The sequence below is a fragment of the Dendropsophus ebraccatus genome, chromosome 3 (genome assembly GCF_027789765.1).
Source record: "Dendropsophus ebraccatus isolate aDenEbr1 chromosome 3, aDenEbr1.pat, whole genome shotgun sequence".
NCBI lineage: Eukaryota > Metazoa > Chordata > Amphibia > Anura > Hylidae > Dendropsophus > Dendropsophus ebraccatus.
The window spans coordinates 9,087,281-9,139,937 of record NC_091456.1 but is presented as its reverse complement, the minus strand read 5'-3'; the positions used below and the strand labels follow the sequence as shown (position 1 = coordinate 9,139,937).

General features: G+C 44.4%; 3 protein-coding genes across 7 annotated transcripts; 1 reads left to right on the top strand and 2 right to left on the bottom strand.

Annotated features, from left to right (window-relative positions):
• Window positions 1–5,365: 5,365 nt before the first annotated feature.
• On the bottom strand, window positions 5,366–11,040 carry LOC138785172 (uncharacterized). Of its 3 annotated transcripts, none has more exons than XM_069960794.1 (6): window positions 10,299–11,040; window positions 10,043–10,216; window positions 9,532–9,960; window positions 8,864–9,449; window positions 6,761–7,730; window positions 5,366–5,508 (listed from the first exon to the last, which is right to left on the bottom strand). In XM_069960794.1, exons 1-6 carry the CDS (start codon window positions 10,644–10,646, stop codon window positions 5,451–5,453), a joined length of 2,565 nt encoding a protein of 854 aa, XP_069816895.1. In that variant the 5' UTR covers window positions 10,647–11,040; the 3' UTR covers window positions 5,366–5,450. The 3 variants fall into 3 exon arrangements, with proteins under 3 accessions (XP_069816895.1, XP_069816896.1, XP_069816894.1); XM_069960795.1 differs by having other exon boundaries at window positions 5,366–5,496; XM_069960793.1 differs by lacking the exon at window positions 5,366–5,508 and having other exon boundaries at window positions 5,651–7,730; window positions 10,299–11,035.
• Window positions 11,041–12,918: 1,878 nt separating this feature from the next.
• VPS29 (VPS29 retromer complex component) lies at window positions 12,919–26,038 on the bottom strand. The gene is made up of 4 exons (XM_069960829.1): window positions 25,931–26,038; window positions 17,751–17,942; window positions 15,542–15,777; window positions 12,919–13,368 (listed from the first exon to the last, which is right to left on the bottom strand). The coding sequence occupies exons 1-4, from the start codon at window positions 25,931–25,933 to the stop codon at window positions 13,251–13,253; spliced, it is 549 nt and encodes a 182-aa protein (XP_069816930.1). The 5' UTR covers window positions 25,934–26,038; the 3' UTR covers window positions 12,919–13,250.
• A 93-nt stretch (window positions 26,039–26,131) lies between these two features.
• Window positions 26,132–48,435, top strand: RAD9B (RAD9 checkpoint clamp component B). Of its 3 annotated transcripts, none has more exons than XM_069960800.1 (12): window positions 26,132–26,249; window positions 30,439–30,509; window positions 31,822–31,971; window positions 33,575–33,689; window positions 34,694–34,793; window positions 36,585–36,691; window positions 40,046–40,155; window positions 41,103–41,167; window positions 41,960–42,067; window positions 43,312–43,492; window positions 45,228–45,358; window positions 48,228–48,435. In XM_069960800.1, exons 1-11 carry the CDS (start codon window positions 26,216–26,218, stop codon window positions 45,345–45,347), a joined length of 1,161 nt encoding a protein of 386 aa, XP_069816901.1. In that variant the 5' UTR covers window positions 26,132–26,215; the 3' UTR covers window positions 45,348–45,358; window positions 48,228–48,435. The 3 variants fall into 3 exon arrangements, with proteins under 3 accessions (XP_069816901.1, XP_069816899.1, XP_069816902.1); XM_069960798.1 differs by having other exon boundaries at window positions 48,156–48,435; XM_069960801.1 differs by lacking the exons at window positions 41,960–42,067; window positions 48,228–48,435 and having other exon boundaries at window positions 45,228–45,700.
• The last annotated feature ends 4,222 nt before the right edge of the window (window positions 48,436–52,657 follow it).

The following is a 52,657-nucleotide window of genomic DNA, read 5'->3' as shown; positions in this document are numbered from 1 at the left end:
AGTTTCTTGCGGCGCACTAGGGATCCCGGCCGGAGTGTATACTATGTGTATGTATATATGTACTATGTGTATACACTCCGTCCGGGATTCCATAGGCGGCAATGTTACATATATTTTCGTAATAAATCGTCGACAACGAAAATATACGTAGTGTGAACATATCCTTACAATGCAAATACAAAATATATGGGGGTCAGAATAGAGCGGAATTACCCCCTTAATAAATCTGGCCCATAATATTCATTCCAATGTCAGGTATAGGGATAAGCATCACGGAAAAGGGGTTTATAAGCATCCACCGACTTCAAGGTATCGGGTTTTTATACCATAACTGCGAAATACACCGCAACGTTTCGTCCCAGCAGGTCTTCGTCAAGCACGTAACGTGTCAGAAGTTATTTGAAGTTGAAGTCCAGGTGTTAAGACTTCCAACAATCATCAGATAGAGGCGGGAGAAGCATGTGGTTAGGGGCTTCACTTCCTACCTCTGGCACCATAGACTTATATTGGTGCTCACCCAGTGTAATTTGTCTCCTCACTCCTTGAATGAGATAGAGGTTCCCGAATGTGTTCTGAGAGCCCTCTGGTTACCAATACGGCCCTGTTCATTTCCTGGTTGTCAGGTTGGACACTTTGAGATTGTTGTAAAGCTGAGTGTCCTGAGACACCAGGTCATGTCTGAGGGATAGCCTCCAGTATATGCCCTGGCACATCAACATGAGTTACGCGAACCAGGACCTCTCTGGCCAGAACGGTGTGATGGCTATCACCATGGTCGTGCCTGATCCTCAACAATACCCTGGGTATCATGGAAGTCAGCAGAAACACATATGCCAGATTGAAAATTAAAGGGGAACTCCGGATAAGAAAAACTTGTTTTCTATTAAAAGTACATTAAAAGTTATATAGATGTGTCTATACAATGTATTACTGTATCTGTGCGGTTCTGCCACACTGGTAGCTGATAGAAATCCAGAAAGTAAAAAAAAAGGCCCCTGTGCCAATTCACATTGTCTCCTGCTCCTTCTGCTCTCCCCCCAGGAGACAAATCTTCCATGCCTCTGTCTCACATTGTGTGTGTTTGCTGATGATGCAGACAGGGGGCAGGGCGTGATGTCACAGGAGGCGGGGCTGGATAACCAAATCCCCTGAGTGATTCACCATCTCTGACTAAACAGAAGCAGGTGCTGCATTTTTTTAACCTCTACCTGGAGTTCCCCTTTAAAGGAACGGACATGGCATCTTGTACTGCCATGTTGTCTGAACACTGACAGTTTAGCATTGCTCCTTGTAGCCATCAGGTCTGTCTCTGATAGACCCCACTTGGTGGTTATCTGAATGAAGATGTCCCTGTTTAGGGTCCATTCCCCCCAAACTGTCAGACTCAGTTCACCTATCAGAATGTTCTGTGCCCCCCTGATATGGACTGCGGATAACCTGGTTATCCTTCCCAACCAAAGAATTCTTCCCACGTCTCTGAGAAGGGACAGAGATCTGGTGATGATGGCAGGAAGACACTGAGGGACACAGGAGGGACACTGAGCATCCCTCTGTCATCATCCTCTACAGCAGCCACAGCCCGCACAGCTCTGGGGGTCGGGTCGTGACATCACCATGTTATCCAGGAAGTGAAATCACCATATTATCCAGGAAGTGACATCCCCATGTTATCCAGGAAGTGACATCACCATGTTATCCAGGAAGTGACATCACCATTTTATCCAGGAAGTGACATCACCATGTTATCCAGGAAGTGACATCCCTATGTTATCCAGGAAGAGACATCCCCATGTTATCCAGGAAGTGACATCCCCATGTTATCCAGGAAGTGACATCACCATGTTATCCAGGAAGTGACATCACCATGTTATCCGGGAAGTGACATCACCACGTTATCCGGGAAGTGACATCACCATGTTATCCAGGAAGTGAAGCCTTGATGCAGTAGTAAGTGCAGGGAAAAAAGGACTTTATAAACATTTCCTGTAATAAGTGTATATTGGTGATTTGTATAACTTTTAGGGGGCAATACAATACTTTAAAGAGGATGTACCACCAGGTACATCCTCTTTAACCCATAGCTGCACCAGGACGGTACTGAACGTCCTGGTGCCGCTATGGGAGTTCAGTGGGGGGTCACGCGGGATCGCGGCTATTAGTACTTAGTAATTAAGTACTTAGAAGCAGCTGTCAAAGTTGACAGCTGCTTCTAAATACTTGCTCATCTCCATCCCTGGTGGTCTAGTGGGGGAATGCCCCCCCCCCGCGGCGCGATTGCGGGGGGGCGATCCCCGCATCCATCCCGGGCCGGGGTCTGCGTCGTAATGGCGCTGATCCCGACTCGGCATTCTATTGCTTTCGGCTGCAGCAGCCGAAAGCAATAGAACACTGATCTCATGGATTCATGCAGTATAACTATACTGCATGGATCTCTATGAGAGATCAGAGTGCATATACTAGAAGTCCCCCAGGGGGAATAACCCTAACCACAGGGGGAATAACCTTAACCCCAGGGGGGCTTCTAGTATATGTGTAAAGTAAAAGAAAAATGTATTTTTAATAACACAAAATCCCCTCCCCTAATAAAAGTGTGAATTACCCTCCTTTCCCTATTTTATAAATAAAAATAAATAAATAAACATGTTTGCTATCGCCGCATGCGTAATCGCCCGAACTATTAATTAATCACATTCCTCATCTCACACGGTAAACGGCGTCAGCGTAAAAATATCCCAAAGTGCAAAATTGCGCATTTTTGGTCGCATCAAATCCAGAATAATTGTAATAAAAAGCGAGATAAAGTCTTATATGTGCAATCAAGGTACCGATAGAAAGAACACATCATGGCGCAAAAAATGACACCTCACACAGCCCCATAGACCAAAGGATAAAAGCGCTGTAAGCCTGGGAATAGAGCGATTTTAAGGAACATATATTTTCTTTAAAAGGTTTTAATTTTTTACAAGCCATCAAATCAAATAAAAGTTATACATGTTACATATCATTGTAATCGTAACAACTTAAGGAGCATATATAACGAGTCAGTTTTACCCTAGGGCAAATGGAGTAAAAACAATTAGAATGAATGGAGCCGCGTCATAGAGGGGAGGGAATTCCTTCCCACTGGAGGCGGGCCAGCCCACCTCCAGTGCTTGAGCACCGGCCGGTTCTGGTGCATAGAACGGCGCCATGCACGGGAATCGGGCTTCGGTCCAGAAAACGGACCACGGCACCGGCTTCCCCGTGCCGGCGCTGTTCGATCTGTAGCTTCAGGTTAAAGAGGATGTACCTAGTGGTACATCCTGTTTAATGAAAAGTTTTGCCAGACTTCTCCTTTAAATGAAGAATCTCCTTTTCCAAGATCGGCTCTTTTGGGGGGGAGGGGAGTCTTGGACAGTGAGAAACTAAAAATATCTCTGGCAGGAGGGAACTTAAGTAAGGGCATGTCCATGATGGACAATTCCAATAACCCAGAGGTCTTGAACAGCAGACTCCCAGACTTTGCCGGAAAAAAAACCAAACCCTCAGATGACCCCCTACAGCATGGGGGTCTCCAGCTGTTGCAAAACCACAACTCCCATCATGCCTGAACAGCTAAAGCTTTGGATTTGGCTGTCCAGGCATGATGGGAAATGTAGTATTGCAACAGCTGGAGGGCCGCAGTTTGGAAACCCATGCCCTACAGGTTGCTCTCTCTGGCTTCAAAAGTCCTGTGTTCTTCTGGTGGAATACTTTCCTCTGCCTCTGGGTGGATAATGGGATTCTCACTGACGGACATAAATGACGGACACCCCTTAGGCAATAAAACATAACCTTTACAATATCGCTGAAAACTTGACCAACAACAACAAAATCATTGTGAACAAACGTGCTTCTTAAAGGGCAACTCCGGCGTTTTTTGTTTAGCTTATTTAACACACATTACAAAGTTATATAACGATCCCCCCCCTTTCCGACCGCCGACCCCCTGTCCTCTTCTCCTTGGCGCCATTTTGTGACAATGTCATCACAGCAGGGGGCGGGCCAGGTCTTCTTCCTCCTCAGAGTCTTCTGGTAAAGTGAATGGGACAATGGGGCATTTGCGCACCAGCAGCCTTTTCATTGGCTGGAGCGCATCACATGGCTTCCAGCTTGCTCAGCCCTGATTGGCTGAGCTTGCTGGAAGCCATGTGATGCGCTCCAGCCAATGAAAAGGCTGCCGGTGCACAAGCGTCACCGGAGGGATGGTGAGTATGAATTGTGTGTGTCTTTTTTTTTTTTTTTTTTTTTTTTTTTAGATCCCGCCAGAGTTGTCCTTTAACACCACACCACGGGACTCTGTAGATATGGGGGGACTCAAGATGTAAGGCCAAGGGAGGGATGTTCTCTCTCACAGCTAAACCACTCACCCTGCCTTTTGGGGTGCCCACGTAGTCTGCCCAAATCCTACCAGACATACACTATGTCACGCTGACATCTTTTGGAGCAGCTGGAATGTTAAGTTAGGGTCAATGGCAGATGCTGGGACCTACAAGAAGTGTATTGCACCTTTGATAGAAGAATGCATACTGCAGCAACGATCTTGGTTGCATGTTGTGATTGATCACAGTGTGCTTGTGATATTACAGTATGCTTTTAGGGGTTCTGTGATATTATCTGACCATCTGAACCTAATATACTTGATAAATTCAAGTGTAGTCTGTTTTATACTATATAACAAACAAATTATTGATTACAATTATCTGCTATTAGTAACACATGCAACTTAGCAATACACCTGTTTCCCTGATGAACCTGTGAAACTGGACAGGAGAAACGCGTCGGAACTGTATATTTATTATATATAGCTTGGTTTTAAATACGTGTTCTTTTTGTCACTTTTTTGTTATTTTGTCCCTGCACCTAGTGGTTAGGGAGGGACTGGCACTGTGGTTGGGGGCCACCCTATTAACAAGGTGGGCACCCCAAAAGGCAGGGTGAGTGGTTTACATCTGGTTTAGCTGTGAGAGAGCACATCCCTCCCCTTGGCCTTACATCTTAAGTCCCCCCATATATACAGCGTCCCTTGGTGTAGTGTTAAGAAACATGTTTGTTCACAATTAAATACACCACTGGGCACTATATAACATATAGCACACGTGTCAATCTCAGGCCCTCCAGCTGTTATAAAACTACAATTCCCATCATACTTGCTTTGGCTGTCCAGGCATGATGGGAATTGTAGTTTTGCAACAGCTGGAGGGCCTGAGTTTGACATCCCTGATATAGGCTTGCTGTGGCCTGGTTTATTGTGTTCCCGCAGTGGCAGTTGGATAATGGGATTGTTGGCCTCTGCAGTGGTGTCCCTCTACTGAATGGTCTACGGAAAACAAGAATTACTAACCGGTAATGTCTTTTCTTTGAGCCCATGACGGCACCCCTGGAGAGGACCACCTCCTATTCCCATTGGACAGGAAACAGAACACTGGACCTTAAAAGAATCGCCTCCTCTCACCACACCAGTTCTTTGCAAGGATCCTAGGAGCGAATCTTTTTAACAAACACAACATAGCATACTAACTGTGTTATATAATATCTGCATATATCCATATGTATATATCTACCTCTATATACATCTTTATATATCTATATATATATATATATATATACGCTTTTTTTTTTTTTTTTTTTTTTTTTTTTAAATAAAGTATATACATCTAAACATACATTAACTATGTCAAGGTATGTCATATCTCTTTCAAGGGCGGGTATTAGGCGGGGTGCCGTCATGGGCTCAAAGAAAAGACATTACCGGTTAGTAATTCTTGTTTTCTCTTCTCGCCCTATGACGGCACCCCTGGAGATTAGATTAGGAATTTCCCCCGCCTAGGGAGGGACCACTGCGTGCAGTACCCTTCTACCAAACGTCAAGTCCTCTGTTGACGATAGTTGTAATCTGTAATGTCTAAAGAAGGTGTGTGGAGTGCTCCAAGTAGCGGTCCTACAGATCTGCTCTAATGTGACTGATGCCCTCTCTGCCCAGGAAGTGGCTACTGCTCTGGTGGAGTGTGCCCCAAACCCTACGGGGATATCCTTTCCACTGGATCTATAGCATTCCCCTATGGCCTGTTTTACCCATCTAGCGATGGTTTGTGAGGTAGCTGCTTTACCCTTGTTCTTTCCCTGGAAGGATACTAAGAGATTATCAGTCTGTCTCCAATCCCTAGTGACCTCCAGATAGTGTAACAGAATACGCCTAACGTCCAATGTATGAAAGGCTGCCTCTCTATCGTTGGATGGATTAGTGCAAAATGAGGGAAGAACTACCTCCTGGGACCTGTGGAAATTGGATACCACCTTTGGGAGAAAGGCAGGGTCAGGAGATAAGATAATTCTATCATCCCTAATTGTCATGTATGGAGGGTTGATGGAGAAGGCTCTGATCTCGCTAACCCTTCGGGCTGATGTGATAGCGAGCAAGAAGGCAAGTTTCCAGGATAGCAGCCTGATAGGTAATTCTAACATTGGCTCGAATGGAGAAATGGTCAGTCCTGATAACACTATATTTAAGTCCCAAGGAGGGAGTCTTGATTTTATACTGGGAGCCAGTCTAGTTGCAGCCTTTGTGAACCTTTTTACCCATGGATGTTCAGCCAATCTGAAATCAAAAAGTGCACTAAGGGCTGAAATTTGAACTTTTATAGTGCTTGGTCTCAAGTTCTTGTTAAGACCCTCCTGCAGAAAGTCCAGAATTAGTGGAATATTAGGAGGAGCAATTACATTGATTGGCTGGTTCACGTACCTACAAAAGGCCTTCCAAGTTCTCAGGTAAATGGCTGATGTAACCCTCTTTCGGCTGGCTAAAAGTGTGGATATCACCTGAGGGGATAGTCCTCTGTCAATCAGAAGCTGCCTTTCACACGCCAGGCTGTTAAGTGAAGGTTCTGTGCTGTCGGGTGAAGTACTGGTCCCTGGTGTAGGAGATCCCGTCTCTCCGGAAGCACCCAGGGGTCTGCTATCGACAGTCTCCTCAACCAGGCGAACCACACCCTTCTGGGCCAGAAGGGAGCAACCAGAATGACGTCTGCTTTGTCCTGCCTGATCTTGCGTATCACCCGAGATAGAAGCCTGATCGGTGGGAAGGCGTAAAGGAGGCCGCTGTCCCAATTCTGTGCTAGTGCGTCTATGGCAGCGGGGTTGTCCTTCTGAGACAGGGAATAAAATTCTCTTACTTTTCTGTTCGTCCTGGTGGCGAACAGGTCTGCTTTCGGGGTCCCCCAGAGACTGCAGATTTGATGGAAAACCTCCTGGGATAGCTCCCATTCTCCTTGTTTTAGCTTGTTCCTGCTGAGGAAGTCCGCTATTGTATTGTCTGATCCTTTTAGGTGTAGTGCTGTCAGAGAAAGAAAATGAGGTTCTGCCAACCTGAAGATGTGGTGTGTGATCCTCATCAGGTCGGTTGATCTGGTTCCACCTTGGTGATTTAGGTAGGCTACTGCCGCCGCGTTGTCCGACAGTACCCTTACGTTTCTCCCCTGAAGCTCTGGTAGCGCCTGTATTAAAGAGAGAAAAACTGCCTTTAACTCCCGTACGTTTTGGGATTCTCTGGCTTCTTCCGGGCTCCATTTCCCTTGTAGAAGAAGAGGTCCCGTATGAGCCCCCCATCCAGAAGGACTGGCGTCTGTTGTAATGGTTTTTACTTCCGTGATGTTCCATGGAAGACCCTTGTCTAGATGTTCCCGTTGCTCCCACCAGGACAGGGATCTTAAAGTCTGTGGAGATAGAGAAAAAGGGGAATCTAGGGAATCAGTTACGCCATCCCATTCAGACAGAATTTGACACTGGAGCCTTCTGGTGTGATACTGTGCCCACGGTACTGCCTGGATACAAGAAGTCAAGAGTCCTAACAATGACATGGCTGACCTCATAGTAGTAAGGGGATCAGCCGAGAGCTGCCTGATTCTTGTCTGGACCTGTAAGATCTTATTCTCTGGGAGAAAGGATCTTTGAACCCTGGAGTCTAGGTAGATCCCCAGGAATTTACACCGCTGGCTAGGCGTTTTGTTGGATTTTTCCTCATTGACCTCCCATCCCAGAGAGAAAAACACTGACTCTATGAATCTAATATCTGTCTCTAGGGCCGTCTGTGAATTGTTAATAATCAGAAAGTCATCAAGGTAGGGGACAATGATGATATTCCTTTCTCTCACATGTGCCATGACTTCTGCCATTACCTTGGTGAATGCTCTGGGAGCTTGAGAGATACCAAATGGCATGGCTGTAAACTGGAAATGAGAAAACTCTGAGCCCATGTTCACCGCCACTCTCAGAAATCTGTAATGGTCAGGGTGCATAGGAATATGATAATAAGCATCCCTGAGATCGATGGTGGCCATAAAGCAGTTTTCCGAGAGATTCAGAATAGCAGAAGATATTGACTCCATTCTGAACCTCTCGTAAGTAAGGGCCCTGTTTAGTGGCCTGAGATTAATTATTGTTCTGTATGAACCATTGGGCTTTTTCACAAGGAACAAAGTGGAGTAGAATCCCACTCCCCTCTGTTCCCCGGGAACCGGGATAAGCACTTTTTTATTTAGAAGGGAATGGATCTCAGCTAGAAGAGCCATGTGTTTGTCAGGGTCTGATGACAGGTCAGTACATACAAATCTTTCCCCTGGGGAGGACGAAAAAGAAATTTTAAGGCCAAATTTTATTGTATCCAACACAAAAGTGCTACCAGAAATTGTACACCACTGTGAAAAATAACAAGCTAAACGCCCTCCCACAGGGACCTCATGTCATTGAGGGGCCTTTTTGTCAGAAGAAGGAAAGAGAAAACCCTTATTCTTCTTCTGAGGTCGCCAATCTTTCCTACTACTGACGTTTCCCCCCCTAGGTCTCCTACCTCTTCCCCTGAATGGTCTACTGGTCTGTTGGGGTATAAGGGGGAATCCCTTCTTTCTGTCAGAGGCCTTCTCTAGGATAGACTCCAGGGCAGACCCAAATAGAAGCTTCCCTTCACATGGGACTCCACATAGCTTGGCCTTTGATGTGGTATCACCTTTCCACTCCTTTACCCATATAGATCTTCGGGCTGAGTTTGAAAGGGCCGCTGATCGGGCTGACAGCTTTAGGGCATCTGCTGATGCTTCTGAAATAAATGACACAGCATTGTCAATCGTAGTAAATGCCTGATTAAAGTCCTGATTTGGATTACTCTCCTTGACCTTATCTTTAAGTTCAGTCATCCACATTTTTAGTGACCTAGCTACTGAAGTCGTCGCAATCAAAGGTTTGAATGCGGATGTGGATGCTTCCCAAGACTTCTTTAAATATATATCGGCTCTCTTATCTAGAGGGTCTTTAAGCACTGCTGTGTCCTCGAAGGGCAGTGCATTCTTTTTTGAGATCTTCGCCACTGGATGATCTATCTTAGGGGCCCCCTCCCAGGATTCACAGTCCTCCTGACCGAAGGGATATTTCCTTTTGTACTAAAAATAGGAAAAGGTTAGAATCAATATAAGTGTCATATTACATAGTTTTCTTCAAAGATAGATGTAATACCAGACTTACAGCCCGTGGGATAAAGAATTTCCGGTCTGGATTAGCCCACTCGTGACAGATAAGAGTCTTAATACTCTGGTGTACTGGAAACACCAGTCTCTTTTTTGGGGCTAACCCCTCAAACATAATGTCCTGTACGGATCTGGGTTGAGGGGTATCGTCAATCTCCATAGTTAGTCTGACATTTTTAATGAGAGCGTCTATGGATTCAATTGGTAACAGTGACCCTGCAGAGTCCTCCCCTGAGATCTCCTCTGGATCAGAGGCTAATTCACCCTGATCGTCCACCTCTAGTGATAGATCCTGATCTTCCTCATTTATAGGAGAGGGATCCATCTGCTGACTTGGTCCCGCAATGACCAGTGGCTGAGAGTCAGGAGGTGGGTTAATGCTGACTCCAGGCGTCTCAGAGGAAGTTGGGCGAGAGGGTAGGGAGGCCTGCAGAAATACAACAATAAGTACACTCGTAGAGGGGAGCTAAAGCGAAATTTAAATGATGAAACAAGATACTTCTACCTACCCTGATTTCTTGCCTAACCATGTCTCTCATGTTTCTAATGAAGGATGGTCCTTGATCTTCTAATACTCGGTTCATGCACCCCCCACACAAGGTCTTATTGTATGAACTACTAAGCCTCTTTCTGCAGACCGGACACTCCTTAATCTTAGTACGCTCCTTTTTAGAGGATCCCTCCTAAAATACAAACCATAACATCCTGATAAGATAGTGTGTTTAAAATACATATATGGGGAGAACCCCTCTTACCACACCATACCGCTGGATTATCTGTAGCAGAGGTCTGGGATTGTTCAGCGCCTTGGGACTCCATTTGACCCAGGATTGGTCTCAGGTCCCCACAGCTGGCACAGCAAAGTACAGCAAAGCACAGCACAGCACACAGTAACCGTCTTCCTAGCAGCAGGCTCTTTATGCAGGTGCAAGGCACTCTTGAGCTCTGCTGCTTTAAATATGGCGCCAATGCACCTAGGGCCGGCTGACCCCGCCCCCGCCGCGGCGCTGATGCGGCACACCCTCCCGCCGTCACCCCCGGCAAGCCGTGGCCTGGGCCTATAGAGCAAGGCCTATAGGGACATCCCCCCTCCGGAAGCCCGTCCCGCGTCATCACGGCTTCCGGGAGCGCGCCGCGACACGTGGGGACGCTGCGCCGACGTCATTACGTCATCGCGCCACTGCGTCATTGCGTTCTTGCGTCCCCCTGTTCGCGCATGCGCACCCCCGCCGTCTTACTCACCGGGACGGACGCCAGAGGGGCCGGGAGACGCGCGGGGCCCGATCATCTGGAGGTGTTGGACGGGCCTCAGTCTTCAGGTATAAATACCTCGGGAGCCGGTACCCATCTGCCGGTGATCCCTCAGCCCTATGAAGGTCCCTGGAGGAGACCCTCCATGTCCTGCTCCCATGGGACAGGAAACAGTAACTGGTGTGGTGAGAGGAGGCGATTCTTTTAAGGTCCAGTGTTCTGTTTCCTGTCCAATGGGAATAGGAGGTGGTCCTCTCCAGGGGTGCCGTCATAGGGCGAGAAGAGAAATTCCTTGTTTGGGGAAGTGGTTTCCCTTTCTTATCAGACAATTCCTGCATCAACTTATCTAATTCTGGTCCAAACAGCCAACCTGGATGGTATCCCACATTACACAGGTGATATTTTGATGGGTTAGCACTGGACCATGACCCCAAACAGAAGGCATTGACCCGCAGTGGCCAGATACATTGATCTAGAGGTCAGTCTCGTCTGCTGAGAGGCGGCATCGGAAAGGAAATCAATCCCTATATTAACCCGCTCAAAAGATGTTAATACATCATGTCTCTTGACGCCCAAATTTGACGTCTTCTTGGACCTTGCTACCTCAAAGGAGGAAATGACAACTGCTTTTTACGCAGAATCGTCAGAAGTCGTTCTCTTTAGAATGACTTCAATCTGCAGATCTATAGGATCTTTTAAACTAGGTCCATCCTCTGCTGGTACAAGAATACGCTTGGAGATTTTGGCTATTAAAACCTACAGTTAAAGAGGTTAGCAAACTCTACAAAAACATGGCCGCTTTCTTCCAGAGACAGCACCACTCTTGTCTTCAGTTCAGGCGCGGTTTGTAATTAAGCTCCATTCATTTTAATGGAAAGGAGTTCCAAAACCTGCACCCAAACTGGAGACAAGAGTCTCCTGTGTCTATCAAACCATGGATACGGCTCTGAGCTCAGAATGCTGTAAATATGTTTAAACAAGCTTTCCCCGAAAATAAGACAATGTCTCCTATTAATTTTTGCTTCCAAAGATGCACTAGGTCTTATTTTTCCATGAAAAAAAATTCACATCACATGAACAGCAGGGAAAGAGTGCATGGTATGGCGGCTTCCAGCCACTAGGGGGAGGTCACCACAGCACAATCGTACAGCACAGTAGGGACAGCGTATGGTATGGCGGCTTCCAGCCTCCAGGGGGAGCTCACCACAGCACACTTGTACAGCATAGCAGGGACAGCTTACAGTATGGTGGCTTCCGGTCACCATGGGGAGCTCACCACAGCACACTCATACAAAACAGCAGGGACAGTGTATGGTATGGTGGCAGGTGACAAGACAATGGCAGACTAGGTGCAGCTCTACATCTGGTGGTAGGGGGCAACGAGGAAGGCGACGGGACTCATGAGGTATTGCCTACACATTTACAAGTGACGGACACAGAAGGGAACATCACGGTAGGCGGCAGTCTTTATGTCCTGCACGCAGCTGCTCTGCAACGGAAGGTGAAAGTAGGGGACGGGAGGGATTGGCGCAAAGAAATCTCAGCTGCATGCACTGGTGTTCTGTTCGGCGGCCATGCTTCCTAACAAAAACATTGCTGGGTCTTATTTTCAGAGGAGGCCTTATATTAAGCAATTCAGCAGAACCTGTACTAGGTCTTATTTCCAGGGGATGTCTTATTTTCGGGTAAACAGGGTAGCTACACTGCCGGGCCTGCGGGGTTTATGTCAGTGATATATACTTACCAGTCCTGTTCCACCTCAGCTTCCAGGTCCCCGGCCACCTGCTCTCCATTATTTCAAAACATCCAGTGATGTGTTTCTCCCACTGGAAATAGAATCTCAGCATGGACTCTATACTGTCTATCCCTTGCTGTTACAAGACTACAATTCCAATCATGCCTGCACAACCAAAGCTTTAGCTTTGACTGTGCAGGCATGATGGGAACTGTAGTTTTCTAACAGCTGAAGGGCCTGAGTTTGACACCCAAGCCCTAGACATACAATGCATCTGTGACATGTCAACGGTTTTGTTAGATGACAGGGATAGTTCTGAATGTAAATCTAGCTTGGCAATACGCAGCACGGTCACATAGATAAAACAGAACACAAGAAAGGCAGGAAAGTCAGAACATATAATATAGGAAATGAAAAAGCATATATAGGTCACTTTAATTTGTCTTATTATTCCATATCATCAGTGAGTGTTAACATGAAATGTTATATTTACAAGTTACTTCTTTATACAGGGGGGTTAATTCCAGGTGGCACACTTGTTTATAACGCATGGAAACTAAGAAATCATCACTAGATACTTTACTCCAAGCAATAAAGCGGCAGTAAGTGGAAAATCACTTTATATTGCAGACAGGGGTACAAAGCCTACAGAAACTGCCTAGAGACGTTCACTGATTAAATAATAAACGGGGATGAAGGATGAAGGCAACGGAAAGTTCCAAAGATTTCTTTTAGGATTTCTTGTACTCAATTCGTTCTACTTTGACATCGTCCCCGATCAGTTGGTAGACATAGGTGACGACCGTTGAAGCTTGGATATCCATGAGAACAAAGGAAGGAATGATGTTGCTGAAAGAAAAGAAAACAAAAAAACTATTGTCAGTAACTGGAAACAAACAAAAAGAACAAATAAACATAAATAGATAATTTCCTGATCACATATTTCTCTGGACTGAAATGCATTCTAAGGGCCCGTTTACACTACGGAATCGGCACCCCACCCCTGTGCAGGCGCTAAATCCTGCCTTCTATCTGTTTGGCTGCTCAAAAAATTCATATGTTTTCTACCGCTGCCCTAAGACTTCCTGCATGGGGAAAATCAAACTCAATGGGCCTCATTTACAAACCATGCGTAAATTTTAACCCGTTATGCTGTCACTTGTGTCGGTTTTTCACAACAAATTTGCGCCCTATGTAAATCTGAAAAGTTTTCCCCAGGACAAAACCAAAACCCCACCATACTAGGAGTGGTTGGTTTTTAGAATAGAAAAGCCCTTAAAAAAAACAAACAAAAAAAAAAAAAACACGTAAACCGATCAGTTGTAGCGGCTTTTGAAGGACACACCCACAACACGACCACTTGGCCCCTTTTTGGACAAAAACGACAGGTCAGTTGGAAAAATTGTGTCGCATACCAAACAGACAGGAAAAATATACAAAAACCCGTCAATTTCGGACAGGAACACATTAGCAAATCAACCCCAATGTGTTTAGTAACCAGGGCCGATTGTTACCTATGCTGGAGACAGGGTGACGACAGCTAGGGGGCGCCGTTATAGCTGCCCTCTCCCCCGGTCTCCTCAGTTAGCTGTGATCGATGGCACCCCAGTCCCCTTCGCTGGTCCAGCTGTAATCAATAGTACCACCTCCCCGCAACTCAGCGCTGTTTAAAATCACCAAGATAATTTTGCCAAAATTACCCAGAAACTTCCTTGTCAGGGTGGGTTCACACTACGGAATTATCGCGGATAAACTCAGCGGAATTCCGTCGGCTGTCCGCGTGCCTTTCCGCCGGCTCCATAGACACCATTCTATGGGCCTGCGTATTCCGCTATATACCGAAAGAAGTGACATGTCACTTCTTTCGGCGGATAGCGGAATATGCCGGCCCATAGAATGGTGTCTATGGAGCGGGCGGAAAGGCGCGCGGCCAGCTGACGGAATTCCGCCGAGTTTATCCGCGAGAATTCCGTATTGTGAACCTACCCCTTAGGGTGCCTGTACACAGACAGATTTATCTGGCAGATTTTTGAAGCCAAAGCCAGGAACGGACTATAAACAGAGAACAGGTCATAAAGGAAAGACTGAGATTTCTCCTCTTTTCAAATCCATTCCTGGCTCTGGCTAAATCTGACTGTGTAAAGGCACCCTATATAACAGATACTGAATAAGGAAAGGTTGCTCCAAGTACAAGCATTGGGTTTACATTTCAGGCCAGTGGGAGAGCAGGATGGGTCACCATTAGGGTCCATTTACACAGAAAGATTATCTGCCAAAGATTTGAAGCCAAAGCCAGGAATGGATTTGAAAAAGAGAAATCTCAGGCTTTTCTTTATGACTTGATCCCCATTTATAGTTTTCTGGCTTTGGCTTCAAATCTTTGGCAGATAATCTGTCAGATAAGCTTTCTGTGTAAATGGACCCTAATGGTGTGTTTACAAAGACAGATTTATCTGACAGATCTTTGAAGCCAAAACCAGGAGCAGACTATAAACCAGGATCAGGTCATAAAGGAAAGACTGGGATCTATCCTCTTTTTAAATCCATTCCTGGCTTTGGCTTCCAAAATCTGTCAGATAAATCTTTCTGTGTAAACGCACCCTTAGGGTACAAACCCACACACCGTATACACAGCTTATTTACTGCTGCGATACGCAGCAAATACGCAGCAGATTAGATCTAAATAACTGAATACAGCATCAAATCTGCTGCGTATACGGTGTGTGGGTTTGTACCCTCAGGCAACATTCTCCAAACCCAAAAACTCGGAATTTGATTCCCCGCACCTGCAGAAGTTTGATGCCGCCCTAGGGAGTCCTGGAAAATATGGATACTGACACAGACCACAGGCTGTATCCATGTTTTCCTAGCAGCCCCAGGGTTGCATCAAACTTCTGCAGTCACGGGGAATCAAATGCCAAGAGTTCTGGTTCATGAGAACATTGCTGAACAGTTTGAGATCTCCGCTCAACACTATTCAGGATAAATTCAGGTAATTTACAAAAAAGCACAAAATACTTACTTTTCTAAAGCATTGTAGGCTCCGGTCGCAGACCCCGGGTTAATGTAAAACTTGTTTTCATGTTCAAACGCTTCGAATTTGTGCGTATGTCCTGAAATCATAATGTCTACATCCAACTGCCTCTGCAACAACGCCAAGCTGGCCATGTCACCCCAGGGAATCACTTGGTGACCATGGATTAAGCCGATCTTAAACTGCCCGACAGTCACAACCTTCTGCTCTGGATAGTTCAGGTTCTGAAGGATAAAGAGACGCTGTGTTATAAAGGGGTAACCAACTAATATGTAGTCACAGAGACGTGAGAATGTGAAACTAGTGGGGTCCAGATCACAATGAAGCAGCGCTCTCCTCCTCGCCTACTAAGAGACATAACAATGTTATTTTCCACCTAAAGGGCTGGTTTGAGAAGAAGGGGGGGGGGGTCATTTTTTGCACCATGATCTATAGTTTTCATTGGTATCATATTGGTGTAAAATTTGTAAAATTTTGTAAGATTTTTGAGCAATTTTTATTACTGTGATATATATATGGTTAAAAAGTAAAATAAATCTGCAGTCCTAGTGTTTTTTTCATCTTTTCTTTTACGCTGTTCACAATATTATTATATTTTATTAGAGAGGACAATTCTGCAGGCTGCAAAATGTAATATTTTTATTTATTTAAAAAAATTATAATTTGTATAATGAAAAACAGGGTGATTTAAACTTATTGGGGGAGTTTTTTTTATATTTTTAAAAATTTTGTTACACTTTATAAGTCTCCCTTAGGGCAGAGATGAGGAGCCTTTGGATCACTAGCTGTTGCAAAACTACAATTCCCATCATGCCTGGACAGCCAAGTTTTGCAACAGCTAGAGGGCTGAAGGTTCCTTATCTCTGCCCTAGGGGACTTATATAAGCAATCAATAGATTGCATATACTGATCAATGCTATGCCTCCTCTAGAATGACTGACAGCGGGAGGAGGCAGGGCCTGCAGACACAGCAGCTGGACAGAAGAGTCAGAGAACAGGATGTCAGATCACAGCAGCAGCGCACTAGGTAAGTATGTACTGCTGTGTGATCTGGAAACTGACAGCACAGATAAATGTATATCTGTGTTGTTTTGTTCTTGCAGCTGTAGAAACTGACAAGTGTAGTTCGTGCAGCCCTGCCACTCGATTTGTCATGCCATGTAAAGGCACTGCAAACAAACTCTGATCTCTCTGACCGCCGGTCATTTGCAGCCCCCACAGCTAACAAGTCTTTAGGTTTACTGCACCAGACAAGAAATCATTGTGGGGAGTAAGGTTCACACGGCGCTTTTGAAATCCGTTTTTTTCTTCCGTTTAATGCATCGATCAAGTCTTTGTGTAAGCAAAAAAAAAAAAAAAAAAAAAAAAAAAAAACACGTGTTTTGAGCCTTTTATAATTGAAGTCACTGGAAAAACGGATGCACACAAATACATGTTTTTTCTTCGTGGTTTTTATTTTTTCATAAAACGGATGAAGAAAAAAAAAAAAAAAAAAAAAGACGGATTGCAAAAACGTAGGAAGAACCCAGCCTGATGGTGCGTTTACACAGACAGATTTATCTGACAGATTTTTGAAGCCAATGCCAGGAACAGACTATAAACAGGGAACGGGCTCAGAAAGGAAAGACTGAGATTTCTCCTTTTTTCAAATCCATTCCTGGTTTTGGCTTCCAAAATCTGTCACATAAATCTGCCAGTGTAAACGCACCATGAGGCTGGGTTCACACTACATATATTTCAGTCAGTATTGTGGTCCTCATATTGCAACCAAAACCAGGAGTGGATTAAAAACACAGAAAGGCTCTGTTCACACAATGGTAAAATTGAGTGGATGGCCGCCATTTAATGGCAAATATTTGCTGTTATTTTAAAACAACGGCTGTTATATTGAAATAATGGCAGTTATTTACTGTTCTAATAAAAAAAAAAAAAAGGATCAAACCGCATCAGATTTTTTTTTTTGCACATACAAGAATGTAGCAGACATTTTTCTGTACATAAAAAAACAAAAAAAAACACGTTTTGATCTATTTTATTTTTTATAGTGAATGCCAATGGAAATGCATCCCTTTTCCATACGTTTTTTGCAAAAACTGATAAAAAAATAAAATGTAGTGTGAACCCAGCCTTAAGAAGAAAGTGCTGCATATACTTGTTACAAAATACAATTCTTTTAAAAGAGAAAATAAATAAGAACCTCATCAAAGTCTCCTCTGACAATGTGCACGTCCCCGGCCAATGTCTTGAGGTAGTCATAGCTCTCCTTGGTGCAGAGATTCCCAGTGCACAGAATGTGTTGGATCTTACCAGGGACGAGCAATTTTTTGAATTTTGCTGGTAAGCTGTTACAGCGATGGGGGATGTGCAGATCTCCTAACACCAAGACCAACTACAAAGTTGAGGGGAAAAAAAAAGTTAGATATAAATCATACAATAATTTTATGGGAAAACCTTCATTGATTAACAATTTCCACCTAATCAATAATCTACAGGATAGCTAATAAGTGTGATCGTGGATATTGGCCCGCTGAGACTCCTAACACAAGCATGCACACTGCTGGTCCACTGAAAAGGGGTACTCCGATGAAAATCTTTTTCTTTCAAATCAACTGGTGTCAGAAAGTTATATAGATCTGTAATTTATTTCTATTTAAAAATCTCCAGTCTTCCAGTACTCATCAGCTGCTGTATGTGCTGCAGGAAGTGGTGTATTCTCTCCAGGCTGACACGGTGCTCTCTGCTGCCACCTCTGTCCATGTCAGGAACTGTCCAGAGCAGCAGAAAATCCCCATAGAAAACCTCTCCTGCTCTGGGCAGTTCCTGACATGGACAGAGGTGGCAGCAGAGAGCACTGTGTCAGCCTGGAGAGAATACACCACTTCCTGCAGCACATACAGCAGCTGATGAGTACTGGAAGACTGGAGAGTTTTAAATAGAAGTAAATTACAAATCTAAATAACTTTCTGCTACCAATTAATTTGAAAGAAAAACAATGTGGCTGGAGTATGCTTTGTAGCTCACTTTTGTTTACAGCCAAGATTAGTTAGGGTGCACACGTGCGACCTGCTGCTCCATTCTAACAGGAAACTCGAATCCTCATTAGGGAGGGTTGGTGGCGGCCAAATTGGGGAAAAAAACCTTTAAGCATTCAAACAGGGATTTTTGTAAACTAGAAGACATACACGTGTTATAAGCTCATGTAACACACGTGGATGAAGCAGATGCCGTGAGCACAAAGCAATTATCACAATGTCAGTAGCAAAAAATCATTGTATATAAACCTAGACTAAGGCTGCACTCCCACGTTGGTGGAATGCCAGTACCGGAGTCCCCCTGCGCCTGCACAGCATCTGTAATTAGATGCTGGGAGCGGGGGAGACTGTATTCATAAGCGCCGCGCTGTAGTAACAGCACCACGCGGCTGATTCATTACAGCGCGGCGCTTATGAATACAGTCTCCCCCGCTCCCAGCATCTAATTACAGATGCTGTCCGGGCGCAGGGGGACTCCGGTACTGGCATACCACGTCCGTGATCAGTCAGGATCACGGAACGTGGGAATGCAGCCTAAGCCAAAGCCAGGAACAGACTATAGACGTAGAACAGGTCATAAAGGAAAGACTGGGATTTCTGCTCTTTTCAAAACTATTTCTGGCTTTGGCTTTAAAAATCTGTTGGATAAATCTGTCTGTGTAATAGGGCCTCAGGCAAAAGTTCAGAGAATTGCAGAACGTGCGGATGGTGAAGCTATGCAGTGGTATCATTAAAGTCCTGTAAAGACTTAAAAGGAAAGTCCGGCGAAAATTTTTATTAAACGTATTGTATTGCCCCCAAAAATATACACTTATTACGGGAAATGCTTATAAAGTGCTTTTTTCCTGCTATTACTACTGCATCAAGGCTTCACTTCCTGGATAACATGGTGATGTCACTTCCTGGATAACATGGTGATGTCACTTCCTGGATAACATGGTGATGTCACTTCCTGGATAACATGGTGATGTCACAACCTGACTCCCAGAACTGTGCAGGCTGTGGCTGCTGGAGAGGATGATGGCAGGGGGACACTGAGGGACACAGGACACTGAGCATCCCTCTGCCATCATCCTCTCCAGTAACCACAGCCGCACAGCTCTGGGAGTCGGGTCGTGACACCACCGTGTTGTCCAGGAAGTGAAGCCTTGATGTGGTAGTAAGTGCAGGGAAAATAACACTTAATAAACATTTCCCATAATAAGTGTAATTTGTCTAAGTTATGGGGGGGAATACAATACTTTAATAAGAATTTTCTCCTTTAAACACTTAGGGTCCTATTCCACGGGCCGAGAAGGGCCCGATCAACGATGTAAACGAGCGCTCGTTTACTGGGCCTATTCCACGGCCCGAAGATCGTTACCGATGTCCTTGCAGTAATACATTACCTGTCCAGGCTTCTTCTCGGCGCTGTCTTCATCCCCGGGTCCCGCATGCTCTAGCTTCAGAATGGCCTGTCAGCTGACAGGCCACTCAGCCAATCACAGGCAGCGGCTGTCCCGGCCTGTGATTGGCTGAGCGCACCGTCAGCTGACAGGCCATTCTGAAGCTAGATGGCGCGGGACCCGGGGACGAAGACGGAGCGGAGAAGAAGCCCTGACATGTAATGTATTACTGCTGCTGCTTCTTCTCAAATCGTTGGTCGCCCACCGTGCACTGCTATTCAACCGTAGCGATGCGCGGTGGGGGAACGATGATTTTAGGTCTGGCCCTAAATGAACGATCAGCCGATGACACGATCGGCTGATCGTTCTCTCTATTCTACCGAACCATAATCGGCCGAATCGGGCCGGTTCGGCCGATTATCGTTAATGTGGAATAGGGCCCTTACGCCTCTCCCAACATCATATTGATACATGATGCTGAGTACGCATAACAATCCGCACGTTCTGGGATTCACATATGCATGAGGCCTAATACCACACAGATTACTAGGGATCTACTAATTTCATTTGTGCAATTGGTTATCCCAAGATAAAACGTTATCCCCTATCCACAGTGTAGAGAATATGACCATATGGCCAGTTTAGTGCTCAGCAATGTTTTTAAGGGGGAACCATTAGCCCATGGGTCTCCAAACTGCGGCCCTCTAGCTGTTGCAAAACTACATTTTCCATCATGCCTGGACAGCCAAATCCAAAGCTTTAGCTGTCCAGGCATGATGGGAGTTGTGGTTTGGCAACAACTGGATGGCTGCAGTTTGTGGACCTATGCATTAGCAGGTTAGACAAATCTTACCTTCAGTGTCTCTTACCTTTATCCTCTGCGCTGTTCCCGTGCAGTTTTATTATAATCCTGTGTCCGGTAATGCCATCTGGAGGGCTGCCCTGCCCTCTAGAGTGCCAATGCAGCCCAGCCCCTGCTGGCCCGCTCCACTGATATTCATTAGAATAGGCAGATCGGTGCTCCACATGGCCTTAACGGACACAGGAATATATTAAAGGGGTACTCCAGGCTGAGGAGTATTTGAGGATTCCCGGGGAGGGGGTGGAAATTCAAGCCGGAGGTCACTTACCTCCCCCGTTCCAGGGTCGGTGCCCGGATCGTGCCGCCTAGGACTCCCGTCCCGCGGCCGCTTCCTGGTCAGAGCTGCCTCATGAGACGTGTAGCGGAGTCCCGCCTCGGCCGCTGAATGGCAGAGCTGCCTTGACACGTCACGTCTCATGTGGCAGCTCTGACCAGGAAGCGGCCGCAGGACGGGAGTACCGGGTGCCGCGATCCAGGCACCGGAACGGGGGGGGGGGGGGGGTGGGGGGGGGGGGGGGTTGTAGGCGCGTTGGGGTGGGGGGGGGCTAAGTGACCTCCAGCTTCAATTTCCAATTTTCAATTTCGCAGGTCACGTGCCAACCCGGGGCTCTACTCATAACGGGGGGTGGGGGTTCAGGGGTCGGACCCCCACGATCTCCTACTTTTCCCCTAAGTTAATTTTCTCCAGAATACCCCTTTAAAAAGGTCCAAGGCAATGGTGCAGAGGATGAAGGTAAGAGACATACGTTCATTCTCAACACCCCGAGCACAATAGATTAGTCTAACCTGCGGATACTTCCTCATTAAATTCCAAGATACAGATTAGAATGAATGAGCTCACACAGAACACGGCAAACAGTAATTCAGAAGACATACAAGCGGTGCAGAGAGGACCAGTTCGGGTTCTGCAGAGATATCCGAACGCTCAGTGTTTGATGCGGCTGGAGAAGTTGGATGTCTCCCTAGGGACTCCTCGAACACAGATACAGCCTATGGACTATGGCTGTATCCACATTCTCCTGGAAGCCTTAGGGAGGCATCCAACTTGTGGAGCCGCAGGGAATCAAATGCTGAGCATTCGGACATCGCTGCAGAACCCGAACATTTTGACGGGTTCACTTAAAACTACATACAAGGCTTTCTGCACATGTTCACACCTTCATCATAAGTAGGCAGGAAGAGTAGAGATCTTGAGGTGAAAAACTGAATGAAAATTGTGCATTTTTGGTCAGTATGAGGTTTTACACACCATAAAAAAAAAGAAAAAAAAAAAAAGAAAATGGCTGACCCACTTTTTATGCCATTTGGACAACTTTTTTTTGTGTTTGCATCTTTTAAAGGAGACCTGTCACGCCCCGTGTCGGGGTGAAGGCCGTCTGGCCCCCCCGCTAAAGACCCTTATACTTACCCCTTCCCTCCAGGTCCTGCGCCTGGAGCTGGTCCCAGGACAGATATATCCCCGTTGGAAGCCCAGCGTGCGCGCTCCTGAGATGAGTCCGACGCCCATATAGAATGAATGGAGCCATTGATTCTCAATGGTCGTTGGACTCATCTCAGGAGCGCGCACGCTGGGCTTCCGACGGAGATATATCTGTCCTGGGACCGGCTCCAGGCGCAGGACCTGGAGGGAAGGGGTAAGTATAAGGGTCTTTAGCGGGGGGGGGGGGGGGGGGGGGGGGGGGGGGGGGGGGGGTCGGACGGCCTTCACCCCGACACAGGGGGGTGACAGGTTCCCTTTAACATTTGTCATCAGTTTTTTTTCTTTTGCACTTTTTTGGTATACAAAAAGGGTGGAAAAAAAATGTTACAAGGAAATATTATGCACTTTTAAAAATTACTTTTATCGGTTAAAACTTTCCTACAAAACAGTTACCGAAACTGCAGCAGTTTATGCTACACACAGAAGAGAGCGCGAGCCCCATGACTGAAATAACATAGTGCTCAACAGATTTCCATGGACACCCCCCAGATTGGGAGAGGAAACTCTCCTTTTGATTTTTAGAGGGGAAAAGGCTTGACCTGTGGCTTGTGATTTAAACTCAATTATATTAGGAAATTAAGGGGGTACTCCAGCAAAAAAAAAAAAAAATCTTCTTTCAAATCAACTGGTTTTTAGAAATTTACAGAGTGTAGTTTACTTCTATGAACAAATCTCCAGTCTTCCAGTACTTATCAGCTGCTGCATGTCCTGCAGGAAGTGGTGTATTCTTTCCAGTCTGACACAGTGCTCTCTGCTGCCACCTCTGTCCATGTCAGGAAAGGATTTGAAAGAATTTTTTATTTTTTTTTACTGGTGAAAGTGAAAGTGTTGGATTATACACCATCTACTAAAAAGGATGTTGCTAAGGAAAGGTCGGGTACATCAGTGTGATGTGAGAAATGTTAGATCAGCAAGCTATAAGGAAAGAGATAGAAAGACTGAACCCAAATCATTGGTACCTCAGCGGGGTTAGTAGACGATTAGAGGAGACTTACTCTGTGCCCAGGCTTATGGAGCCGTTGATTGCAGACAAGGGAGTATGAAAGGGTGAAACATGAGCGATGTTAAATAAAAGAAAGCAAAAGAAAATGGGTGACAAATTAGGAAAATGATCACAAAAAAAAAAAATAATAATCCATCTGGGATGTTAAAAAAGAAAATTCTGGTCCTCTATGATATGCTTGAAAAACTTGACCTTAAACCAATATGGCGGCCATGTTCTGGACACAGCCTAAAATATAGACCCCCTCACCCTTTACTTACTCGCTATTCAGATATGTCATGTACCCTTTGATATCTGAAATGAAAGGCTGCCCTAAAACTTTTGGCCCCCTGTATAAGGCTGCAGTCACACGTCCCGTTAAAGGGGTTATCCAGCGCTACTAAAACATGGCCACTTTCTTCCAGAGACAGCACCGCTCGTCTCCAGTTTGGGTGCAGGTTTGGCAACTCAGTTCCATTGAAGTGAATGGGGCATAACTGAAACCCACCTGACCTGGAGACAAGAGTGGTGCAGTCTCAGGAAGAATCATGGTTTTCTAATGCTGGATAACGCCTTTAAGCTTTCCGTGCTCACAGACAGTCTTAGTCCATTGCTTTCTATTAGGCTAGTCACATATTCCTTTTTTTCACAGATCTGCAATCCGTTCCGTTCTATGGGGGGAATCCATGCCGTAATCTTATCCGTGGTAGGCTGCAGTCACACGTTCCGTGACCTTGTCTGTGACCTAGGACAATTTTATAGCCCATTGCTTTCTATTGGGCTATGCACATCGTCCATTTATTTTTTACGGACCCACAATCCATCCTGTGAAAAACTGGAGATCTCAACAGAAGTCTATGAGATCCGCATTTTGCACGGATTGCAATGGATCCGACATCTGCGTACATCTGTGAAAAACACGGGTGTGATGTAATCAGTGTAAGGCTGGGTTCACACAACGTTTTTGCAATCAGAGTTTTTTTTTTGTTGCAAAAAACGGATGGAAAAAAACCGGAAACGTGTGTGCACCTGTTTTGATCCGTTTTTGTATTGAATTTCAAGGGGATTTTAAGGGATCAAAACGGATCCGTTTTTTTTTTTTTTATGGGACACAAAAGTGAGGTCGACTACGTTTTAGTGTATTTGTGTATGTTAAAAAAATGGATCTGTTTTGATCTTTTTTTTTTTTTTTTTTTTTTTTTTATAAATGGTATTTAATGGAAAAGCGCATCAAAACGGATGCACGCACATGCATCCTTTCCTAAAAAAAGAAAAAAAAAAAAAAGGATTGCAAAAACGTAGTGTGAATCCAGCCTAAGGCTTTAGGGGCTTATTCCACCGGACGATTATCGTTCAGATTATCGTTAAATTGTTCGAATCTAAACGATAATCGTTCGGTTGAAATGCAGTTAACGGTTAACGTCCGAACAAGAAATCGTTGATCGCTTTATAAGACCTGGACCTATTTTTTATCGTTGCTCGTTCGCATTGAATAAGACATTGTTCGGTCGTTTGCAATAGATACAAACGCAATAGCGAAGAAAAAAACGATCGCAATTACGATCATAAGTAACGATTATCGTTCCATGGAAATGAGTGAACGTTTTCAGGTCTTTGAGATCGTTAATGAGTATGCGAATGATAATCGTCCAGTGGAATAGGGCTCTTAGGCCGCATTCACACATGGTTGTGGAATGCCTGTAATGGAGTCCCCCCCCCCATCTCTTATAAGATACTGGGAGCGGGTGAACTGTATGAATATGCGCCGTGCTGTAATGACGGGGGGGGCAATCTGTTACCATGTTCCGCGCGAACACAGAATGTGTGAATGCGGCCTTATCCACATGTCCCGTGAAATTGTTCGTCGTGGTCACGGATCTGCAAACAATTTTAGGGGGACATTAAACTCTATGCTATGACTATTTTTTCACGGAACAGATTGCGCAATCTGCGAAAAAACGTAACGTGAGAATATCCCAATGGAAAGCAACGGGCTAAAGAACGGACACCCTCACAAAATGTGCCAATTCAGCCGATGGATCCGTATTTTTTTGCGGACGTCACATCTGTGAGGTCCGTGAAAAACAAATCTAGGCAAACAAGTTACATTTTGTATACCGATACCGATCAAAAATCGAGTAAAAATGGCGGACCATTACACAGACCTGAAAAATCAGAGAACATGTGAACGCGGCCTGACGGATGATGTGCGGTGCGGACTATAGGTCACATGACAGCCCTGACCTAACATACTGCTATACAGAGGCCTCTATACACCCAATGGCTGAGCCCCTGGAGCAGTAATAATCCTAATACTTATAGGTAATAACCGCACAGTTACCGCACAATAACCGCACATCTACCCTGTAATCCGCATCTGAGGTAAATATAACTCTAGCGGACTGTAAATGAAGCGCTGCCATCAGAGGCTTCTCCTTCTAGGAGATCATATGACAGCACCACCACCCATCTGCAGAGCGCAGGCCCCGGCTCATTCTGCCCCCACAATCGCCGCTTCTCACTATGATCCACGTCGTGACCCGTAAGGCGAGAGCCCCTCACGGGCAGCGGGAAGCCTACACCCCAACAATAACACGTAATACACGGCCGGGCGCTGTATATCGGGGAGCCCTTACCATCCTGCAAACCGGAGCCGTCAGCCAGAATGGAAGTAGTCAGCCACCACCAGCCAATAGGAAACGCAGCAACCACTGCCAATCGCAAGATGGCGTCAAACAGCGACTCAACAGTCAAGGGGGGAGCACGTGACCGATTGTCTACGGAGCGCAGGAAGGATCGAACATTCCGCAGCTTTTAGTGGGAGTTTAGGAATGCAAGGCCGCCCCTTGTCACGTGACGTATTCCCGCCGGTTTTATTTTGTGTTATTATATTCTGTGGTGACTGATTTACCTCAGTAAACATGAAGTGTGTTATTCCGGGCGGGCACCTGAAAGGTATTAGGGTGTAATGGCAGGAGCTATAAATTATATGGTAGAAGATTTATTACAGAGCAGTGATGGCCAATTGGTCGCCCTCCACAGCTTCCAGGATGCCCAAACAGCCATTGCCTGACCGTGAATGGTGTATATGTAATTTTACAACAAATGGAGACTTGTTCACCAATTTTTTTTTTTTTTTAGTTATTTTAAATCAACTTGTGCCAGAGATTTATTATTTACTTCTATTAAAAAAATCTCCAGTGTTCCGGGACGTACCAGCTGCTGTATGTCCTGCAGGAAGTGGTGTATTCTTTCCACTCTAGACAGCAGTAGAGGTTTTCTATGGGGATTTGCTGCTGCTCTGGACAGTTCCTGACATGGACAGAGGTGGCAGCAGAGAGCACTGTGTCAGACTGGAGAGAATACACCACTTCCTGCAGGACATAAAGCAGCTGATAAGTACTGGAAGACTGGAGATTTTTTTTTATAAAAGTAAATTACAAATTTCTGGCACCAGTTAATTCGTAAGAAAAAAATATTTTGGTGAACTCCCCTTTTAAAGGGAACCATTCACCCTGTGGCCCCCGGCAGAAACTGACATACAGTGATATAAAGGTCAATATACTTACCACATCGCTCCCGGTCCCGTCCCGAATCCCATTGTTGACACGGAGAAATCGCCAATTCTTCTTCTCCCACCCATTATGGTAATGAGCTGAGATGAGTCCAACGTCCATAGGAAATGACGGACGAGTCCAACTTATTCATGAGGTCCTCTTCTCGTTGCCGCCCATCCACGCCTCCTGGACCTTGATTGACGTCTTCAATCTTCAGTCTTCTGACGAATTCCCGCGCAGGCGCCGTTGCGACGGTCTCGTCACCTCTTCTGCGCCTGCGCGGCAAACAGGATACGTGTTCGAGACAATCGCCACACGCGCAGTAAACAGTGAAGCTGCGGAGCGGCTTCAATTGTGAACTGCGCATGCGCCGAAAACGACTGTCACGGCGCCTGCGCGGGATCCGGCGAGAAGAAAGAAGACGAGGAGGAAGAGGACCCGGCGTCAATCAAGTGTCGGAGGCGGGGAGAAGGCTGGACTTCGGACCCGGCGGCGCTCATTACCATAATGGGCGCAAGAAGAAGAATCGTCGATTTCTCCGTGTCAACAACGGGATCCGGGACGGGATCCCCCGGACAGGGAACGGCGTACATACTGGTTCCTGCTCTTCCCGTTCCCACCACGGAGATATGGCCGTCGGCTCATCAGCGTGCTCAATATGCAGATGAGCTGAGATGAGTCCGATGGCCATAGAAACCGTGGTTAGGGAACAGCATGCAAAAAAAGTGACATGTTACTGCCATTCTGCATGGTTACGCACAGTCCGAGACTCCGAAGAAAAAACAACGCTGTACGCAGATCTTGGCCATGTGTGCTGAAAAATGTTAAAGGGAACCTCCGGTGAAATGTTTGGGTTTTTTTTCTTTCACATCAACTGGTTTCAGAAACTTATATAAATCTGTAATTTACTTCCATTTAAAAATCTCCAGTCTTCCAGTACTTATCAGCTGCTGTATGTCCTACAGGAAGTGGTGTATTCTCCCCAGTCTGACACAGTGCTCTCTGCTGCCACCTCTGTCCATGTCAGGAACTGTCCAGAGCAGCAGCAAATCCCTATAGAAAACCTCTCCTGCTGTGGACAGTTCCTGACATGGACAGAGGTGGCAGCAGAGAGCACTGTGTCAAGCTGGCTGTCCAGGCATGATGGGAGTTTTAGTTTTGGAGCAGCTGGAGAGCCAAGGTTCCTTACACCTGCTCTAGAATGTATCACCTGCTGCAGGATCAGAGCAATGCTGATATGGCTCCTTTTCCTATAATCTGGAAAGAGACTTATTTATCATCATCACTGGTGATGACATTTAGAAAATCTTAACCTTAATACATGGACTCTCCCTGGCCGCCCATAATAAAGAAAAGATCTATAAGTTCTTATCTCGGTGATGTCGCTGCCCTATGGACATTCATTGGATATATCCAACGGCATCAGATCAGTGTTGGAGATGCGGTGCAGGGGACGGTACAATGTTACACATTTGGTGGGAATGCCCTATCATTACAAATAGAGATGAGTGAATCGCCCGTAAAAACTAAGTAGTCACATAGTTTCGACGGACGTTTCTCTAATGAAGACCTTTATCTTTGCCATATACAACTCCTACTCTGGCCAGAATCTCACCAATACTCTCCAGGTAACACCCTTGAATCTGCTTACAAAGATCAAACAAGAAGTCTTGAGACACCTATTCACTGCTGCCAGGCTGCCTATTCCGAGGTATTAAAAGTCTGGCTAGGCTGGATCCTCTCTGTGGAGTCTCCGGACTTTCCCTAGATGCTACATTGGTGCTAGTCTTAACTCCCATCCCCTGTCTACACTACCCCCTTCCTCTTTTCCCCCTCAGTATACTTAAATATTTTTATCCTCTTCTACTGCTCCGTTACCTTGCTGTGTTATTATTTTCTGGTTTCTCAATTTCTCCTCTCCTTGATTCTTTTCCTCCCTTTGTTTTCTCTTAGGCCCCGTTCAAACTGAGCAAAAACGACGGAATTCCCATTGCACTCAGCATCCTGCAGTATCTCTATGGAAGTGTGTGCGTGCCTCTGCTGTTACTGATTTCTTCTCAAAGAATTTACATGTCACTTCTTTGAGCGGAGAGGGGAGGAAGCAGTGACGCACGCTTAGGGTACGTGCACACTACGAAACTGCCCCCTATAACCCGCGGCGTATTCCGTCGCTCGTCCCCGCATTTCCGCCCGTGCCATAGACACTATTCAATGCACGGGCGGATTCCGCGTTCCGTCGAAAGAATTGACATGTCAATTGTTTCGACGGAACGCGGAATCCGCCCGTGCATTTCCGTAGTGTGCATGCACCCTTACATAGAGATACTGGAGGACACTGAGCACAGCAGGATTCCCTGGCGGAGATGTCCGCAGCGGAATTCCACCGTTTTTGCTCAGTGTGAACTGGGCCTTACTCTTCCTCATCTTTTCAGAGAGTAATTGTGGTACTCAGGCTTTTTCTGATTGATAGGTTGGTAGTTAAAATATCACTACTCCGATATGTTTACCCTTACACTGGTTGTCTTTACACTTCTGCACTATACATTGATACTATATTGCTTGCTCAGACTGAATGTTTATATTGTCTGTTATATAACAAAAAAAACTTATAAAAACAGATTACACATAAAAATAGTAAAATATTAGAAAAACTACGTAAACATGGGTATCGTTTCATTCGGACTGACCTATACAATAAAGATAGCATGGTAAAGTGCATTGTGTAAAGACAGAACTAAATTTCCAATTTCACCCCATAAATAATAATTTTGGTGTTGGTAGATTGAAAGGTGCCATTACAAAGTAGACTTGTTCCTGAAAAGAAAAAACAAGCCCTTGCAAGGCCCTATAGATGGGAAAATAAAAGCACTATAGCTTATGAATCTTTAGTATTGAACCGTGATTACAAATCCACAATTACAGACAACTTGACTGAACGTGGGAATAAGGTCTTAGAAGGCAAAGAGAAAAGAGCTAAAAAGGCAAAAATGAAAATTGTCCTGATCATCAAGGCCAAAATCCAGGGGTTAATTATATCACTTTTAGATAACAGGGAAGTAGGGCCCTATTACATGGAGTGATAATCTGCCAAATTAGGCGAATGTGGGCTGCAGGCAAAGGGCAGAAGCGAGAAGGACACCAGAGCGTGGACAGGTATGTATAGGGTTTAATATGCTACACCCAAGCAAGGGCTTCACGGACATTGCTAGCTACTTCCTTGCTGCACGATTATCGAGCTGTGTAATAGTCTCAGTAAGCGAATGCCAATCTAGCAGTTCGGTGCTCACTTACATTAGAGATTGGGCCCTTTATCAATTTTTTCGTGTAGAAAATTTACAATAATTTTTGCAAAAGCTTTTGACTCCCTGTTGCTGGCAATCCCACTTTTCAAAAATATAGACAGAGCTTAGTAGGAGTGGGAGCTTAGTAGTAGTCGGCCTCTTTATATATCTGACGCATCATTTTCCAGAACACTGGTCATAATAAGTCCCCCCCCCCCCAATTGTCGCTTCTGTCATATATTTTTTGCATGTTTTGTTTCATCACTGCAGTATTAGTAACCCATACTCTTGTCTCTCTTATGTTAGTGTTCGGAAAAGCCATTCACTCCCTTTCACGCATTGGTGATGAGCTGTGGTTTGACCCATTAGATAAAGGTGTAAGTATTACTGATTACTGTAGTATTTTACATTTTATTTAAAAGATACCAATCCCCTCAAACAATAGGTCAGAAACTTTACCTGTCTCTTCTTTCTAGTGATGAGAGGGATCATAATAACTTAAAGAATAACTGACTGTTAGTGTAACGGGTGGATGGTAAAAAAATTAGAATGAATTTGGAGCCTAAAAAACTGCATTTTTTTTAGCCAAAACCAGGAGTGGGTCCAAAATGCAGATGCTTGCTTTTGGCTCGCAAATTGTGATGTAAAATACTGACTAACATAATGATTTGTAAAGACAGTCTGAGGCCTCATGTTCTTCCGTGCATGGTCCGTATATATATATATATATATATATATATATATATATATATATATATAGATGGTGTGCAACTAAACGGGTTATTGGAACTCGTGGCATCATTTATTGTTATCATGTCGGGAGCTCCGAAGTACACCGAGTACAGTAGCACAGAGTACAGTAGCACAAATATTTAACCAGTTTTGGAGCTCCCGGCATCATGACGTTGTGATAATTCATTCTGTTGCACACTGTCCATATATATGAGCAGTGGCGTAGCTACAATGGAGGCAGACCAAGGAACTGCTATGGGGCCTGAGTGGCAGGGGGGCCTGGGCCCCCCCTGGCAGAGTGTGGCCTGCCTCCATGGTACTGCCTGTGCTCTGAGTGCTGTGCCCCCCGCCGCTAAAATTAGCTCTCCTGGTGCATCTTCCCCCCGGCCGTGCTCACAGCTTGCCCACCAACACCCTCCAACACCCCCCCTCCCCTTGCTGGCAATTACACTAGGATTCATGGGGCTATACTGTTTTTTGTTAATAAATTAACCAAATTAGATCTGTACTTTATGGAAATTTTATTAATATTTCTATTAATTTTATTATTCCTCTAATTGTATGTTAATTTTCTGTCTAATGAACAGCACACCAGTTTTTATTGTACAAAGTACTAAGGCAATACTCGGAAGATATTTTTCCGTGTAAAGGCTGAGCAGAGAGAAGAGCCGATCATCAGACAATCGTTGTCTTTTAGCAAGTCTACAAATCATTGGTCACCGGCTGCGCAACGCTAATGTAATAGCGATGATTGGCAGATGACAGTGTAGAGAAAATAATAAACATTATACTTACCTCTCCATGCTCCCCAGTGACCTAGCTAAATTTTAGACTGTTTAGTCTAAGTTTACGTTGTCCTAGAATAAGTTTTTAATTATCTTTCTCACAGTTTTTGCCAAAATGGATGGAGGAGACCCTTAACTTTTTTTCATTTGATCCACTTTTTTTTTTTTCCAGCTTGCCTTAAGAGCAGTGAATACTGCCAGATCAGCTTACGCTTGTGTGTTCTTTTCATCCTTCTTCTTCCATAGCTACCATAAAGTCTTTGTCCGTGAGGAAGGTCTAGAGCATGTTCCCTTGCAACTAAATTTCAAATTCCCAATAAAGGTAAGTATGGTTTCTGTGAACCCTAGGCTGCATTCACACATTTCATCCCCCTCCTAATAGTCTGTAAGCTCATACATGCTAGCAGGGCCCTCACTCCTCATGTATGGTGCTGTGGAATCTGTTGGCGCTTTATAAATAAAAATTATTATTATTATTGTTATTATTATAACTCCATGAAGTTGTCCATGCGCACAGACAATTTTATAGCCCATTGCTTTGTATTGGCCTGTTCAGATGTTCAGTGTTCTCACGGATCCCCAATCCTTCTGTGTTGTCCATGGATGTACACGGATGTGACATCCTTGTTCATTTGTGATCTGTGGAAAACATGGATCACATGTTTGTTTGTTTTTGGAGGGGTTGGGCTAGCTGTCTTTTTAACTGTAAACTTTATTAAAACGAGTACACTACAATTTTAACCAGTCTGTTTAAAGCAAGGACATGGATGCAAACACGGACGGTCTTGCATGGTTCACGAAGGTAGCTAACAGACTACTTCCACGGACCTGGAAAAATACTGAACGTGTGAATGCAGCCTTGGAGTCTTGTGGAAGTGTATGAAAACATAAAGCTTATGTTTATACGTGCTTAAAGGCTCTTTTAACTAAACATGTTTCCAAAAGTTGCAAATTGACTCCAGTCCTGACTGTTTTGCTGCATGCAATTTTACAGTGCCTCAGGGTACAGATAATGAGGTGTTCGATTCTCTTGTGGTAAAGTAGCACAATAGACTGTGCTATCTTGTTGCTGCCCACAAGTGCACCCAGGACTAGTCCCTCTATGTTGCGCCGTCAGAGTTCAGAGTTGAGGTGTCCTTTAAATCTACCAGATACAGGTTAAGGCCCTTTGACATTGATCAATTTTTTTGTTTTCTTTGTAGGTCCTACCATTTTGGATCACTGGGGATCTTCCCTCACTTCCTTTGGTCATGCCTACCTAAAGATCGGCTGCCTATGCATAATTAAGTATGCATAGGTAGGTGTGACCAAAAGCCCGAGGAACGCCCCCAGTGCTCCAAACAAGCTGAATTACACATTACATTTGGATTAAAGTTCTCTTTAATTGAATTTGGCTCCAATGAGGGCCATTCTTTAATTATGGCCCCTGCTGCAGTGGTAAAAAAAAGTAAATTTATTTGGGTGGTGTTTTTGAGGCTTTTTGGCAGTTTTTCCAAAACGCAGCAAGCCAAGGCTGTGGCTTTTTGTTAGCAAACTGTGGCGTTTTATCTACCATAGACTTTAATGGGATTGTTCTGGTTGTCTTAAAAATTCCATTGCTGTGCGTACGGTGTTTTTGTTTTTTTTTGTGGTCCTGCAGCTTGGTCATGTGATGGCAGAGGAAAGAAATTCAGCACTCAACAATGCCTAAACCACAAACAAAATAGCTGACACATAAAGTAAAAAACGCCAGAAAAAAACGCAAATGCATGTAAAAGACACTATGTGCCGCATTGACTTTTTTTCTAGCATTTTTTTTTCTTTGCCTGAAAAACACCAGACAAAAAGTGTGTGTGAAGGCACCCTTAATGTACATAAAAGTGTATATTTTGGCTTATACGTATTGATCATTATTAGTCCATATGTCATTACACTTTTTCTTGCAGTCGGTCCTTCATATATTTAGAAGTTTAAGCACATTGGAAAGGAATGTGGAAAAATGCAACATTTACATACATTTTGGTTCATGCCATATGGTTTTGAAGTTGTTCTACAAAAAAGGTGAGTGATGATAAAATCCTAATTTGTTCTTTAGTTTTTGTCTCAGCAATGAAACGGCAACCACTTCTCACTAAGCTGACTCTCTACCATGAGAGCTGCTATAGGTTGATAACATCCAAGGCAGTGCTCCATCAGATTCCTTGGATCCATAGATTAAGCTGCTACCAGAGATCTTTGTCACCAACTTGTGCATAGTCATGAGCATTATCCTTTAAAAACGGCACTCTTGGAGATAATAATTTCTTGTTTCCCTGGGGTGAGAGCATTATAGAAATCAGTTCAGTGATGTCATTCTAATTACAGGAACCTTACCAAATCAATTCACATTGATTTGGAGAGGAAATCCGCATCAACTCCGGCATGAAAATCAATGTCCCAACACTAAAACACTTTTCCTTATAAAACTAGAGGTGTTTAGAATAGAATGCTGGAACCCAAAGTTTAAGGAAATGTAACCATAGTTATTACATCACTATTCTTTAACAAGAGAATAATATACATTTTTGACTGGGTACATGGTCTCCAATGTCTCCATATCTTATTATATTTAGCTATATCACTTTCTCTCAACCATCTACTTTTTTATATGGATTGATTGAATAGTTTGTTTATTTTTCCCAGAACAAGCCCTTTATCAATGTTTGGCATATAAGTTGGAATCATTTATTGTTTATTAGTATCCTTCCTAGTTCTGATGTCAGTATATGGTTCTATTTGCAGATTGCTTTTCCACCTTCCGACATATATTGTACCTCAAATGGGAGGCTGTGGGCATATATGACAGATGTCATTCATTGACCCCTTTTTTTTTTACTTTCATACACAGTAAAAACATGCTTGCATAACACATAACAAAAGGACACTTTTTTAGGTCTATTAATACATTCCATATATACACTGATGCATATACCTGACAAAAAAAAAATATAAAAATAGCCTTGTTGTGAGAAATATAATACAGTAACCTGCAATATAAGCTTATATTATATAGATTTTTCTTTAAGGTCTTAAGAAAACTTACAACCTGGCCTATGAGGACTGTGAGCCTATAGAAGCAGTGTATTCCAAATCCTTATCTCCTAATGTATTGCGGATCCAGTCCAGGTATGTCTCACATGTACACAAGGTCACTTGTTACTAGGTGCATTTAACATTAATTGGGAAAGTCTAAGCGCTTTCACATTATGTGGTGACCCGTGCTAAAATAATAAAAATCAAATCAAGTTTTCCTTCTTCAGGCTATGTTCACACTGCGGTGTGGACATAGCCTTATCTTCTGTCGGATCCCGGACGGAACGTATACACATCATATATGCTCCAGCCGGGATCCCGTACGGAGCCGCAAATAACTGACATGTCAGTTTTCTGCGGCCGCAATTCAATGAATTGCGCCTGTAGGAAACTCTGTCAGTTCACACAATGAAGCGAGCTGCTCCGGCCGCTTGCTTCATTGTGTGCTGTGGGAGGTTCTGATGCAGCCAAAAGATCATCCGGCCGGTACTGCAGTATCGGCCGGATGATCCGTGCAGAGACCGGCCGTTCTCTCACGTTGTGTGAACATAGCCTCATTCTGTATTGAATACCCTATAATGTGAAAACAGAATGTTAGAAATCTTTGCTAATTTATTCAAAAGGATATTGTATTGATATAAGTTATCAGAAGCAGCTTTTACAGCCTCTGGCTGTTTACAGGTAACCCATGTCGTGGTCAGATCATGACAGCTACATGTAAAGAGTGTTCTGCTGCACAGTGCTTACTCATTGGCTTCTCTGTGATGCGATTGCTGATGCTGATGGGTCATTAATAGAGATGAGCGAACCTGGAGCATGCTCGAGTCCATCCGAGCCCGAACTTTCAGCATTTGATTAGCGGTGGCTGCTGAAGTTGGATAAAGCCCTAAGGCTATGTGAATAACATGGATATAGTCATTGGCTGTATCCATGTTTTCCAGACAACCTTAGAGCTTTATCCAAGTTCAGCAGCCCCCGCTAATCAAATGCCAATCGTTCGGGTTCGGATGGACTCAAACCCGAACCCGGTTTGCTCATCTCTAGTCATTAACAGACTAATAGTGGACAAAACCCACATGCCATTTAAGGCCATGTTCACATGGCGTATGAGACCGGCCATTCAGTCACCCGGCCGGGTCACGGAACAGCTGGTCTCTGCAAAGATCATAGCACACAATGAAGCAAGCTGCTGCAGCTGCTCGCTTCATTGTGTGGACTGACAGAGCTTTCTGCGGCCTCTATTCACTGAATTGTGGCCGCAGAAAACTGACAATGTCAGTTCTTTGCGGCGCCGCTTGGGATCCCGGCCGGAGCGTATACTATATATATACGCTCCGGCCGGAATACCATAAAAGAACATGCAGCGTGTCTAGTCGCACAAAGTACAGCCATTGTTGCAGATTGCAACAACGGCCGTACTTTTACGCTGTGTGAACATAGCCTAAGTCCGTTGATTGTGAAAATCCTGCAGCCGGCAGGTGCAGGGAGTAATTTAATCAGGAGTAGGCGCTTACCTCTCCCCATGCCCACGGTGAACAGCAAGAGTTGTGATGACCGTAACAACTTGGAGGAAAATGCCTGTCCTGGTTGATGGACTAGCCGCTCAGCCATTCTGTGACTGGAGCGGCGTCCTGCATCCTGACGTACACACCTTGGGGACCCCAGGCCGATCCCACCACTCAGTGCCTACTCCTGATCAAGTCCCCCCCTGGCCCTGTTGGCTGCAGGATTTTCAGAATCGCTGGACTTCTCCTTTAATGGCAATGTAATCTTTTTACCTTTTTTTTTTTTTAAGTGACCATTTTGTTTAAAGTTTAAAATATGTCATGTTATGTTCTTAAACATGCAATATTATTATATTGTTAATCCAACGTATGCTTACAGGGCTTTATCGGATATAATAATTCACTTTCCAATGTGTCAGGAGGAAGTCACAATTACTTCTACTCCTCACAAAATTATATTGAAGAGCTATAGTGAGGGAGATCCTGGTAAGTGTTTCTTTAGTCTATTTTATGTTTGTGCTATTTAAATTTGTACATCTAGGGAGAATCCTTAGCAATTGACCTCTTACCTTCACCTCTGATCACTGGCTCAGGTGGGACACCACTGCGGTCAGTATGTCTGTGCCCCCCCCCCCCCCCCCTTCTTAGATGCCACCATGTTTCTTCTGGTGCACTTTCAGTTCTGGCCTGTAAGGGCCACAAGCAGCCTTATTCACTTATTTCAAGGGTCACGTTACGTATCTTTAAAGGGGCTCTGTCACTTCCAACCCACCCTCCTCAAAACCCTTAACTAAAGTCATCTGTAAGTCTGGGTAGTTACAGCTAATCACCAACGATGCTGAAGCAGGAGCGCGGCATACACTTATTCCAACCATGACGTAAAAAGGTGTCTGGGCGGTCACAAAGGGTTAATGATGTCCTAGATTTTATGTGGATGAAGGGAACATGGTAGATATTAAGAAAAGACAATATGAGTTCTTGAGGCTCCACTGACTCTTTTTGCATATTTGTTGTTCCTAGGGGGCAATGTACCTAGGTTTTCACTGTGCTGAGTGCCTTTACTAGCAGCCTATAGTGTCTTCTTTAGCTGGTCTCCTTAGATCTGTGATTGTTTTACCATGGTGATCTACTAGGCATAGCTCCCACTTAGCCAGAATCGTGCTCCACGGTCATGAGGGGCAACACCCCAAAACAGCTGTCTGTGGATGGATACCTGGCTTTGGTATTTTGGCTTTTGAAGGAATATCTGGCTAGTCCCAATTTTGAGACTCTTAATTAAGGCTCCAGAGCGTCTTTTTGCAAATATGAGTTCATGTATGTGGCAACTATCCAAGCCTCAACATGAAGTGACAAACATGTTGATAACTGATTTGAAAAGTGGCAGATTATTGCCATAGACAATGAGTAATACTTAAAGGAGTATTCCCCTGTGAGACTGTAATTCCTTCCATACTTGTTATTATCTATTCAGTCTCCTTCCCCCAGTTCTCAACTACTGCTTTCAAAAATCTGTGTGCAAGCTTTTCTCCCTATCTCCCCCTTCTCCCCCTCCTTTCTGAGACAGCTTATGTAATGTAAACAAGTCTCTATTAGGCTTTATCTGCAACATTGTAGTTTCTTTGTAATGCTGGGGGGGTCAAGTTGCTGATGAACTCACTGTGTTTAACCCTCCCAGCATTACAGAGAAGCTACAGATACAGCCTGCCAGGGACTTGTTTCCATCAGCTGTCTCAGAAGGGAGGGGGGAGGGGAGAGAGAGAGAAAAGCTCACACACAGATTTTTGTGTTTTCAGCAGAAAGCAGCAGCTAAGAACTGGAGAAGGAAACTAAATAGATAATAACAAGTGTAGAAGGAATTGTTAGTTTCACCATGGGCATCAACAGTTGTAGATACTAAAAAAAACAATTAGTTTTTTATGTAGGTAGGCCCCCTGTCATATATAGACACTTCACTGAGCTCCATGACTCATCACCAGTCAGATAGTTATGATAGTTATCATAAGAATAGGCTATCAATCAATAAGTCCCAGAAAACCCTTTTAGTACCCTGCAAGATACAGATGCAGATACATTTTGCATTAGTGTATTGCACTCTATAGAGAGTAGATTCTAAGTTATACCAAACATTCAAAACTAATTTCTTGTACCAATAGCTTGTTTCTGCCCTATCTGCTTTGATGTTCGTGAAATAATTTATCATTGTAAATTATGAATTGGCGCCATCTACATTATAAACAATGCCTGTATAAGACTAAAACTTATTGTGGTCAAATAAAGAAGGACTGTATTACTAAGTAATATACAACATAATAGAAAGTTTTACTTATTTGCACTTTATTTGAATTGTTAACCCACTGGCACCATAGGTGGAGCTCTTACACCAGTGAACACTAAAAAATTAAAAACAGAGGCTTTTCTCTTGCATCAGTAAGGGTCCATTTACACAGAAAGATTATCTGACAGATTATCTGACAAAGATTTGAAGCCAAAGCCAGAAAGAGGGGGAAATCTCAGGCTTTCCTTTATGACCTGAGGTGTTACAGCTTGCCTGACAACAGAAGAGACAGAGATCATGTGACCTCTGTCTCAGAAGGGAGGGGGAGGACAGAGGAGTGGAGACAGAGTGGAGCAGGCAGTGAGGATTTTCAGGAGCTTCAGGTTGTGAGTCAGGATGTGCGGCAGAAAAACAGCCCAATTCATGTAAAAGAAACCTATTACACACAAGCTTGGATTATGGATGGGGACTAGAGATGAGCGAATCTGCCGGATTTCTGGTTCGTACGAACCAGAAATCTCGGCATCTGACTCCCGCTGTCTGCCGGCTCTGTGAAGCGGGTGGATACAGCCTAAGTAACGCCTGGAAAACTGGGATACTGCCTATTCCATAGGCTGTATCCCGGTTTTCTAGGTGTTCCTTACGCTGTATCCACAAGCTGCATGGAGCCGGCAGACAGCGGGAGTCAGATGCCGAGATTTCTGGTTTGTACGAACCAGAAATCCGGCAGGTTCGCTCATCTGTAGTGGGGACTGAATGGGGTTAAATCTATATTAACCGGAGTTCCCCTTTAAGAAAGTTTGAAACAAGACCCAGTTTACAGCTCAACATGATCCAGGAGTTAGAGAGGGTCAAAGTGAGAGCTGCATATATTTGTGAGCCATGCAATATGTCCTTTAGGGTAAATTCACACGGGCGTATCCGCAGCGGATTTAACGCTGCGAACTCGCAGCTAAATCCACAGCGGATCCCTCCCCTGTGAATTGTCATCCCGCTGCCAGCATGTAAGTGCCAGCCCCATTAACCTCCGCCGCTCCGGATAATACATTACCGGCACCACGAACCGGTCGCGTCTGAGGCTCCCGACTCCCGACGGTCGCGCGTAGCTAATCAATGACTGTGACAGGGCCGTGCACTGATTGGCTGCGCGGGACCTCCGGGAGCCTCAGACGCGGCCGGATTGGGGTGCGGGTAATGTTGTATTATCCAGAGCGGTGGGGATTAATGGGGCCGGCACTTACATACTGGCAGCGGGATTACAATCCCGCAGCCAGTATGTAATGACATTGGAATTCACAGGGGAGGGATCCGCTGCGGATACCCCCGTGTGAATTTACCCTTAGCCACAAATGTATTAGAAATATATACTGCGCACCACAGAGGGTTACTATGCTGCTACTTATGAGAGTGTACATATTACACCTGTCTGAAAGCGGCCCTAGTTTACGCATGACATTAGTTTTATTAATTCATGATTATTGATTAGGGATAGAATTTGTGTAATTTTTATTTTGGTCATTGTGTGTAGTATTTTTTTTATTTTTATTTTTTTATGTTTTATGCAGGCTTATCAAAGTTAATGCATACTGAAATTCATTTAGGCCCTGATGAATTTAATGAATTCCATATTGGTACCAACCCTTGTGATATAACATTCTGTTTAAAGGAAGTCAGGGTAAGACATGAACATGATGAAAATATGTTATTTGACAAGTTATTTTACATAAAGAAAAAAAATAAGTTTAGGAAGTCTCTGATGCCACCTTAAGACGAAATCCTATTAAAATAATTGGGACAGGCAGAATTTCAAGTGGCATCCCTGGTGCGGGCTCTACTTGACATTCCGCCTGTTTTGCTCAGTGTGAACAAGCAATTATAGTGGAATCAGCGTGTGAATATGCAGAGTGTGTACTTTTCCAGTCACTATGGGGTGCAGCCCCCAGAGAATAAAGTCATTCAATATAAGGCTATGTTCACACAACATATATTTTCGTAAAGCCATTCGTAAAGATTTATACGGAAATATACGTGCCATTGCTGCTCAGGAATCTCAGCCAGAGCATATATACATAGTATACGCTCTGGCCGGAATCCCTTGCGGCGCTGCAAACAACTGACATGTCAGTTTTCTGCGGCCGCTATTCATTGACTAGCAGCCGCAGAAAACCATGTCAGTGTACACTATGGAGCGTGCGGCTCCAGCCGTACGCTCCATAGTGTGCTGTGGAGAGTTCTGATGCGGGTGCGCACGGATGCGCCCGCATCAGAACTCTGCGGCGCTAAAGATCATGCGGCTGGTACTGCAGTCTCTTACAGTGTGTGTACATAGCCTAATACTAGTAAATAAGAAAAGTGAGGGCACTCACCGATATTCGTGACTTTCAAATCTTTATTTCATCTGTAAAAATTCCCCTAATTTGCAGACGGCAGCTACGTATAACGCGTCACAGCTGTTTTTCACGCTTGCGTGTTTCTTCAGACACAGACTCGTTGGGTAGTGGTCTTTACAATGAGGTGGTCTTTTGACAAGGGTTATTATTATTTGCAAGAGTTGTAAAAACTGAAGCTTTTCTTGAAATAATCTTCATGTAAACACTTATTTCTTATACTACTTATTTATAGGGCTTCTTGTCGTTTGCAGAGGCGACCAGTGCCATCATAACAATCCATTTCAGCAAACCAGGAGAGTAGGTTTTGTCCACGAACCTTTTCTATAAATTCAAATTTCTATTAAATTACTGTAAATGTTTATGGCAGCTTTTCTGTTCATTAAAGGGAACCTGTCACCCCCCGTACCGGGGTGACAGGCTCCCGACCCCCCGTTAGAGACCCCTATACTTACCTCATCCCGCCGGGTCCCGCTTCTGGATTCGGTCGGGTCCCGGAGATCTCAGCCGCTGCAGCCCGGCGCGCGCGCTGAGAGATGAGTCCAACACCCATAGAGAATGACAGGAGAGTCCAGCGCTCCGTCATTCTCTATGAGCGTTGGACTCATCTCTCAGCGCGCGCGCCGGGCTGCAGCGGCTGAGATCTCCGGGACCCGACCGAATCCAGAAGCGGGACCCGGCGGGATGAGGTAAGTATAGGGATCTCTAACGGGGGGTCGGGAGCCTGTCACCCCGGCACGGGGGGTGACAGGTTCCCTTTAAAGCATAACAACATGCAGCTACCTACCCGGCTGCAGTGCCGGGGTCCACTGTCATCTGCTCCAGTTCACGGGACCCTGCTACGGCTTCTGGCTGGCTGAGTGGGCCTAACACGTCACGTCCCAGGTTCCCACTCAGACCCAGAAGCAACTGGGGAACCAGAGCGGATGACCATGGACCCCGGCACTGGAGCCTGGGAGATAGGTGCATGTTGTTATGTTCACCCACCTTCTCCCCAGCTGTTTTGAAAAAAAGAGCCTGGACTTCTCCTTTAATGTATGAAATTTGTTTGTTGTACCATGACCATTAATGACATAACTGTTTTTCATCCAGACCAATAATATTCAGCATAGATGACATGGTGTTTGAAGCAAACTTTGTTTTGACAACATTGGAAGAAATAGTTGATTCATCTCAAAATTCACACAACACAGTGGTTGAGTAAGTCCTTCCCCATTTTTTTAATGTAGATATATAGATTAGTGACGATACCAGTTACGATACCAGAATTTTGAGTTCGATACCGATACTACCTTTTTATTTCGATACTCAATACCAGTTCGATACTTACTAAAATATTTTAAAAAAATACAACAATAGAATTATAATACCCCCTAGACAGAGAATATATTAAACCTGAAATGTTATCTATACTCTTCAGGCCTGCACTTTTACAGAGATACCAATTTATGGACCTTTTTTAATTTTAATTACATTAAAAATAAAGGTTTACGTTTTTTACATAATTGTGTACAGAGTACAGTGATCACTTAGACAGCTCTGCTATACCGCGTACAGCTATCATGGAAAGCTCTGCTATACTTTGCTCACTTGGCTCTTCTATACACTGCCCACTCGGCTCTGCTATACACTACTTATACCTATGCTGATGTCAGCACCTCACAGCCCCGGTGCACCTCCCCCACCTGCCATCCGGCTGGATCCTCACTTGTGTTCTCTCTCCCGGACCTCCCGCTCTCCCTCTCTAGCCTCCTCACCTCCAGCCTTCTCCTCCGTCCTCCTCTCCCGGACCTCCCGCTCTCCCTCTTTAGCCTCCTCCGTCCTCCTCTCCCAGACCTCCCGCTCTCCCGGACCCCACAACAGCCCGGCAGGACACTGTCCACAGGGGAACAAGGTATAGCTGGCCCCTTAAAATAAAAGCAGGTGTGCCACCATACCTGTGTGCCTAACCGGCACTGGCGTCTCAACATAACATCACTGGGCACGGCTATATCTCAGCCAACCACCATAGCACTGGCGTCACACCTAACCATCTGGCAAGTGACCGGCCGTACCACCTCCACACCGGTGATGGTCACCACATATGTAGCTGCAGCTCTGCCTTCTGTTTGCTTCTGGTCTGGTCTCAACCAATCATTGGCCGAGACAGGACGGGGGCCAGTGACTGGCTGAGCAGCCTGTCAGCGCAGAGACTGGACCCGAAGGGAACAGAAGGCAGAGCTGCAGCTGCAGCGACGGGGAAGGCCTGAGGACACCCAGGAACATGGTAACGTAAGTAAATACATACTTAGAGGCACTAAAGGCAAGGGCTGCATGGACATAGCTAACAATGTCCGTGCAGCCCTTGCTACCCGACAGTCGGCCTGTGTAATTGCTTAGTAAATGAGGATATAATCTATTTGAGCTAATAATAATAAGGTAATGTGTATACATGTTTCAATTAGGGCTACACCTGTCGTGCACAAAACTAAAGGAACAAAGAAAATGAGCAAAGAAAATAAGAGTTATAAAAGTAACAAAGAACCAGCACTTACTACTAGTCCTGTGTTGGTCACAAAAACTTCTGCAGGAAACTCAGACCAGCATATAAGAAGAGAGCCGATCTCAAGTACAAGTTATAACAAGGTACTGTAATGGGGGATAGTGATGTGTGCATATCCTTATGCTGCTAGGTGGGGCTTCACGGCAGTTGGTCTCCATCTTTCCGAATGCCATAAAGCCCCGCCTAGGTGATACTGTCCACAGATTAAATCAGTGCTAGACTTTTTATGCTCTGCCCCCACCTGCTTAACACAAGCTGCAGGGGAGGCAGAAGTGGTAAGATGATGCATAGTAGGGGACATTGAATATGGGGGGACGGAGGGTATGTTGGCCAACTACAGAGGGGGGGGGGGAGGGGAGGTATACAGTATGGGACTACCTGCAGAGGGATGTGTACAGTATGGGGAAAGAACTATAGAGGGGGGAGAGAGGTATACAGTATTGGGGAACAACTACAGAATGCATAAGCTGAAAAAGCACCTGAGGTACACGCTTAGCATATCGGTAGCGCTCTATTAAATTTCCAGCTGAGTGATATTTATTCATATTAAATAAATAAATATATATATATATATATATATATATATATATATATAGTACATTCTTTGACATGGAAGGCTTGTGGCTGTCCAACAGAGACCAATGACATCATGTGTAAAGAGTCAAATGCCATCTCCCATCTGCTGGTATCTCGCTTGTAATATTCACTGTTTACCAGTAGATGGCAGACAGTATACAGATTGTCAGAACAGAGAACAGCCAGAGGAGAAGAGCTACAGAAACATGCAAGATAAAAATTGAGGACACAAGGCCAATTTTTAGTCTATATCCAGAACCCATAGAGGACCGAAAAAAATGTCCACATTGCACAGTAATCACAATAGGGGGGCTCTGAGTGTGACCCAATTGAAACTCTCACCCACCGCAACCTCCTCCTCCCAAAAACAATTTAATTAAAGAAAAAGTCAAGCCAGACCCATTTTTTTAGCAAGTGCTGGGGAGGGGGAGGATAAAAGAAATAACGTGTTCTTACCTCCCCGGCTCCAGTGCTGGTGGCCGCATACCGCTGCTCTGGTCTCCGGTCGCTTCCTGGTCTGAGCAGGGACCCAGGTTGTGATGTGTCAGGACCACTCAGCCAGTCAATGGCCGAGACAGGACCTCACACGTTACGACCTGGGTCGCCTCTCAGACCAGGAAGCGGCCCGGAGCTAGAGTGGCGGTATACACTTACCAGCGCTGGAGACGGGGAGGTAAGAACACGTTATTTCTTTTATCCTCCTCCTCGTCAGCGGTTTCTAAAAAATGAGTCTGGCCGGACTCCTCCTTTAACTTTTATTGCGCTGATGTCGGTTTCCTGCAGTTCCGGTCCCCTGGTCACTTCCTGGTAAAAAAAAAAGGGGACCTGGGACATGACGTTCCAGGCCCACTCGGCCAGTCACTGCTCGGTGCATGGTTTCCACCATCGTCGCTGGTTTCTTGTTGCACAATTAAGGCCGCTCAGTGCACAGATATGCCCTCCCCTGGATGACACGCCTGGAGGCGATATAAGTGAATGGAGGGTACCGGGCCAGCTTCCAGTGCAGCAAGAGGGCCAAATTGCACAAAGAGAAACTGTAGCAGAAGGCGGGAATCGGGCAGCGGTGTTAAAAATAGACCACACCACCGGGATCTATGCGCTGGCGGCAACCAGGTAGTATGAGTAAATAATGTACAGCAAGTGTAGTACATTCAGGGGTACAGTGGATTCTGCCCCAGTGCTCTTTGTGACATTTTCCCTTTAATAACCTACTTTAACAAAAGTACCTTTTTTTCTTTTTAGTTTTGTTCCCTATTTTTTGGAGCAGTTTCATCAGAACAGCAAGATAAACCTCACCAGCTATTCTATAGTCTGGCAACGGCCAGTGAAGATGAGGATGAAGGACTCTCACAGACTTTCTAACCTTGTTGCAGGTATAGGAGATGACACTGTAGAATCTCATTGCGGATAAATTCCTCTTTATAATTTTAATCTTACAGGTTTAGGCTATGTTCACACATAGTATTACCATCAGTCTTTTTTTTCAACCTAAACCAGGAGGGGAATTGACAGGGCAAAATTATAATGGATTTGCAAAGCTTCTGTGTTTTCAATGCACTCATGGTTTGGGTTGAAAAAGACTGACTGAAATATTGTGTGTGATCATAGCCTTACAGTTAGGTTGTAATTCTAAAAGGGCCTAGCTCATTGTCCACGTTAGGTCACGATAGTATGGTATTTCTGTAGGGCAGGGGTTCAAACTCAGGTCCTCCAGCTGTTGCAAAACTATAACACCCATCCTGCCTGGACAGCCAAAGCTTTAGCTGTCCTAGCATGATGGGAGTTGTAGTTTTGCAACAGCCAGAGGGCCGCGAGTTTCACACTCCTGCTCTAGAGGCCGCTATTAAGGCACAACACATAAAACCTGTGAGTGTTTGGTTCTGTATGTGTATATAGTGTATGGGTTACATTTCCTTAGGTTTTAGCAGTTCTCAATAGGATACTATTGTGTTTTACATCACATTTGTGTATTATTTTCACAGTAACTGATCACACTAGGTCTCACTTCTGAGACCCCCTGCAGTCTTAGGGTATAAACACACACACCGTATACGCAGCGTATTTACTGCTGCGATACGCAGCAAATACGCAGCAGATTAGATCTAAATAACTGAACACAGCATCAAATCTGCACCATCAAATTTGCTGCGTATTTGCTGTGTATCTGCTGCGTATATGGTGTGTGGGTTTGTACCCTTAAAGGGGTTGTCCGGCGATAAAAAATTATTCACAGAATAACACACATTACAAAGTTATACAACTTTGTAATGTATGTTATGTCTGTGAATGGCCCCCTCCCCGTGTCCACCACCCCCACCCGGTACCCGGAAGTGTGGTGCGCTACCTGTCCGTGTCCCACCACCCCCACCGTGTACCCGGAAGTGTGGTGCGCTATACATTACCTGTCGCGTGCCGACCACGGTCTCCGATCGTCAGCAGTGACGTCTTCTTCGGGAGGTTGGCGGATCTTCCCGAGTGCCGGCCGCCCTCTGCAGCGTCATCCGAAGCTCAGCCGCGATTGGCTGAGCATAACTGTGCTCAGCCAATCGCGGCTGAGCAGCTGATGACGTGGCCGCGTCATCAGCCGCTCAGCCGCAATTGGCTGAGCACAGTTATGCTCAGCCAATCGCGGCTGAGCTTCGGATGACGCTGCAGAGGGTGGCCGGCACTCGGGAAGATCCGCCAAGCTCCCGAAGAAGACGTCACTGCTGACGATCGGAGACCGTGGACGACACGACATGCGGTGAGTATAATGCACCACACTTCCGGGTCTAGCGTGGGTGGGGGGAAACACGGGGAAGGGGGCCATTCACAGACATAACATACATTACAAAGTTGTGTAACTTTGTAATGTGTGTTATTCTGTGAATAATTTTTTATCGCCGGACAACCCCTTTAAGATACAGCTGGGAGAGTGCACACTTCATTCACCGGCAGTCAGTCAAATCTCACTGCTCCAATACAGTCTATAGAGCGGGGTGTGGCACGCACTGCCATGCATTCTCCCTGGCTGTATCTTGAGATGGAAGAGATGCAATCAGTAACTTTCTAAAGGACATCTCAAAATTTACTCAAAAAAAAGAGTAACACTTTAAAGCGAATGTACCACTAGGTACATCACTATGGGCTTTTTACATGAACAGACCAGCGCCAGTCCTTTTATTGAACTGCCACCTGGTTCCCGGGCACCGGCCAGGCGTGAAGCACTCGGGGCAGGCCAACCAGCTCCCAGTGTGACCATCTCCCCACCCTTCTGTGACACGGCTCTGTTGATTCAAATGGAGCCATGTCACAGAGGGGAGGGGGTTTCATCACACTTGGGACGGAGGGCTTGCCTCCAATGCTCTGGGCCAGTGCTCAGTCATAGACCGATGCCGTGCAAGGGAACTGGGCGGCAGTTTAAAAAAAAAAAAAAAAAGGGCCGCACCACCTCTGGTCTTTTCATGTAAAAAGCCCATAGTGATGTACCATGTAGTACATTTGCTTTAAAGTAAATTTGCCAGCTGCAATTAATGTTTAAAGGGGTTATCCAGCGCTACAAAAACATGGCCTTTTTTCCCCCTCTCTTATCTCCAGGTCAGGTGTGATTTGCAATTAAGTTCCATTTACTTCAATGGAATGGAGTTTGAAACGCCACCCAATCTGGAGACAAGAGAGGGGGAAAAGCGGCCATGTTTTTGTAGCGCTGGATAACCCCTTTAAGACTGCTGACACTCTCAAATAGGTGTTCAATGAGAAACATGGTACCTTTCATATATCGGTCTGTGCTTCCAGAACATAGAGAAATGTTTTAAATCTCTGATGCAAAGTGTGAAAAGAGTCCTTCCAAAAGTGCTCAGGGCTGTAATCCCTCCTTCCTGATATCAGCTAGATTCTGGGCCCTGCTTTCAATTCTCACACCTGCACATGATTTGTCTTCACAGCAGAGGAACTAGATTTGGAAGCAGGGATAGGGATATGAAGGGGAGTGAGGAAGCATTACAGCCTTTAGCACTTATGGGCCTTAGCTATGCCTCGGACATTTTCACTAGAGACTAAAAGCATCTTTCTATGTTATGGAAGCACAGGCAGATATAGGAAAGGTACCACAAATCTCTTTGTTTCTAAGAGTGTCAGCAATTTGGAATATGAATTGCAGCTCACTCTTGCTTTCTGTTATTTTGTGTATAGCTGCATAATAGAGTTCTTCAGTCTGTTAGCCAGAAGAGAGGTTCATTTTTTATTCATATTCTTCATCTGAAGGGAGAATCATTTTGCTTTAAGCTCTGTGCAGCTGTTCTGCCTCCATTGGAAAGACATGAAAATGAATACACAAGCTGGTTTAATTTGGTTCTAGATATATATATTTGTTGCCGTGGCAAGCATACATTTCCATTGTGCCTAAACAAGTTTTATATTTGGCTAAAATGTATTGCTGTAAACTGCCTAGAAATAAATATATTAAATCTGAGTGCAGTGTAATATTACCATACAATAAGTTACACCATCAAGCAATGTTCACACAATCTACTTTATGACAAGAACGGACTTTGTTTTCAATTAAATTGAATTGAAATCAGCACAAACAATGGCCTTTGTTCACAGTGTATTGATTAACGGCCGTTGAAATAATTGACATGTCAATTATTTCTGGCCATTGTGCATTGATTTCAATGCAAATTTCAACGTAACAACGGCCAGTAGCAGGTAAGATTTGTCTAACCTGCTGATAGTTTCCCCTTTAAGTAATCGAGAAGATAAAATATAAAAAAATAAATGCATTCATGAACCACATTTCCTTGTAGAATCCAGAAATCAGTCATGTAGCTTTCATGTCACTGCTAAAATATCTCTTCAGGGGGGTTTCAGGGATTCTTTTTATTTATACACCCACATGCTTTTCTAGATCCGGCCATTCTAGGAAACGTTTACTAGCAAAGAAACAGAGTCATAAAAACACACAAGATGCAAATCTCAGGAACTCAAAAAAACAAATTAGGTCTCTGTGTAATCCTGTCATACGGCATCCAAGTATCATTGTAATAAACGGCTGAGATCACACCAGGGGGCAAAATACTGAACAATGTCAGGAAACTGAGCCCCAGTGTGATTCAGCACACTGTTAGGTAACCAGGACATGAGGCAAAGTAAGAGGACATGTGATTCTTGTGTATCTGAACAAATTAGTTTAAAGAGTTTGCAGTATAAATAATACATTCTGTGCAGAGATAAGCGAGCATACTCAAGTATTACTCAAGTGCTCAGTAACAAAAATCTTGTGGAAAGGCCGCTGAGTGGCTGAGGTGGGACATCGCTGCTGAGCGGCGATAGTGAAGATAGATAGAAGACAGGAAGTCTTACCATTGTCTCACATTGTCTTCATTGGGGCTTGTTACTAAAGTCGAGCATTGGAAATTATTCCACTTGAGTATTTTGATAGTTTGGTGGAGATTAGAGATTGGGGTATAAGACCATTAGGCCAAAAATTAAACCAACTTAGCCCTTTCACCTTAGCAACTGCTTGACAGTAACAAAGAGTCGCCAAACAAAAAGCACAAACAACTTAAGACACACGGCCAGAAAGCGCACGTGAATGGCTTGTGGGAAACCATTCATTAGAGACAAACACTAAAAGTATCAGACTGCATATTACAGAATGAGATTTATACAAGGGTGTATTGGGTGCAGTATGTATTTAATCTATTAAAGTTTTAAACAGTTTCCCCATTGTCCTTGCCTGGTAATCTCCATCTATATTTCTATACATGCCCTGGCAATCTCTATACATGCCCTGGTAATCTCTATACATGCCCTGGTAGTCTATATTTCTATACATGCCCTGGTAATCTCCATCTATATTTCTATACACGCCCTGGCAATCTCTATACATGCCCTGGTAGTCTATATTTCTATACATGCCCTGGTAATCTCTATCTATATTTCTATACATGCCCTGGTAATCTCTATCTATATTTCTATACATACCCTGGTAATCTCTATACATGCCCTGGTAGTCTCTATTTCTATACACGCCCTGGTAATCTCTATACATGCCCTGGTAGTCTCTATTTCTATACATGCCCTGGTAATCTCTATCTATATTTCTATACATACCCTGGTAATCTCTATCTATATTTCTATACACACCCTGGTAATCTCTATACATGCCCTGGTAGTCTCTATTTCTATACACGCCCTGGTAATCTCTATACATGCCCTGGTAATCTCTATCTATATTTCTATACACGCCCTGGTAATCTCTATCTATATTTCTATACATGCCCTGGCAATCTCTATCTATATTTCTATACATGCCCTGGCAATCTCTATCTATATTTCTATACACGCCCTGGTAATCTCTATCTATATTTCTATACATGCCCTGGCAATCTCTATCTATATTTCTATACACGCCCTGGTAATCTCTATCTCTATTTCTATACACGCCCTGGCAATCTCTATCTATATTTCTATACATGCCCTGGCAATCTCTATCTATATTTCTATACACGCCCTGGTAATCTCTATACATGCCCTGGCAATCTCTATATTTCTATACACGCCCTGGCAATCTCTATCTATATTTCTATACATGCCCTGGTAGTCTCTATTTCTATACATGCCCTGGTAGTCTCTATCTATACTTCTATACATGCCCTGGTAGTCTCTATTTATAGAAATATAGATGGAGATTACCAGGGCATGTATAGAAATATAGATAGACTACCAGGGCGTGTATAGAAATATAGATAGAGATTACCAGGGCATGTATAGAAATATAGATCGACTACCAGGGCGTGTATAGAAATATAGATAGAGATTACCAGGTCATGTAAAGTATAGATAATCTCTATCTATACTTCTATACATGCCCTGGTAATCTTTATCTATACTTCCATACATGCCCTGGCAATCTCTTATCTATATTTCTATACATGCCCTGGTAATCTCTATCTATATTTATATTTATATACATGCCCTGGTAATATCCATCTATACTTCTATACATGCCCTGGTAATCTATCTATATTTATATTTATATACATGCCCTGGTAATCTTAGAAATAAAAGAACACTGTAGTTGTTGGATCAATAGTAGTAAAATAAAAATAAACTGTACACCACTGATCATGACAGCAGACACTTTAGTATAAATACTATATTTATTAAATAACTTCTTACAGTTTACTTTCATATATTTACAGAGGCTATTTCCATACTTCTGACACATCATCATACTTTAAATGCAGTCATTTCCATTTAGAAATAAAGCAATGCTATCTATATTAAAAAGCATACAAATACTTAGTATGTGCCCCTGTCACCAATATCTACCACGTACAGACTGGAAGGTAGACATTTAGTAACATCACATAACTAAACACTTACACACTATTAGATATTACTGGTCATAGTTCACCAAGTTATATGCACATCCAGTTGTCATCCTTAAAGAGGTTGTACATGGTTAAAGAAAAGAAAAAAACGGGCTGCTTTTTTTAACCCCAAAACAGCGCCACCCCTGTCCATAGGTTGTATGTAATATTGCAGCCCAGCCACACTTGCTTCAGTGCAGCAAAGCTGCAATATCAATTGTGGACAGTTTCTAGAAGTGTTTTTTTTTCCTCTTCTTTTGTACAACCCATTTAACCCTCTATAACAATCTACGCACTCTTTTAGGGGAGAGACACTCTTAAGACATTCAGTTGAGTACGCTAATTTTTACATTATACTTCTCATTCATCAGATCTGCAGAAAATGCGAGCACACAAGACTTTCCCACTAATGCATATTTACACAATGTAGTGACGTACTGATAAAGCAGCATTTCAATAGCTGAATATCCATTTTTCCCCCCCAAACCATTTACCTTTCAAAATACACACACAAAAAATTTAAAAAATACAATACACACACAAATCTCCATTAATAAGAACTAAAAAGGTAATCCAGCTCTTTAAAAAGGGTGGTCTTTCATCTGGGAGTAAGACACTGCACCTCTAAGGATCAGCTTGCTATTAGGGGCTGTAGTAGCAGGGGCAATGTTCCCTTCTTTGACCACTAGGCACACCCTCAAACTATTAGCAGCTGTAACGGGGGTCACAGTTTACTACAAATTGTGTAGCGTGACTAAGCTGTAATACCAGGCACAGTACAGTGCTGTGTCTAGTAAACAAAGATGGGGCATAGTACTCACCACCATGGCCCTTTCTAACTGCTAACTGGGTAAAAGAAGGAAGGGGGGGGTTGCAGAGATCCAAAAAGATAGGCCATCATTCTTCTGTCACTAGATTTATGCTTGCTTAAATGAGGGCAGCATAACCTAGCGACAGAAATGTTGAACAGATCGGTGTATTACTTACATCATTCTGCTCAGCCATTCTCCTAATATGCAGGAGAATAGGATTCTTGCCGCACCCCTCCCCCCGCCCTCCAGCTGCTGATTAACAGTTGACTGCCTATACACAGCATGGACAGATAAATGCCAATCAGCAGCTGGTGGGCGAAGTTTTCTGTTTCTCATGAATATCCAGGACTACTGAGCCCATGTACATAATGGAGAGGACTACTTATTGTCCATGTTATTTGGGAGGAGATCTCTGGATCAGCTGCACAGAACAATATAAGTGATCCATCATTCTATTCAGCTTCTCTGTCATAGGACACCATAAACCTACTGACAGTCTTTTTAA

Bases quoted from the DNA above. Each gene is read 5' to 3' on its own strand.
- LOC138785172 (XM_069960793.1), bottom strand. From the start codon at position 10,646: ATGACGCGGGACGGGCTTCCGGAGGGGGGATGTCCCTATAGGCCTTGC. The intron at 10,217-10,298 runs GTATGGTGTGGT...TTTGTATTTTAG, and splicing joins CTGCTACAGATAATCCAGCG to GAGGGATCCTCTAAAAAGGA. The intron at 7,731-8,863 runs GTAGGAGACCTA...CTATCTCCACAG, and splicing joins TAGACCATTCAGGGGAAGAG to ACTTTAAGATCCCTGTCCTG.
- VPS29 (XM_069960829.1), bottom strand. The intron at 15,778-17,750 runs GTTCTTATTTAT...TTTATCCTTCAG, and splicing joins TCAGAGGAGACTTTGATGAG to AACCTGAACTATCCAGAGCA. The intron at 13,369-15,541 runs GTAAGTATTTTG...CTTTTCTTTCAG, and splicing joins GCCTACAATGCTTTAGAAAA to CAACATCATTCCTTCCTTTG.
- RAD9B (XM_069960800.1), top strand. From the start codon at position 26,216: ATGAAGTGTGTTATTCCGGGCGGGCACCTGAAAG. The intron at 33,690-34,693 runs GTGAGTGATGAT...TTTTTCTTTAAG, and splicing joins GAAGTTGTTCTACAAAAAAG to GTCTTAAGAAAACTTACAAC. The intron at 43,493-45,227 runs GTACTGTAATGG...TTTTCTTTTTAG, and splicing joins CAAGTACAAGTTATAACAAG to TTTTGTTCCCTATTTTTTGG.